At 42.9% G+C, this 72,089-nt stretch overlaps 4 long non-coding RNA genes across 7 annotated transcripts; 1 reads left to right on the top strand and 3 right to left on the bottom strand.

Annotated features, from left to right (window-relative positions):
- Nucleotides 1–12,713: 12,713 nt before the first annotated feature.
- LOC308458426 lies at nucleotides 12,714–16,480 on the bottom strand. Its single transcript, XR_013977396.1, has 2 exons — nucleotides 15,709–16,480; nucleotides 12,714–14,974 (listed from the first exon to the last, which is right to left on the bottom strand). It is a non-coding gene; the product is annotated as an uncharacterized lncRNA (long non-coding RNA).
- Nucleotides 16,481–30,803: 14,323 nt separating this feature from the next.
- On the top strand, nucleotides 30,804–47,101 carry LOC308458435. 2 transcript variants are annotated; one of them, XR_013977405.1, is made up of 3 exons: nucleotides 30,804–31,557; nucleotides 37,399–40,708; nucleotides 46,683–47,101. It is a non-coding gene; the product is annotated as an uncharacterized lncRNA (long non-coding RNA). The 2 variants fall into 2 exon arrangements; XR_013977406.1 differs by lacking the exons at nucleotides 30,804–31,557; nucleotides 37,399–40,708 and adding an exon at nucleotides 41,858–42,016.
- On the bottom strand, nucleotides 30,812–35,597 carry LOC308458461. 2 transcript variants are annotated; one of them, XR_013977439.1, is made up of 2 exons: nucleotides 35,331–35,597; nucleotides 30,812–33,534 (listed from the first exon to the last, which is right to left on the bottom strand). It is a non-coding gene; the product is annotated as an uncharacterized lncRNA (long non-coding RNA). The 2 variants fall into 2 exon arrangements; XR_013977440.1 differs by having other exon boundaries at nucleotides 30,812–33,531.
- LOC308458482 lies at nucleotides 44,096–51,984 on the bottom strand. Of its 2 annotated transcripts, XR_013977466.1 has the most exons (4): nucleotides 51,675–51,984; nucleotides 49,554–49,708; nucleotides 47,109–47,175; nucleotides 44,096–46,593 (listed from the first exon to the last, which is right to left on the bottom strand). It is a non-coding gene; the product is annotated as an uncharacterized lncRNA (long non-coding RNA). The 2 variants fall into 2 exon arrangements; XR_013977465.1 differs by having other exon boundaries at nucleotides 49,554–51,984.
- Between the last annotated feature and the right edge of the window lie 20,105 nt (nucleotides 51,985–72,089).

Raw genomic sequence — 72,089 nt, 5'->3', positions numbered from 1 at the left:
GATAAGAATTAAGGAGTCTCTGGCAGTTTTATGGTACTGTACATTTATTTACAATTAACATCCAGAGAGCGGCTCTGAGCCCGCTGCTCTTAGCGATGAGTTGGTCACTCTGAGTCTCTGCCCCTTTCGCAGCATGAAAGGCACCAAAGTCCAGTTCTTCCTCTCTTGTACTTCTGTTGCATTTTAACCCTTTCAGCTCTTCTAGTTCAGGGAGAAGATGGGTGGACGAAGAGCCCTCTAAACGCTGCCTCCCTCCTGGTTGCATAGCAACCCCCTCAATGCTGTCTATTTCCCTCCCTCTGCCTGCAAGCTTTACGAGTCTGCTGTTCTATTTGAGTCTGGGAACTCTTAATGAAGGGGGGCCAGACTAACCCACTTTCACTCTGTCTGTAACTGCATTCTCTCATCTCCAGAGTCAGACTCTTCCCAGGTGTTCGATTCAGCCATGATTTAGCCAGAAACTACACACTTCAGTTCAGTGTCAGAACAACTTTGTATGGACAGAGAACACCCTCAAAGGAAGAATGGTTGATGAAAATCTTGGAATATACAGAGATGGCAAAACTGACAGCACTGGAACCATTTAAGGAAGACTGGAAACCCTTTCTAGTCTATTAAAAAAGTTATTTCCCATATATGAAGACCACAGCAGCATTTGAAGTGTAAGAAAAAAGCAGAATATATCAAGAAACATGTTAAAGAGGACGAAATTAGATAAGATGGAATCTTAAAACACAACTGCACATAATGCGGGTTCTAAACATCGATGTTGGGTGAGCAAGAAGTCACTGGTTTTGTTGAATTGGAAGAAACCTGTCCCCACTCTCCATTTTTCCAGGCCTTCCCATCTCTACTGCTGAGTAACAAAATTTAACTTTCAATCTGGGAAAATAATAAAATATTATTATACAAGAAAGGAAAAGAAACAACTTTACATGTACAAATGTATATGCATGGGTTCATTTCTGATGCTGAAATGTGGACATCACAAGGAGCAACTGCTTACTGATCAGAATGCAGGGGACAACCTTCAGCCACAATGCTCCTCCTGATTTCCATGTGCCATTTGTAGGTGGAATGATGTCTGTAAAGCTCATGGAAGCCATATCTGAGCATGAGTCATGCACCTAGTCTCTAAAGCATAGGGTACTAAATGGATGGCACCGATAAAAAGATTGCAGTGGCTTCCTTTTAGTCCGTCCCAGGGGCGGGGCCAGCTGCCCGTGGGGGCGGGGAGAGCCAGGGCAGGATGCTCTGTGGGGCCTCTGAGGAGTTTGCCTGCCTCTTCCCATTCAGCCGCCCTACAGCTGAGGGGGAGGCGGCGGGGGGACCGTTTGGGAGACGCGTAGCCCGGGTGCACTGCAGGCCCCGCAGTCAGTTCCTCCTGGCATTTTGTCACACACCCTCAAGTGGTGACTGTGGAGTTTTGCCCAGGGTGTAGGTCTGGCAGGCTTCCGTTGTGCAGCTGCTCCCTCGGAGCATAGCTGAGCATAGCAGAGTAAAACACAGCATGTGTCCTTCTGTGTGTGCAAAGTGTGCAAGCTTGCAGAAAAGCAGAGTCTGTACTAGGCTTCTTACTAATCTAGAAGCTTTATTATGTACAGCAGCAGAGAAAACAAATCAGCCATTGTCAGGAGCAAAAAACATAATGGCTCCCTCGAAAGTCAGACAGAACAAAGAAACATCTTCTCCGGAAGTGGGGAAAGCTCCTCCCAAGATGCAGGACACACTGAGTTATTAACCCTGTAAGCTCTGATCCTCACAGTGACACCTGGGGCGGCCTGCCCTTAGCTGTCAACCGTCCCTTATTTGGCGGAAAAGTCCCTTATCCCAGCGCTGTGTCCCGCTGATGTCCCTTATTGATGATGTCCCTTAAATTTCCCGGGTTTCAAAGGAAGCAGCTCCTCTCCCTCCCTCCCTGCCGGCCAGGTAGGAGGGAGGCTCCAACTGTGTTGCTTGGCTGCGTTGCTCACCCAATAAGGAGTCTAAGAACGACTGGGGGCTGGAGCTTGCATGCCTTGTGCCAATCAAATTGACCGCGTTGCCTGGGGACTCACCTTTGCTCAGCTCTTCCCAGCAGAGAGGTGACGGTGGTTTTCCTTGCTGCATCCCCTTTGCCGGGTTGCTGCGCTGTGGGAACCACCGCTTGAGGCTTCATTTGGCTGCTGGCTGGGCTTTCTGCCTTTGGCTTGGAGGGGCTCAGAAGTTGAACATACCTGTGCTCTGAAAATCCCTTATTTTGGCTGCTGATCCCTTATTTTTGAGGCTGCTGGTCCCTTATTTTCAAATCTGTAAGTTGACAGCTATGGGCCTGCCCCCACCGCACCCCCCCTTCCTCCACCCCTGATCTCAACCATATGGGACAGCTGCACCTTCCTGCATTACAGGGGGTTGGACCAGATGATCCTCAGGGTCCCTTCCAATTCTATAATTATATGAGTCTATAGGAGTAAATGCAGGCAGACCAGCTTTTGAACAGGGTCCCTATGTCTGCTATGTTCCTCCCTTTCCAGTATCAAACTGAGAAATTCTGCAACCGTGGGGCAAAACCCTGCGCAATACTATTCTGTGAGATCAAATTTTCATATTTTTTTAAAAAAATGTTTAATTATCCCAGACACCACCACCTAAAAAAAGCTCTATCTAACTCAAAAGCAGACATTCTGAACTTTAAATGTCATCTGGGCCAAGCAAAGGTGTTTTGCACTGAAACATTGTTTGCTACAGAGCCTGCAAAGAAACAAAGAGGAACTTTCAAATGGCAATAGCAATAATCTCTCCTAGTAAATGGAAAACAGTGTGTAATGAAAAGAATGATAGCATATTGATACCATGGCATCATGAAAAAAGGCAGATGATTTCCTAGCAGTGTAATATACAAAAATAGTCCAATATATGAAATATACTTATGGGGAAATTGGCTCATGTGATAGTAGGCGCAATCTCAGCAGGATAAATCATATTTTATACAAGGAACTGAATATACAGAACACCGCTGGGTGATTTATAAGTTCTAGCACTCTGACAGTTTGCTGGTCTATTACCTGTTTGGCAATGCCGTATTCATAAATCAGCATCCGTAAGGTTTCGATGGGATAGCATTCACTCAAGGACTTAAGCAAAGCAAGGTTGGAATCACAAATTCTGTGGTCTCCAAATATGTGTCAGAATAATTCCCCAGTTTTATTGGAAGCCGATAAAAGAAAGAGCATATATACTCACAAAGCCACCCAGAAGCAGTTTCAAGTTCTTTTCTCCTCTGACAAAATATCTATGGACCTGCAGCCTTTAAGTTTCCTTTATGCTCAATTCCTAAGTAGATATGTTGCTGAGACACTTATTCCCAGGCTTGGAAATAGGGGTGCTAGGTTATTGCAGTGCTCAGCTCAAATGCACTGTGGGCATTATGGCATCTAGTTTCTCTTCAGCTCAGATTTGAATCTTGGAAAACCCCACAGCTTTCTTTTGACATCCCATACAGCCTCCAATTATGAATTATGGTGCTGGAGGAGACTCTTGAGAGTCCCATGGACTGCAAGAAGATCAAACCTATCCATTCTTAAGGAAATCAGCCCTGAGTGCTCACTGGAAGGACAGATTGTGAAGCTGAGGCTCCAATACTTTGGCCACCTCATGAGAAGAGAAGACTCCCTTGAAAAGACCCTGATGTTGGGAAAGATGGAGGGCACAAGGAGAAGGGGACAACAGAGGACAAGATGGATGGACAGTGTTCTCGAAGCAACCAGCACGAGTTTGACCAAACTGCGGGAGGCAGTGGAAGACAGGAGTGCCTGGCGTGCTCTGGTCCATGGGGTCACGAAGAGTCGGACACGACTAAACGACTAAACAACAACACAGCCTCCAATCTCACCCTCTCTCTTGGTGCTGCTGCATGTCAGGTATGAGAGGAGTAAAGAGAAGACACCAAGCTCCCACTGCTTGCTTCTTCTTTGAGAGGAGCAGCAGAAAACAGTTAAGTGCAGGCACAGGCAAACTCTGCCCTCCAGATGTTGCGGGACTAAAACTCCCATCATCCCTAGCTAACAGGACCAGTGGTCAGGGATGATAGGAAATGTAGTCTCAAACCATCTGGAGGACTGAGTTTGCCTATGCCTGGGTAAGTGGGAAGGACTAGGGAAAAGAGATTTAGGAAATCATTGTTGGATACCTGCCATTTTGGAGGCTGGCAGAACTGGGGGTTGGACTGCTTGGGAATTCAATTGAATTACAGTGGTACCTTGGTTCTCAAATGCCTTGGTACTCAAACAACTTGGAACTCAAACACTGCAAACCCAGAAGTAAGTGTTCCAGTTTGTGGACTTTTTTTGGAAGCCGAAAGTGCTCCTTTTTTGAGTGTTATGCTTCCATTTTGAGTGTATGCTGAGGTCTGTCTGTTTTTGCTACTTATTTTGCAAATAACTTTTGTTTTTGTGGCTCTTTTTGTTTTGTTTTTGTGACTGTGTAGAACCCAGTCCAGCTACTGATGGATTGATTGTGTGACTGCAGTACAGTGGTACCTCTGGTTAAGTACTTAATTTGTTCCGGAGGTCCGTTCTTAACCTGAAACTGTTCTTAACCTGAAGCACCACTTTAGCTGATGGGACCTCCTGCTGCTGCCACGCCGCTGGAGCACGATTTCTGTTCTCATCCTGAAGCAAAGTTCTTAACCTAAAGCACTATTTCTGGGTTAGCGGAGTCTGTAACCTGAAGCGTATGTAACCTGAAGCGTATGTAACCCGAGGTACCACTGTACATTGTTTATCGCTTTCATTTTATGGATCAATGGTCTCGTTATATTGTAAAATTCATGTTAAATTTCTGCTTTAGAGATTGTTTTTAAAAGTCTGGAATTGATTAATCCATTTTGCATTACTTTCCATGGGAAAGTGCACCTTGGTTTTGGAACGCTTTGGTTTTGGAACAGACTTCCGGAACGGATTAAGTGTGAGAACCAAGGCACCACTGTATCTGAGAAATAAGCCATTTTCCCATTTCTTATTTCAGATGAGAAATAGTTCCGATCATCGTGAGCTAATCTAATTCAAGCCTGCATAGAGCTCATCTCTCACCAGGGGAGCTGACTTGGGCCCCGGGTTATGAGTGCCTAGTGTGCGTGACATAATGATGTCACGTCGCAACGTGACGTTATGACATCACGCTCGTCCCCCCATCCTCAGAACCTGAAGTTGCATCGGGGGCCCTGTGGTGCAGGTGGTGAGCACCCACAACAATTTTTTGTGGGTGCTTGGGCACCCAGAGCCCCCTATAGTTGGCGCCCCTGTCTGTCGCTGATTCTACATAGAAATGAATGAAAATGTTTTAATATCATTAACATATTTCTAAACAAACTATTTCTGATTGCACAGTATAATCAATAGATAGCTGTATTTGGCTAATGGAAATTCACTGGGTAGCCCTGAACCAGTTACCATCTCTTCGCCTGACATACCATAGAGTGGTGTTAGCGGGATAAGACTGGAATAATCCCCATGACTTCTGTCTGAAGTTCCATAGTGGATGGATGAAATTTAAGGAAACCAGGACACAATCCTAGACACTCTTACCTGGGAGTTAAATTCCATGGAACTCAAAAGAACTTGCTTCTGAGTAGACCGAGCTAGGCTTGCACTGTTCATAAGCAAATCCTGTCCATCAATATTTTCATTTACAAGGATGTCTTGACAGAAACAGAAATAAAACCAGCCCCAAATATAATTATTTTTCTGTCAGTATTAGCCAGGTAGATACTTATTCATCAGAGCATTAAAATATATGCAGACTCTGTATAACCACAGATAAGAAAGGGATTAGTCAAATCCTCTATAGGCCAGATACCATTGACTCATCTCACTGCATCCTCACTGGAGAACATCTCCTTTCATCTGTTATAAAATGGTGTTCAATCAATTAGAAAAAGTTAAAATTGGAATACCGTGGCTTAACATGGTTGGCAGTGCCATAAGGAAATCCGTGTATAAGAATGAAGCATAATGACATTCTCTATTGGCTTCGAGTCAGTTAAAAACAATGTTATCTTCATAAATTGGAAAAAATGTAGCTAGGATTTCCAAGGCCCAGCTGTTTTGTGTCTCATCTAAATATCCATGCTAGTGGATTTGTTTTGCGTTTATTTTAAATGTCCGAATTAGAATATGAAATCAAACCAGAAATATTCATATCCTAACTGTGTATTCATACCCCAGCTGTGTTTTTTATGGTGGGCATGAGGAATCTGTGGCCCTCCAGATGTTGTTGGATGTTAATCCTGTCATTCCTGACCACTGTCCATCCTGGCTGGAGATGATGGGAGTTGCTATCCCAAGTTGCCCATTCTTGGTTTATAGCAGGAGTGAGGAACCTCTGACTCATGAAAAAAATATTGGCCTATCAGGAGGTCCAACTTGACCTGCAAAGGCACTGCCCACCTGTCAATCTGCTGGCAGGTGGTTGCAGAAGACAGGCTTCCTTCTCCCTTCAGCTGATGGGCAGGGGAGCAAGTAGCTCTTTGCCAGCTCTATTGCGATGGCCTGGGATTTGAACTCGGAGGCTGAACCTGAGGGATCCCAGCCTGCACAGGATTCCCCGCCTCCGGAACCAGCTGAGCCGAGGCTGGGGCATAAGCCCGAAGGGTCCTCACCTGTGCTGGATCCTCAGGGGCAGGCACCAGCTGAGTCTGCTCTGGCTCCTGAGGTGATGGAGGACCCATTGCCTGCAGGTGCTCCACTCTCAGTCCCGTCAGGAGAAGCTGAGCTTACCTCTGGGTCCGGTAACCCTCCAGCCTCTCCTGAGCTGCAGAGGCTCAGGGCAGAAAGGCGGAGGGAACTAAGTTCCTGCAGGAGGAGTGCTCGCCTCCAGGCCAGGAGAGGCGAGTCACCTGTGGACCGGGGCCGCCCTATGCCTCGGGACAGATAAAAGCCGGCCAGCCCCAGTCCCAAGTTGCAGGAGCAACATTGTTGGTAGCCAGTTCCTGCCTGCACCCTGTCCTGCCGGAGCTCCTGACCTCACCCGACTCCCTGCCTTGGACCCAGCTTCAGCTTTGACGGACTACCTCCATACTGCACCCTCGACCTCGAACTGGACTCGGACCTCGCCTCACAGTTAACCCACGGGACCAGCACATCTATGCTCAGAGCTTCTCAGAGCACCAACCATAGGGCTGCCAATGCCCATTATAGCAAGGTGTTTGGGATTTTGACAGGTGCCTGGGACAGTTCACCTGTCAATAATGTGGCAGCATAATTTGCCATGTTTGACAGATGAGTTGTCTTCCCAGCTCTCCAAGTCTTTACATGAGTAGAATGTGTCCTTTATTTAAAATGCATCTCTGGGTTATTTGTGGGGGCTGCCTGGTGTTTTTACATGAGTAGAATAGGAATTCGTTCATTTTTTCCCTTCAAAATATAGTCCGGCCCCCCACAAGGTCTGGGGGACAGTGGACCAGCCCACGGCTAAAAAAGGTTGCTGACCCCTGGACTCTAGAGGATCAACATCAGGAAAAGCTAAAGGTTGCTCCAGTGAATCGGCAAGCAAGGAGCTGGAGTACAGGCAGAATTGAAAAGTCCTGTCATTCCTTCAACTCTTAGTACATAAGGGGGTGCGGAATAATTCACAAGGCATCACTGCCAAGCACATACAGATTTCTCATAAAAGCTGGGACTACTGCCAACAATGTATCGCCATCTGTTGTTCTGTAGGGGTGAGAGGAGAGGGCACAGAAACTATACTGTTTGGGTTTGTCGTTTTCTAGACTGGCAGTAGATGCCAAGTGAAATCCAGATCCTAACCCTCAGGAGACTGGAGCTAATACTTTAGTTCACAATCATTTATGTTCACCGCTTGTTATCAGTGGAACGGAAAGAAAAATGGCCCGATATTAATAAATATAAGCAATCTTTCTTCTGGATGAAAGCCCCTGCAGCTTCTGCAAAGTAATGGAGATAATCATTGCCCGTATTTAATGGGGAGAATCTCAAAACTGTAGAGAAGATCTGAGAAAGAAAATTACTTTCAGGAGGAATTTCTTGTTTAATTGAATTTAGCTACTTTTGAAATGTATAATGTAAAAGCCACTGTTATTTCTGCATGGAGTTGAATTACTAATGCAAGACATTTTGTTAATGGGCGACAGTGAATTAGATTCCTTCCCAGTGAAACTGTTTGATGCTCATTGCACCGGACACAGAAATGGAGGTTAAAGACTACTTTATTAAAGCCCTACTGGCTTTATTTCTAGTTTCAGTTATCACGTAAGTGAAATAACAATAGTAATAATAGCTATTATGGCAGTTAAAATATCAAAAGCAATAAAAATGTAAATAAAGCTTTAGATGCAAGCAGAAAAATGTACAAGAAGACATAACTATATATTTCATTGCTATGTAACAATTCCAGATGCCTGCGGACAAGCAATTGGCCAGTTGTTTCAAACAAATATAACACCAGTCCTAAAGGATCCACACTGGCTCACATTACATTTCCGAGCACAATTCAAGGTGTTGGCATTGACCTTTAAAGCCCTACACAGCTTCGGCACTGTATACCTGAAGGAGCCTCTACACCCCCATTGTTCAGCCCGGACACTGAGGTCCAACTCCGAGGGCCTTTTGGTGGTTCCCTCACTGTGAGAAGTGAAGTGACAGGGAACCAGGCAGGGGGCCTTCTCGGTAGTGGCGCCTGCCCTGTGGAACACACTCCCATCAGATGTCAATGAAATAAGCAACTATCTGACTTTTAGAAGGCATCTGAAGGCAGTCATATACAGTGGTACCTCGGGTTACAGACGTTTCAGGTTACAGACACTTCAGGTTACAGAGTCCAGTAACCCAGAAATAGTACCTAAGGTTAAGAACTTTGCTTCAGGATGAGAACAGAAATTGTGTGGTGATGGTGCAGCAGCAGCGGGAGGCCCCATTAGCTAAAGTGGTACCTCAGGTTAAGAACGGACCTCCAGAACAAATTAAGTTCTTAACCTGAGGTACCACTGTATAGGGAAGTTTTTAATGTCTGATGTTTTATTATGCTTTTATATTTGTCAGAAGACATTCAGAGTAATGGGCAGTGTACTACTACTACTACTACTACTAATTCACCTCTTTGCACTGCTTTGCCAGGTTATAATGCTGTTGAGCAGGGATAAGAAAGCAGTAGCTCATCAGCCCCAGCAAGCATAGCCAATGCTCAGGGATGAAAGGACTTATATTCAAGCAACAAGGAAGGATGGGGGGCACTGCTGTAGAGACAGCAGAAGCCACAATGGACATAATTTCCTTTTAGGATTTGCTACATCAAGAGTATAGAGCCTAAGTTTGGAGCAGAAAAGACTCTTCATGTATGGAACAACAGCTGCCTGGTTCTTATTAGCCCAGACTTGGAAAGAAGAGAAGAATGGCAAACCAAACTAATGGACTATGCCGAGATGGCAAAGCTGACTGGAAAACTCAGAAATCAAGAGGATAAAAACTTTATAAAAGAATGGGGGGAAATTATAAGTTATTTAGGAGACCACTGTAAGCAGATGGAAATGAGCGGGATTTTGAATCACTTGTAGTGTAAAAATTACTATGGACAATATGGTTTGATATTAAAATTGGAGTACCGATGAATATGCAGTTGTAGATGTTTAAAAGGAGACCTCATGGAGGGAATAGGGGGAAGTCTTGAGATTCGGAGAATCTCTTTATACAGATATGTTGTTACTAGTCTGTGTTTATTTGTACTTTGTAAAACCAATAAAAATGATTTCATAAAAAAAGAGTATAGAGCCTAAGTCTATCCCATACTGGAGGCTCCATGAAGCTGAACAATATTCCCCAGGCACCGCATGAATTCTGATTGAAATGAGAATATATATGTATAGTCACCCAAGAATGCCTGGAATTGATTGGCAACCACCTGCTCAAGAATTGAGAAGACTGCACCAGACTTCACCAAGTAAGCAGCAACCACAGCAATATGGCTGCCATCACAAACAGCTTCTGCGTGTTCAGGATTCCATGCAACTTTGGTTGTGTACGGAATGCGCTTCTTGTGTGGTTGATACCCACAACCTGCTCTTTTAGATGTCAGGGAGCCATGATCTTGATCAGGAAATCTCGAAATTCCATCTGGAAGCTGAGTCCAGATGTCTCTCCAACAAGGCTCTGCTGACAGCCATGTCAAATTGGGGCTATCCAGGAAGTCGACATGGCGCACGAGGTCAGGAAAGCTAAGGGAGGAGGCAGGTCACGTATTGGTCCTGTAAGCATTTTCTGCGGTGAGTCCACTGAATTTGTATCGTTATTACAAGGTCTTGGCTGACATTTGAGGGCACTGTTAATGGAAAGAGGACAGTAAGAAACACTAAAGATTTGTGGGAGGGAATTCTGAGCGTTTGAAGTTCACATTTTCCTTTCATGAGCACAAAAACCTATAAAATGGCCTTTTCTGACCCTAAACACAAAAAGCCCAGAATAGAACCTGAAAGGTTTCACATGCTGATCCAGGGCCGTTGGTTATTCATTTCTGTGTTTGAAACCACAGGTGACTTCAAGTTGTACTTTTGAATGCTCATTGGCTCTGCTCCTCAGCTTGAATTACCTTGTGTGAAACACAGCAGCCTTGCACAGCCACATTCAAATGACTGAACCGTTCCATATCTAATATCTAAACAGGTATAAAGAGCCAGACTTAATGGGTTAAACATAAAGGAATGGGGAACCTGTGGCCACCCCCCAAATGCTGTTTCACTCAAACTCCTATCAGGCCCGGCCAACATGTCTAAAAACAACTGCAGGGCTATCCCTGGGGTAAAGTCTATATGAATTGTCCAGAAATCACAGGCAATTTTATAACCTGCTGCTGACTATAAATCAGTGTAAAAATGGAGGTAGCATTTTAGAAAAATAGAACTGTATGAAAAAGAAATACTTTTAAATACCACGTGTAGATTTAAAATAAGAACATGTTTTAAAAATGCCACATCGTCCTACAGCATTGGAATTGTGAACATTTCTGTTTCATGATTTTTAATGCTGTAAAACTTTAAGGCCCATATATTTTAATACACAGTTTAACCACAGGTTACTATAAAGTGATATTATAAGCCTAGAGATGCTGACTCAGTAGAAAGGCTCTGCAATACCTATTAATTGATCCGCAAATTCCAGAAATGCATTAATCCCTGGTTTATTCTGCCTGCACACAAGGCCCTGGGGGCTTATTGTTTTTCAAGCCGTATGAGTTTGGCACTAACCAAATGCTTGAGTTGTGAATTCTGATATCTACATTCAAGGCTACCTGCTTTAACTAGCCCTTTGAGAATGGGAACTGGAAAAAGCAGATACTGCTCATATGCCTGAAGTCCACTGAGGGATGGAAATCATTTGCACAGACATGATTGACAGTAAAGAAATGATGATAATAAGAATAACGGAGCCAGCTATTAGAATTCTGGTGACCAGCACCCCTGTGGTATACTTATCACATCTAATCCAAGATACCACCTTCTCCCCGAAGCTATATTTCTGTAATGAATGGGAGCATTTTTGAAACTGAGAAGACTGAAAAATACACATTCACCAAAGACATCGCAGTTTTTATTACTGCTACTCAATTGCGCATCTGAAGAACACATCCTGGGTTTATTTAGTAGCACTAATAAAATGGAAGTGTCTATCATTCTGTAACTCATACCTTGTTTTTCTTTCTTTTCAGGATTATGGGAAGAATGAAAATAGAATCTATTCGTATCTGAACTACAGCCTTTTGGCCAGACACCAGGGTGTGTGGTCACTGTGCTGGCCACCGAATGTGTGGTTTGTAGGCTTTGTGCCTAGACTGCAGCTTAGGGATTCAACACAGGCTTCCTTAAAGCTTATGGAAATAGCATTGAGCGCACCAAATGGATTGCAGATGTCAGAATATTTGGCTACTGCTTTGTGAAATGGGATGAAACGGAATAAAACAAAAAAATAAAAATAGGAGAGCCAAATGATGAATCACAGAAGACAGTTCATAAGTTCCAATCAATGAATGTTCGATTTTCAGATAATGTGAATAAGAATAGAACAGAATCCACACACACAAACTCCTTTTCTTCATGTGTGGGCATTGGCGGCTGAAAACTAGAAAGGAACAAAGGGCAATTGCAGAGATCCGGACTCTACTCAAAATGGATTCAACTTTGGGGGGGAGGGGGGAGTTTTCCTACACAAGCACACTTCAAATTTATCAACATCACTAAGGTAAACCAAGCCTTCACAGGAGCTTAAACATCCTTAGAAAGGGACCATTTCAACCTGTTTCCACAGTTTTGGAAACCAGCAGGTTTCACATGCTATGGCAGCACTCTTGTGAATGTAACAACAAAACCTCCAGGAACATTTCTTTTTTGTAAGATACTTCTTTATTCATTTTATGTACAATCTTCACAACAGAAGACTTCACATCCAAGACAAAACAGTATATAACAAAACCTTGAGTCTCATATTTTCGTTTGTACTGGTTCTCCTCAGATTCCCTTATTTTACTATTCCTTAATATTTGTCTCCTTCTTTTGGTTCCTTATCCTTAATCTCTTAGGTCCCATATATATCTTTAACAATTTTTCAGTGAATTTCCTCACCTCCCTCCCCCTAAACCCGTTGCTTCCCTTCACCCATGTGCAATCTTCCTTACATACTGTTGGGTTTTTTTTGTTGCATTAACAGCTGTTTGTAATTGTTGTTCCATATCTGTTTTAATATCATCCTATAACCTTGCACCCTTTAAACTATTGCATATTAATTTTAGGCTCTGAAGCCAACTCTTTTCATGTAATCCTTTATGCATTCCCACTCTTTATAACTTTTTTTTATTAGAACAGCCTCTAATTGATGCTGTTTACTTTGCCATCTCTGCAAATTCACAAATTTTAGCTTGCCATTCTAATAATTCTGGAATTTTGTCTGTTTTCCAAAAAAAAATTGCCACTAATATTCTGGCCGCTGCTGTTGCATAAAGGAATACATTCCTTTCATCCTTGGGAATGTCACTAGATATTTAACCTCCAGGAACATTTCTAGGTTACAGAATTACAACAATGCAAATTTCAACATTTTCTGTGACGTGCAACAGTCCTGAGCATGTGGATGCATAAGAATATTAACTATGAATCAGATTCATTGACTCATGCATTGGAATGCATATCTGATCATAGTAGCACTAGTCTTGCTAACATATGTTGCAGCCTGGCATTATCCCCTCATTCAATTTCAGTTGCATGAAGAGGAGAGTTGGGTCCTGCTACACCACTGTAAACCAACCCAACTGTCCATGTTTTTCTATTAGGAATTTTAGGTGCTGACATTCCAAAGGAACAGAAAAGGCTTTTAATGTATGCGACGACAGCCGCACAGATGTTACTAGCCCAGAGATGGAAAGAAGACAAAGTCCCTACCAGAGAAGAATGGCAAATTAAACTGTTGGACTGTGCCAAAATGGCAAAACTGACCAGAAAGTTCAGGAACCAAGAAGACCAAAATCTTAACAAAGAGTGGGGGGAAATTATAATTTATCTTGGAGACCACTGTAAGCAGATGAAAACATTAGCAGGATTGCAACAGCACTTGTAATGTAGCAAATACTATGGAGATAATGGAGTGACTTAAAATATGGACTAATAATATGCAGTTGAAGAGATTGACAATAGGACCCAAGAAGGGGAAGGTGGGAAGTCCAGAGATTCAAAGGAATCTTTAAATATGGATGTGTACGGTTGCATTGTTATAATTCTATACTTGTAAAATCAAATAAAAATTATTATTAAAAAAAAGAGTCAACCAACCCAACTGCCCATGCTGTGATGGGAAGGGAACATGAAGGGGACAACCTTTTCTATTCACATGCATATATTTGGATCATGATGCAGAATCCTGATCATGTAGGGTTCAATGTCACTGGGCAGAGGTGTGTGGGTACGCATCTAAATAGCATTCTCTAAAGAATGCCCCAGGAGGTAGGGTCTCAGCCCAAGGTGGGTAAAGCTTTTCCCCAAAACACTTGCCCAAGACAACAGCATTCAAGGTGCAGCACAGTCTCAAGAAGTCAAGGTCAAGCACAGAAAGCAAATCTACTGTAGGTCCAAAACATTGTCCAGAAATAATGACAGCAAACAGTCCATCTTAGATGGCTCTAGGGGGTCTTCATTAGGTATCAACCCGTAGGGCTCTCAGCATTGGATTCAGGGTACCCAACTTCTTCTTCTTGATTTGTGTCCTTGATTTGTGGGATGTCTCGTTCATCCTCCAAGGACTCAGTATCTGGCACCAGGTAAGGGCTAGGCATGAGAGTGGAACACATTTCCATATTCACACAATGCATGGGTGTTGCTGGGGTGGGGAATGGGTGAGATGTAATTGTGGGGTCAGGGCAGGGGAGTCAACTTGAATAAAATATTGGGGGGCAGGTAAACCAACACCCTGTAGAATTGATCACATGATGCTGCACACGCACACACACGAGTGCACACACACACTCTTTGAATGGCAATACCCATCAACTTTGGAGAGGTGGGCAAAGAGACCTCAGCCACTAGGGGGTGGCTCCTATGGGTCAGGAAGCTCTCTTCTGCCACTTGTACAATGTTAATAATTGTGAAAGAGGATAATGCCCTCACAGGACTGTATTTTCTTTGGTCTCCATTTAGATCATATTCACTCGGGTTGCCTGGATTCCACAGCAAGGTTACCTAACTTGAATCTATACATATACAGAAGATTAGAATTGCCATGCCAAAAAGAAGCCATGTGGATTAATGTCTGTTTTATAATACTTAGAAGGGTTTAGAAGGGATCAATGCATAGGTTTCCCCTGGGAACTATTTGACTTTGTCAGCTACCCAGACAGGTCTGAATTTTGCTTGAAGAAGTCTTCTGTGCGTGCATCAGTGGAAGCGATGGTATGTCCTTTTGGGGACTGGGATGTTTATGAACAAATGTATTGATTGGCCTTGGAGGAGCTGTAAGAGATGAGTAATTTTAAAGGCATTTGTTGAATAAAACAGAAGCATTTGCTACCAGCTGTTTGAAATTAGGTATAATGTGAGTCACGAAAAAGTCAGCTTCATTCTCCTCTAGCAACAGTATGTGCATAAAAATGACTTCAACAGAGTCTCCATAGTCAACAAGTGTTTCTGAAACTAGATTGAACAACAACAAAATCAGGTTATATTTTAAGAATCATTAGGCATTATCAGTAGTATGATGTTCTCTGTGGGTTTCCTTCATATATATATTCTCTTAGACTCTTAGGCATGCCTGGCAACATTATGGAGTATTACTAGATAAACCCCATGAGATCTGATATTTATCTACATAAATGTATGTTATTGTTTCATGTGTAATTCACTTTGAAAACTGCAAACTGAATAATGTCAATATGTTTTGGTAGCATCTTACTGCTTTAGGGAGTATAGATATATATCATGCTAGGGTGTTTGTAGGTTCCTTAAAATATCGAAATGATTTTTCTTGTGTTTAATGTTATTTAGAGCCTGATGCTAGCTATGTTCAGCTATTAAGACACCTAGGTTTCCCTAGGCTTGAGCAAAAGAAGAGTTTAGAAGATTTCCCTTAGCCTTGCTGTTGCCTGAGAATATCCTCACTTTCATTTTCTTCATTTCTGACTCAGAAAGTAAGAGTAGAGAGTTCATAGCAGTGCTATTTTTTTAGAAAAAGAGGTGCAAGAACTCACCATGAATGCCTCCCTTGTTCTCTTAGAATGGCAATGGCGCCCACCTGAGTTCTGGCTGAAAAAAAGCCCTGGTTCATATCATCAGGATTCCTCATCAGGATGAGCCAGTGTGGTGTAGTGGTTAAGAGCACTGGACTCATAATCTGGTGAACTGGGTTCGCGTCCCCGCTCCTCCACATGCAGCTGCTGGGTGACCTTGGGCTAGTCACACTTCTCTGAAATCTCTCAGCCCCACTCACCTCACAGAGTGTTTGTTGTGGGGGAGGAAGGGAAAGGAGATGGTTAGCCGCTTTGAGACTCCTTAGGGTGGTGATAAAGTGGGATATCAAATCCAGAATCCAAACTCCACCTCAATCCACAATACAAAACAAACCTGCTCAGGCCATTTCAAATGCCAAGTAATATCCCACCCCCTGTTTGAGAGAAACAGGAGGCCATTTCTGGAGAAGATAATCAGAAAAGGACATAAATAGAGCATAGGCAAAGCTGAAGGAAGTCTAGGAGTTAAGCAGAGAGAAAATACACAGCTCCAAAGACACACACAATAGCTTCCAGTATCCCTAGTTCCTAGCCTTGAGCTCAATTTGCATGGTCAAACTCATGCTGGTAGGTTCAGAGGTTCAACTGAATAGAATCTGAATCACATGCACCACAAGGCCTATGCAGCCTCAACTAAAGATGGCTCCCCGGCCTGGCTTTGCACTGCAAAATTTGCAGCAGCACGTGCAACAAAATGGCGTCTAGCATTCAGAAACCCCCTCAGCTTGCATTAACTAGCCACACACATGCAGCCTCCCCCCTCAACACGAGATCGCCAGTCACCCACCATTTTAGTCAACCAGCTCCTTTCTTTTCCCCCATAAGTCAATCGAAGGAGCCTCCAAAACAAATTCAAAAGCCCCCCTCCCACGAGATCTCCTTTCCTTTCCCCCTACCATGTGCCCCCGCTCCAGACAAACCTTTTCGCCGGCAAGGGTGAGTGGGCCGTCGATGACGTATCCATCCGATTCCGATCCGAGCACTCAACACAGGTATGTTCAACTGCTGAGCCCCTCTGAGCCAAAGGCAGAAAGCCCAGCCAGCAGCCAAACGAAGCCTCAATGAAAACCACCGTCACCTCTCCGCTGGGAAGTGCTGAGCAAAGGCGAGTCCCCAGGCAACGCAGCTGATTTGATCAGCACAAGGCATGCAAGCTCCACACCCCAGTCGTTCTTAGACTTCTTATTGGGTGAGCAACACAGCCAAGCAACACAGTTGGAGCCTCCCTCCTCCCTGGCCGGCAGGGAGGGAGGGAGAGGAGCTGCTTCCTTTGAAATTTAAGGGACATCATTTAAGAGACATTTAAGGGACATCCATCAATAAGGGACAGCAGCGGGACATGGCGCTGGAATAAGGGACTGTCCCTCCAAATAAGGGACGTTTGACAGCTATGATCTCTCCAGATGGGCATTTAGGAATGATATGCAGGTATACTAACAACAGCAATAGATATATACTACAGATACACTAACAACAGCAATAGAAAATATTCATATAGCACTTCCTGGTGTTGAAATATAATTTGCTGCCTTTCCTCTCAAGGCGAGAAGTGAAAATAAGACGATTGCTTGCATTTGTTTGTTTGTTTATAAAAATGATTTCTATGTGTACTCATCTAACCTTTGCCTGACACGCAGCTGCTCTTTTATGGTGTTTGTTAAAATTTCAATGGCCCTGACAGCTTATCAATAAAAATCATCCAATCATTTATACCTCTTTGCATCCTGAATGCAAATATCTAACAAAGAGCATATGTGTGCTATTTACTCTTTTGTTGTTGTTTTGTTCTGTTGTTGTTTTTCCTCCCTCTCACTTTTCCTTCTCCCCCCACCCAGTATCGCTTTATTTCTTTTAATTGAAATCACCTTAATAAAAGATAAACATTTAAATGTGTGCTGCTTACTTGGTTTTCTATATCAGCATATACCAGACATCAGGAAAAAGATTCTAATCACAGCACATTCCGTTATAGATCATCATTCCTAAATGCTTGCAGGAAGTGATGAAATGAGAATTTCTTTCAGAATAATCCATTGCCCTCGCTCATTAACCCTATTTAGTCATTTCCCCCCTCGTGTGATAAAGGTGGAAGAATATGGACTTGCAAGGTAGCAGCTCCCTGCTCGTCACATCCCTGCCACCAGCCCTGCCAGCCTCCCCAGTTTGAAGAACACACTGTCACACTGGGCAATCCTGCTCACAACCGATAGAATGGATCAGGACTTCCAGTTGCACAAGCCCCAAAATCTTGAGCAGGTTTTTTTAAAAATTGGAATTATTCACTGACTGGATGATTTATTTATTTTTAAAGGTAGCCCAGGGTCTGTCAAAATGGCCGTTCCTATGAAAGATAATTGGTGGTACAGGAACAGGACAAATCATGGGGTGTGGGAGAACTTAAGCAGTAACAGGCTACCTCAAGCCCAGGGGCTGAATCTGACCTTCTAGACTCATACCCTCCAACATTTCTTTGATAACAATAGGGATGTCCTATATGCTACTACTAATAATAGTAACAACAGTGATAATAATTTAATTTAATTAATTTAATTTATTGCAGTCGTACCATGGTTCTCAAAGATAATCCATTCCAGAAATCCGTTCAACTTCTGAAAACATTCGAAAACCAAGGCACGGCTTCCGATTGGCTGCAGGAGCTTCCTGCACTCAATCGGAAGCCAAAACATATAAGTACCAAGGCGTTTGAGAACCAAGGTACAACTGTTTTTTTAATTTATTTTTTATACCCCGCCCATCTGACTGGGTTGCCCCAGCCACTCTGGGCGGCTCCCAACAGAATATTAAAAACATGATAAAGCATCAAACATTAAAAACTTCCCTATACAAGGCTGCCTTCAGGTGTCTTCTAAAGGTTGTATCGTTACTTATTTCCTTGGCTTGGGCGGGTCGCATAACCCCATACCCTCCAACATTTCTCCAATCAAAATAGGGACGTCCTAAGGAAAAGTGGGACATTCTGGGATCAAATCAGAAACAGGGACAGCTTCTATAAATCCGGGTTGTCCCTGGAAAATAGGGACACTTGGAAGGTCTGCTATTTGACTTGCAGGATTCTCCTGAGGATATGCATCCTTCGCAGTTCACATCCATCATTGGCCTTCTCCATGTCCTCATCAAACGTTTTTGCAATGTGTCCTTGAACTGTGACAATGGATTCCCCACTTCTGATTTAAATGGAAACATCAAACGTTATCACAAGCTCACTCTGTACTTGGATTGGCCTTGCAGAAATCATTTCTCTTTCATACTGGACAGCCCTGAAACAGTTAGGGGGGAAGAAAATCCTCAGATGAGATCCGGTGCTTTAAATGAACAATAACAAATAAACAACCTTAGAACTGTAAGCATCATGTAATGCTCTGACAAGAAGAAGCCACTTAAATTTATCTCAAAATCCTTGCCTTGCCTGAGGACCTCCATTTTGCTGTTGAAGAGCCTGTTAACATGCTTGCTCATAAGCCAGCCCTCGGAGGTTAAACACAAGAAGCTTTCATAGTTTGCTTTCTGTGAAATAAGTCAAGATCTAATTTATGGGGTAGAATTTATGTGGAAACAAAGGAGAAGACGAATTAGATCGAGAATCCACCTTGGTGGAAATTTATGAGGTTCACAATTCACCCTGGAGGTGGTGGAATGTGAAGTCACATGAGCCAGAGCCAGAGTAATGGCAGAAGACAAGGGATTCAGATACAGTGGTATCTTGGTTCTTAAACTTAATCCGTTCCAGAAGTCCATTCCAAAAGCAAAGCGTTCCAAAACCAAGGTGCGCTTTCCCATAGAAAGTAATGCAAAACAAACAACACCTAAAGCAGTAATTTAACACGAATTTTACTATCTAAGGAGACCATACCATTGATCCATAAAATGAAAGCAATAATCAATGTAATGTACCATAAAATAAATAAGACAGTATTGTAGATGATAAGGGATGTGGGTGGCACTGTGATCTAAACCACAGAGCCTAGGGCTTACCGAATGAAAGGTTGGCAGTTTGAATCCTGCGATGGGGGTGAGTTCCTGTTGTTCGGTCCCAGCTCCTGCCCACCTAGCAGTTCAAAAGCACGTCAAGTGCAAGTAGATAAATAGGTACCACTCCAGCAGGAAGGTAAATGGTGTTTCCGTGCGCTGCTCTGGTTTCACCAGAAGCAGCTTAGTCATGCTGGCCACATGACCCGGAAGCTGTACGCCGGCTCCCTCGGCCAATAAAGCGAGATGAGCGCTTCAACCACAGAGTAGGTCACGACTGGACCTAATGGTCAGGGGTCCTTTACCTTTACCTTTTAAGTCTGCTGGAAACTAACCTGTTCTAAATACTTGTATACATCTCAAGCCCCTTTTACCAAAGATGAGATAAGCTTGCCCTCTCCTTTTCTCCAGCCTGCTGGTATCCATTGCTCTTTGAATTATATGTAGTGTCAGGATGTTTAAAGCTGAACGCAAGGTAATTGTTTATGCTCTACTTCTTTTTCTCTCTGAGGTAACTATATCAGACTTATTGCGCTCAATCCATTACACCACCTTTCAAGGTATATAAATCTGAAAACTTGGCTGCAACTTGTGCAGCTCGTTACAATATTTTACGCTGAATGGGATCAAATTAATTTGTGGTGGCAACTCAAAGCAATTATTTTTTCCAGAATATATTGTTCCCTAAGGATTTAGAGTCCACAGAGAAAATCAGTATGCAAGCTAATATTCCCAATTATTAGTAAATTGATATTCTTAACTTTTTACCCTAGCAGAAATATAATGGAAATGAACATTTTCCCATGGTGCATTTATAAAGGGTCTTGGGGGCATTAACATGCTGCAGTTTAATTTCTTTAAAAACAGTAAAATATTCCAATAGTAAGAAAGACTGGGCTACAAACCAATTTACAGATGTCTATGGGGCAATTGAGAGTTTCCAGTTCAAATAATCATATATCTGTGTAGGCTGTGCTTCTTTCTGGATTGAAAACAAGTGCATTCAGATCACCAGCCCTGACACATTCATCCAGGCAACAATCCCACGCACATCCCCCAGCGAGTAAGTCCCACTGAATGCAAGTAAAAGTGCTTAGGACTGTAATATTGATCTCACATTTGTCTCCCACTATCCCTGTACTAATTACAGTGTCTTTCATATACTGTCAGGGACCGTGCTGAAGAGGGCTGCACTGAAGAAGAATGGTTGGAGCTCCCCCTCCCCCTGATCCTGGATCTTCCCAGGAGCAGGAAGATAGTGTAGATTTGGAACAGTGGTTTGCAGAGGGGCATAGTTCAGAAGGCAGAAGCTGGGAAATACTGGATGGGGAACAGCTAGAAGAAGAAGAAACACTGGAAGAGGGAGGGTTAACAGATTCACAGTCTTTGGACAGCATTCCTCCACCGCCCTCCCCAAGGTTGAGAAGAGCTCAGAAAGTCTCAGGGAAAAAAGCGCAGAGGGTACAAACTCAGTTTACAAGACGTAGGAGTGATATAGATTAATAGGGATGGAGAGGGGGAGTGAACCTTAATTGGGAGCACCACCATTTCTAGGGAGACGTGGTCTTTTGTCTCTCACTGTGATTATTAAAGACTCTAACTGGTAAGACTTCCTTTTGTTTGATCTTATTTACAGCCATGGGGAAGGAAGCTGATCCCCCAAAGCCTGACATATACATAAGCTTCTTCATATTGCATTTTCCAACTTGGTTTTAAAAATTTTCCTAAATTTTGGGTGATATCCAATGCCACACAGACCAATTTCTCCACAGGCAATGGGACTTTGCTTCATCTCCTCTGCCCTGAATATCCCCACCTCCACCCACAAAAATTCTCCCCTAGAAGGTCTCCCAACCTTCTGACAAATGGACACCATTAAATGGACTTATCTGTCAGTTTTGGTTCTCTTAGTGTCTTAATTTTCCCAATCTTAAATTCTCCCTACTTCCACAGCAATTTCTTCATGAAAATTCATCAGTTTTGTAGGGCAAATTTCCTAATATATGCAGTTTCCCATTTTATATGCAGTTGTGACTAATCTAATGTTCATATTTTCACAAGCAATTTTCTCTAACAGAATGAATATGTCTATGTTGTTTTATTTAATGAATATTCATGACTTAGTATGCAATTTTCTCTAATGGATGCATTTTTGCGAAACATTTTATTCTAATACACATCATTGTATGTTATTTCATCCCTATATGCATTTCTACACATGCTCTATTAAAAGCACTCTGGAACACATTACTTGAATGGAAATCATCATTGCAAAATTCAGAGAAGTGCAAATTTTGAGGGTTATCTGTGTTTTAGTTGACATATTGTTTTGGAAAGTGTAAATTACCGTATTTTTTGCTCTATAAGACTCACTTTTTCCCTCCTAAAAAGTGAGGGGGAATGTGTGTGTGTCTTATGGAGCGAATGCAGGCTGCACAGCTATCCCAGAAGACAGAACAGCAAGAGGGATTGTTTCTTTCACTGCACAATGATCCCTCTTGCTGTTCTGGCTTCTGGGATTCAGAATATTTTTTTTCTTGTTTTCCTCCTCCAAAAACTAGGTGCGTCTTGTGGTCTGGTGCGTCTTATAGAGCGAAAATTATGGGTAGGTAGATATGCCTTTAAATGTGGACTGAATTGAATTTCTCCCAAGCATTTCATCACCGGCATTTTAGACTGTGGTGTCTCTCAATCCTAAGTCCTACAGCTGAAGCAGGCATCTTCTTCATGCAAAGCAGACGCTCTGGGCCACAGTCATTCCCCTGATATACAATTAAAGTACAACTTTTTTCAAAAATGCATTCTTCAGATTGCAAATTGCAAGGCATAACTGAAGCTGGCGATTCAACCATGCCCCTTCTTTTCGCAAGTAAATGCTCTGGTGAGCTCCGATTGTTCAAACTGCCCATTTTGTTTCTACCTGCATGCAATTATAAGAGTTTTCTTGGTTTCTGCACTGCATTGAGCTGTTCAATAGTGGTATACATTTTGTGTGACAGAATGTCGTTTCAAGGAGGGCAGTCAGCTTAATTCCATTATTTGCATTCTATTTGCCTTTTTGCATCTGATTAGACTAGAAGGAAAAGCAGAAGAATAACGATCTTATCAGGTGTATGTGCCTGTAAATGTGTACATGCAGGTGAATATATTACAGGAAGGAAGAGAAGGAGAAAAAGAGGAATGGTGAGGATTAAGAGTTACGTACTCTTTCAACTACTGTGAGTTTCTGATTTCTTAATAATAAGGAGAAACAGGTAGGGCCTACAACAAAGTGTTTCATTGTGAAAAGCTCCCTTTACAGGTTCCAGCCACATTCCTTTTTTATTTTTGATAATAATTTTTATTAGTTTTCAATTACAACAATCCAATAACAGTCTCATTATAACAATGCCAAATTATCATACAATTAATAATACCAATCACTGAAATGTCAAATTATACAATTTAGGTGCCCCCATCTGCTAGAATGAATGGTTTGATGCATTCCAAAGTCTTATAAATTCCAATTATGCTCCAGTCTAGGTAAAGGTAAAGGGACCCCTGACCATTAGGTCCAGTCGTGGCCGACTCTGGGGTTGTGGTGTCATCTCTCTTTATTGGCCGAGGGAGCCGGTGTACAGCTTCCTGGTCATGTGGCCAGCATGAATAAGCAGCTTCTGGCGAACCAGAGCAGCGCACGGAAACACTGTTTACCTTCCCGCCGGAGTGGTACCTATTTATCTACTTGCACTTTGATGTGCTTTCGAACTGCTAGGTTGGCAGGAGCAGGGACTGAGCAACGGGAGCTCACCCAGTCACAGGGATTTGAACCGCTGACCTTCTGATCGGCAAGTCCTAGGCTCTGTGGTTTAACCCACAGTCCCTTATATCGCAGCTGCAATTTTAACAACTTCCATTCATATTGACACATTGAATAGGGTTCCAGCCACTTTCATTCCATTCCCTGTCTCTCCAGGTTTTTGATATCTCCTCACAACCATAAAACAACAATTATGAAGTACATGTTTCTTTTCCTGCCCTAGGCCATTTATTTTGTGGCGGGGCCTTGTTCCTTAAAAATGGTAGTACAGCTACAATGCAATGCTATCAAGGACAAGGGTTCCTTTGTATGCAGAATTTACTGAGTGCATTAGTCTCCCAAGATTTGCTGCACCAGCAAATATGTGCTTAGAATGGAGCAGTTCAACGGCAGCACAACATCTCTGAACAGGACATTACATTAGTATTGCACTGTGTCTGACAGCATTGCAGGCTGATCTTCAGGCACAACTGTTTTAAGAACATGGTGTAAATCTTTTCAAAGGACTTGTTTACCATGATAACACTGAAGTACTGAGAATTCTTTGTTACAATGTGCTGGCTTTTTGTATGTGACAAAGAATGTTAATTTAAATTTTAAAAGAATCACGGGAATGGTAGTTTGTTAAGGGGTACTATGTGGTGTGACCTACAGTTCCCAGAATCCTTTGTGGGTATGGGTGTGCTTTTAATGTGCTTCAAATGGTGTGTGCATAGCCTCAGAGTTTTCAGAAAATTAAAATAGAATAACATACTTTTAAAGAAACAACCCACCCTGCTACAAATCAGACCACAGTAGTATAAAATGTCAGTATAAATAGGCTAAAAAATACTCCAAAGCATGGGCAAATTAAGAAAACAGGGATGGCAACTTCCTTGAGGAACAAATTCCAGAACTTTCCAAAACTAAAATGGTCTGTCTTCAGTCACAACCCACCTTACCTCAGAAGGTGGTGGGACTCAGAATACGCTTCCTGATATTATTAAAATAGCAATGATAAATCCTATTATTTGTCTTGTATACTCCATGAACAGAATTCTTACAATGAGCTTCTTCCCCTCCCCCCACTGCACCCCAGGCACACTAGGAGTAATATATAATTTGTTTTCCTAGACATGACTGACACGAACACACAGCATACTGGGAAACCAGCATCAAGCAGCCATCACAGGCCACACAACTGCCCACCACTCGCACCAACTCCAGCCATTATATAGTGGCAGCCAGTGCTATTTTTCTAGAAAAAGTTTTGGAGCTCACACTTTCTCTCTTAGAATGGCAGTGGCACTCACCTGAGAGGTACCAGAACTGAGCTCCATTGAGCTCTGGCTGAAAAAACTCTGGTGGCAACTAATGGGGAGTATGAAAGAACAACCCAGGAGAGACTGGACAACTCTGGGCCAGACAACCAAACTCAATACAGATATATTTTAATTATGCTACAGGGTGAACCCAGTCCTGATATGTACATGCCAGAGATAAGTCCAGCATAATAATCAATGGGATGGAATCAGATCATTTTTAACAAAATGGGAGGGGGTATCCAAAAGGATTTGTCCAAGAGGTGGCCAGGGCGATCTCCCTCTTGTATACCTGCTGGGATTGACAAGGCATCTGACCCTCATCTGAATCTCATACCTCTCCTGACAAATGCTTTGGTCTGCAGCCACAGTGTGGAAATAAAGGATGATATTGCCCACCAGATACCAGGCACTCTATTATTCAATTTAGGTCCCAGTGTTTTTCTTACAATCCCCTTCTCAATTAAGCAATCAATTTTAATCTAGAATTTAAATTCTCAAAACTTTCTTATTTGTTAATTCGAGCAAGTAAACTACTGCTCTCACATCATTACAAACAGTATTTTGACCTGCAACACACTTGAGCAAACCTGCTCCTCTTCCTTTCACAGATATTTTGTTGCCATTTGTTGTACAGAAACAAGATGGGGTGCAGGCCTGGCAAGGACATAGGCGTGACATACCTGTGACAAAGGTGACCTGTGTGCTTGCTTGCTTGCTTGATTAACAGCTGTTGGGAACTTCAGTGTCCCTGCTCTCCCTTCTTATGGTCTTTGTACTGGATCTGGAGACTCCAATAGAGAGCATTCCATGTCAAGAAGGAGGGCAAGTGGGCAGCCTATCAAATGACAAAGCAGGAGCTACATGGAGCAGGGCATTTTCACTGGTGGTGCCCATTGTATGCCCTGCTCTTTCCAGACCTGCTTTCTTTCAGCCTGTATTTTGGAGCTTTATAATTTAGGGAGACTTTGGAAGAGCTGGTTGACAAGTCTTATCAGTCTCTGACGTATGAGCAGATTTTATTTGCTGCTGTTCTGAGCTTCTGGTGCACCAGGGTTTACACCAGTGTAATAGAGTTGGCCAGGATGTCAGAAGGGATACAATTTATGAGCTTTCTCCATTATCTGCACTGCAGGGGGTGTTCAGTCAACAGTGCAAAGGTTGAGCTGAAGTGTTCCCTGTTGGTTACCTGCTTTCAGCAATAGGGGTCGCTGTTTGGTAGTACCCAGTTGGTTAGTTGTCAGATTCTAGAGCTCCCTATTGGTGGCTCTTAGGTAATTCACAAAATACAGAATCCAGTCATAAAACACAACGTTCATTCATAAAGCAGTAACATAAATCTCCATTGCTACATATTGGGTGTATATTTCAGCGGTTGAACGTACAGGTTTATGGCCATGCTGTAGTGTAGTGCTTATGTGACTGTGAATAAAAGGTGGCTGGGCTCATAGTCTCAGGCGGTTTGTGGGGGGGAGGTGACAAAACTGATTTCCAATAAGTGCTCCCCTCTTTATTTCCATAACAAGTCCTTGACTCTGTACTCTGAATAGTGACACCAGGGACCTAGAAGGTGCAGGGTTTGTGAGTCCAACTCCTGCACAGTCTCATCAAGGCTGACCTTAAGGCAATTGGAGCAATTTGGCCAAATTGGGCCCCGTGTGCCGTTCCCGGGGCCCCCCGCACCAGGGCAATCTAGATGGATTTTATTTATATCTATAAGATTTTGCAGACTTTGGCTGTGAACAACAACAACAAAAAATCAAGTTGTGCCCCACTGCTTCAAATTGTGCCCCACTGGCTAGCCCAGAGTCTCATGAAGTCTTGGGTTTGCAATTTTGGAGGAGGGGAGGTTGCCTGCTGGGGAGCGGGCAGGCTGGCGAGGCCCCCTAGATTTAGAGACATTAGCTTCAGCCTACTTAGCCTATACATAAATCCAGCACTGCCAAGAGGTGAAACAGGAAGGTGTTGCTGCCTCCCTCCCACCCCACCCCCACTGAAGCCTCACTCACTAGGGTCATGAGTCTGTAGTGGCTTCCAATGAGATCTTGCAAGATTTTGCTGAAAGCCGCTGCCATGGTGCAACCCCAGTGGCAGGGATGGGGCAAATGTGGTGGTGCTGCCCCATGGAATTCTGCTGCCTGATGTGGCTGCTTCAGTCTGCCTCATGAGTGGGTCAGTCCTGTGAAGAGGATTGGGCAAATTCATGAAGAATAAGATTATTAATGACTACGAGTCACTTTAAAACAAATAAGACATATAATCATACCTTGATATCTCATATTACTTAAATGTTAAAGTAACCCAGAGCTACTAGATTATCATTGTTTTTATTAAGATCAGTTACATAGGTGTTTTTCCCCTCCCTTTGTGTACAGAAGGAAACTGAATACCATCTTCCCCCTCTCTTTGTTGCAGCCAATTGAATTTTTCTCCATACTTTAGTGAGAAAATTAAAAACTCATGAAGGGAATGTTAAAATACTCCAGGAAATGAGTTAATTTGTCTGGAGCATATATGCAGTCCTGAGGATGAACAATTGGGGGCATTTGTACCCCCTAAAGAATCAGCAGTTTATATGTAGCTGTAATTCTTCAGTGGAAGATATTAAAACCTGCATCACACACAGGAAATATGAACCTTTATTGATGCTCCCACAAAACAGGTATGCAACCACAGAAGTCTCACCAGAACTATAATTTGAATTCTGGGAATCTAGCATAAAAGCCTAGTAATGTGTTCAGTATTGCTCATAGGTTTCCATTTTTATAAAAGGATTGTCTTTAATTCACCCAGCGTTGGTAGAGTTTGGGCTTATGGCTGGCATGTGTGGCTCAGTTTGTAGACTACTAATTGTGTGTAGCGGGGGGGGGGGGAATTGTCAGTAGATGCAAAAGAATTGTTCCTCATCATAGCTTGGGATCTGTCTAGGAACAGATTCCAATTGCATTTTTTTTTTAAGAACAAGTGCAACGCTATATTTAAAAGTTTCTCATTTTTGTCCTGATATGCATTACTGGCTCATCTATAAGCAATACTCTTTTTATTCCTCTTTCTGTACAGATAGCCTGCTTTTGCCCCACGGCTTCTAATAGGGTTGGGCACAAAATACTTCTAAAAATTATCCACCCCATTTGTGGGAAGAGAAACTGAATTTTACCAACTCTCTACAGGGAGAGGAGACATTCACCAACTATGGTTTCTCACCATTAGCAATGGTATTTGCCAATCTTTCTCTCTCTTTTTTTTATTATTTTGCTTCCACTGCAGTGTCCTTCACAATGCTCCAAAGCTACATTTGTTCTAGGACATTGGGGCAGAGGGCGGAAATGGCAGGTGTCACAAAAAAAGAATGTTGGTGAAAATTGTGGTCTTTTTTTCATGTCTCAGCTCTAAATTCCACACCTTGGAAAGTGCAAGATTCCCCCAAGCCATTAACATTGGACCCTGTTTTATGTGCATGGATCCCCTGAATCCCTATTTCATTTATTTTATATGTTTTCATTATACTGTTGCTTTATTTACTTTAGGCTGTATTTTTGTTTTAATTGATTTTTTTAAATATTGTACATAGTGTAGACCACTTAGAGAATTATTATTTTTTTGAAAGTGGTTTAAAAATGCTTTAAAGTATTTAGATAAATAACTAATATCCATGGACTTGGATCCTAAGATAAATTGGCTTAAGAAAGTTCCCAGAGTGAAAGGTTACCTCCTCCTGCTTCCTGCACATACCTGCAACCCTCGAAAGCTGCTCGGGAAAGTCTCAAACAACATGGAAAGAAAGGGTCATTGCAGACTGCTGGGGGAGGCAAGAATCATCCAAAATTGAATCGTCTTCCACCCCATACTGTCCAGGAAGGTCCTCAAACTTCTGGAGTGACTTGGGGGTGGGCAGATGGCTGCAGGGAGAAGAGGGGGCAATATCTTTTCCTCTTGCAGATTTCCTTAAATTTATCTTAGATCTGAGCCCTGGTAACTTGGGTCCTCATGTTGCAAAAGATTGCCACCATTTACAATGTATCCAGCTCTAGAAGTATGGCAGCTGCAATCCCATCATTGTATCCTAACCCCCCCCCCCCCGCCCCCTGTAGACACATAAATTTGCTGAATTGTAGCCCTAGGTTCAAATCCTACTTCCACTGTGGATTCAATGCATGATAGGAGAGCGGGTGGTCTAAACCACTGAGCCTCTTGGGCTTGCCTATGGGTTAGACCATTCTCTCTTAGTCTCATACGTACAGTGGAAATGTTAATGACCTATCTCTCCCATTTGTTGTGAAGGCGGGAAATGCAAGCACTGTCCAGGACATCTTCAAGTATACAAATGTATGTGTAATGAGGAAGGCTGGGGTGAGATCTTGTACCTAGCCCTGGAAAATGAAACATCCAGGGTCCAATTTTCTTAGGAGTAATTTTTACAAGAGATAAATTGCAGATAAAGGCAAGGGATCCCTGAACGTTAGGTCCAGTTGTGGATGACTCTGGGGTTGTGGCGCTAATCTTGCTTTATTGGCTGAGGGAGCCGGCGTACAGCTTCTGGGTCATGTGGCCAGCATGACTAAGCCACTTCTGGCGAACCAGAGCAGCGCACGGAAAAGCCGTTCATAGGTACCACCAGAGGAGTACCTATTTATCTACTTGCACTTTGACATGCTTTTGAACTGATAGGTGGGCAGGAGCTGGGACCAAACAACAGGAGCTCACCCTATCGCAGGGATTCAAACCACCGACCTTCTGATCGGCAAGCCCTAGGCTCAGTGGTTTAACCCACAGCGCCACCAGCGTCCCATTTAAATTACAGATAGGGAATGCTATAAACATTCATGTGTATACCTCAGTGCAAATGGGAATGTGAATGCGATCGGGTCAAAAAGTCAGATCCGTGGTTGAGATTACCATCCCTCTCCATTCATTTGTACCCTCAGTAATCACAAACACAAAGCTGTAAAGTCTTTGAATTTATACTAGCAGTTGCAAAAAAAAAAGCTAGTTCTGTGTAATTCAGCAGCAAAGATGATTTACTGGAACACTGTGACACACAGTCAAAACTGGAGAAAAATGCATATAACTTTCTCTTCCCTAACCTTGAAAACACACCTCTTGCGGGTTTCCACACGTCTGGTTTCAAAATGGGATCCTGTAATGTTACCGTTCACCTCAGTGAGTCGATGGGGCAAAGCTGAGAAGTTACAGCCATTCTAATGAATTGAAGTGTGCAATCATTCCAATGTTTCTGTAGCCTGTGCATATTTTATAACCGAATGTAGTTGCTCTGCCATTTTCAGAAATGTATTTCTTTGAACACTGGGTTCAGTTCATTGAACAGGAGCTAATCAAATAAGTAACAGATTTTCACTTCATAGAGATTAGAAGAAAATGGAAGCTCCCCCCCCCCCCCAACACCTTTCTTCTCTCCAAAGCAGTTTTCGCCTTCCAAAAGTGTGGGCTGTGTCTCCCCAAAATGGGTAGACTTTTAGAAAACATACTTGAATGCGTTTTTCCCGCAGAGAGAGGAGAGGGGAATCTGTAATGCATTTCATTTCAGTCATAAACAGGCCTTCAGGATTAGGTAGAATGCTTCTGAGTTTTATCAACCTCATTTCGATGTTTCAGTTCTTACTTTATAAAACAGCATGCTGTTTTAATGACATTTTGCTAAAGTTTCAGAAACTGCTGACTGACACCACTTTCTGAGGTTTGTGTCCCTTCTTACGGCCAGTACAGCTGCTACAGGTATGTGCAAAACAGTTTTGATACAAGAGCCAGGGGCACTCAGAATTCTTTTCTTTTTTTCTTTTTTCTTTTTTTAATTTTTATTGATATAGCAAGAAAAAAGAAAAAAAACCACAAATACCAAATTACACACAGGAATAACCATAGACACATAATTTCCTTAACAAACAATAAAACATATATTGGTCTTAACACTAAAGACCCAATGTTAAGTTGTGGGTGAACATATCAGACGACACAGCGATTCTTCAAACAGCTCTTGTTTATTCAGAGGCCAGAACAGAACTGAGCTGAAGGGCTTAGTCAACCTGCTTATATACAGCTCCAGTACAACGTTACTGTAGCAACTTTCTAAAACTATCCAATCACTGAACGTCACTTTTGATCCTTCATTTGCATAACTATCTACAGTATCCCCCTGCTGGCCCAGGGTGAGAACTTCAGTACATAACACCCAACCTCCTGTCTATTCCATATTTCGATTTCATATTACTTATCAGGGGCACTCAGAATTCAATTGGCACCAAATGCTGCCTTTGAGTATGATTGGCGACATCAAGGTTGGACACAGGGTTGGAAGGAGATGCCCCTTCCCAGGTGAGAACAGTAGCAGTGTGATAAGCCACAGCAACTCAAACTGATGGTCATTTAGAGTTATGGATTATACCTGCCCATGGAAGATCTGAATTGATGTAAGTGTACAAGGGGGGAGGTCAGTGTGGCGTTTGCCCATTCTTTTTAAAATGTCTGTACAGGGGGAGAGAAAGAGTTAATAGGTAGACCAATAGAAAAGCCAGAGGCGGAGCCAACCTGTTTATAAAAGGGCTTAGCCCGAGTTTTGGGTTGGTAGTTGGTTGGTTGGTTAGTTGGGAAAAGGCAGTTGGGAAAGCAGTTGGCAGACGGTTGGAATTAGAGAGACAGTTAGTGCAGTTGGTTCTTGTGTGAGGGGAGGTAGAAGAGTTAGGGACAGAATAAAATAAGACTAAAAAGGTAAACAATAACAATGTTTTGAATGCAGTTCAAGTTTATTTGTGTTTGCAATAAACTACACTCTTCGTTGTTAACTTAAGAACCTGATGGGTCAATAGTCCGTGAGACGACCGGGGGCTCCATACGAACGCCACAGTCAGGAGCATTGAAAATGGAAACTACAGGCTTGGGTGGTTGTATTGTCATGGGACAATAGAAAGTTGGCTTTTTCCAGGTCACACTATTTGTTCATCTGGCCTAGAACCATTTGCACTGATAGGCTGCAGCTCTCCAGGATCATTGGCAAAGGTCTTTCCCATCATAGAACCGTAGAGTTGTAGAGTTGGAAGGAACCCCAAGGGTTCTCTAGTCCAGCCTCCTGCAATGCAGGATTCTCAGCTAAAGCATCCATGACAGATGGCCATCCAACATCTGCTTAAAAACCTCCAAAGAAGGAGAGTCCACAACCTCCTAAGGGAGAATGTTCCACTGTCAAACAGTTCTTATTGTCAGACTGTTTTCCCATACGTTTAGTTGGAATTTCCTGTCCTATAACTTGAAGCCATTGGTTTGAGCCCTATCCTCCAGAGAAGGAGAAAACAAGCTTCTTCCATCTTCCATGTGATGGCTTTTGAGATATTTGAAGATGGCTATCATATCTCCCCTCAGTCTCCTCTTATCCAGGCCAAAAATACCCAGCTCATTCAACTGTTCCTCATAAAGCTTGGCTCCTAGACCCTTGATAATCTTTGTTGCCCTCCTTCCTAAATTCTGGTGGCCAGAATTGGACATTGTGTTCCAGGTGTGGTCAGAACAAGGCAGAATGAAATGGTACCATTACTTCCCTTGATCTGGAAACTCTACTTCTGTTGATCCCCTGATACAACCCCTAATCATTTTAACTGGAGATGGCACGGAAAAAACCTGGGCCTTACTGCACACAAAATGCCTGTTCTGCCACTGAGCTGTGATCCCTCCCCTTTGACTTATCTGGAATAAATAGGACCCAGCTGGATGACAGAGTTCAAATGGGGACCAGTGCTCTAAGTTTACCCTAAGCCAATGTTTGGAATGAACTAATTTAGCAAAATGAACTTCACTGAACTAGTTCGCTAGTAGATGTGGAAGTAGTTCCAATAATCATTGGGTGAACTAAAGGTGAATTAAGTACAAATGTAAGTCAATCAGGCATTTATAAAGTTTGAAAACAAAACACAGAGACAACAATCTATGGCTCATTGTTCAGCTGCAGAGGTGCTGCTTTTAGTAAGGCTGCTTAGCCACTTAATCACTGTTGCTAAGCTATCAGAGGGATAGAATGAGACATTTCCTGCATCTTCCCTGCTGAAGAGATTTGCATTCTTCCATCGGAACAGTTTTCAGAGAGAACCAGAGGGACAGGACTAAAGTCAGTGACACCTTGTGCCTTTAAGAGCTATGTGGCAGGCAGAAAACAGACAGGGCAAGCCTTTTCTAGTAAAAATGCAATTATGGGGAAAGCTTCACTTGATGACATCCTGTCTTCTAGACATCTTATTACTTGTGTGAGAGCCCTCTGATTTACTTCAGCACAGCAGTTTGTAACATGATGAACTTTTTATGAATGAAAAAGTTCCTTTGGATGAACTTGGGCTGAACTAGTTCGTTTAGCAAAAGTACAAAATTTAATTGGAACTAGTTCCTTTTGGTATGAGATGAACCTGAACTAGTTCTGTTTTAAAAATAAACCTTCCAAGCACTGCCCCAAGTCACCAAGGCATTTATAGAAAGCGGGAAATAATGTAAAAATTAACATTTAAATGGAAATTCCGTAATATCGCTCTAAATAGAAATATAGCCAGAATTGCATTTGAACACTGTAAAAGGAATGTATTGCGCAGCATTCAGGATCTGGGAGTTGGGTAGAATTTTCACTAAGACACACACACTCAAAAGATGACAAGACATTTCATGGCACTGTTTCTCTGTGGCTCTCCAGCTTATTTTCTGCGTACCCTGCTGGATGGAGAGGAGTTCATAAAACAAACACAAGCAACACATATCCAGCAGATAATGAGCTAAAGTCGAAGTTGTTTGATGATGTGCAACTCAATCTGCCATGAGCATCTTCTGTGCAAGCTCAGAGATACCTTTCCATTGATATTTAGATTAATAGGGCTTGTGCGGGAATTGTTTTGGGTGGATTCTATGCATATAGCACCATCACGTTGAACCAAATAACCTGGAAGAAAATGTCATCTCCTTTATTATTATTTTTATCGCTACTCTGTAAATGTTGATTCTATAGGGCAGTTTTAATAATCATCTGCTATCATCGTCTCTGATTTTTTAATTTAATTTTATTTTTTGCCCATGCAATCTTACAGATAAGGAATATTGTATAGAAAACCAAATGCCAATTCTTTTGTAACCAAAATATAGCATGCTTCCTTTATGTGATCTTAGCTTTGGTGTTTACTAGCTGCCCAGAGTAGGGATGAGGGTGGCGCTGTGGGTTAAAACACTGTGCCGCTTGGGCTTGCTGATCAGAAGGTTGGCGGTTCAAATCCCCATGATGGGGTGAGCTCCCATTGTTGGATCCCAGCTCCTGCCAAGCTAGCAGTTAGAAAGCACACAGTGCAAGTAGATAAATAGGTATCGCTCCGGCGGAAGGGTAAACGGCGTTTCCGTGCACTGCTCTGGTTTTGCCAGAAGTGGCTTAGTCATGCTGGCCACATGACCCAGAAAAACTGTCTGCGGAAGTGGACAAACACTGACTCCCTTGGCCTGTAAAGCTCCGCAACCCCAGAGTCGTTCGTGACTGGACTTAATTGTCAGGGGTCCCTTTACCTTCACCTTCACCTAGCTGCCCAGGGTAGCATAAGCAAAGGAAAAGGGGTGGGGTGGGGAATTTAACTCACGGCAGTAGAAATTTTTTCAGAAACCTGCACTTCACACAGGGTGAATTACAGAGCTAATATTAATATGGTTTTCCTAATTACAGTCATGAGGATGTGAGATTATAGAGAGCACCTAGTCTAAGTAGCAATTGGGGGTGAGCAGTGAGGTGGTCAGGTTTGCTGATGACAGCCAAATATTCACGGTGATAAAAATGAAAAAACTATTCTGAGAAGCTCCAAAAGAATCTCCCCAAATGGTGTGACAATGCTTTAAAACAGCAACTACATTTCAATGTAAGTAAATGCAAAATAGTACACATGGAGAATCTTAACATTACATCTGCACTGATGGGGCTTGAATTGGACAGGAAAGAGACCTTGGGATAGTGACGTATCCCTCAAAGAAGACATTGAACCAATGTGCAGCAGCTATGAAAATGGCAAATTTTGTGCTAGGGATAATTAGGAAGGGGACTGAAAAGAAATCTGGGATTTGCTACTGTATCTCTGCTTTGACTCAGTGAACCCCTTCACATTGGTATTCTATAGTTCTATGATTATTCATTTATGAGTTAGACCAATTTACAATAGAATAAAGGTAAAAGGTAAATAATGGGAGCAGCTGGTGCTGTGGTCTAAACCACTGAGCCTCTTGGGCTTGCCGATCGGAAGGTCGGCGGTTGGGGAGCATGGGGGAGAGGACAGAACCCTGAGGCACCCCACAAGTGAGAGCCCAGGGGTCTGAACACTCATCCCCCAACACCACTCTCTGGACACGGCCCAGGAGAAAGGAGCGGAACCACTGTATAACAGTGCCCCCAGCTCCCAGCCACTCTAGACGGTCCAGAAGGATGTTATGGTTGATGGTGTCAAAGGCCGCTGAGAAATCAAGCAGAACTAGGAAACAGCTCTCACCTTTGTCCCTAGCCCAGCGGAGATCATCGACCAGTGCGACCAAGGCAGTTTCCCACTGCCAGAGGATTGCCTCCTTCCATTCACCAGTTTGCCTCTTCCAAGTGGAAGAAACCTGGGCAGTGCCGAATGTCACATCCATTGTCAGGTGTGTCCTGTTGGAAACAGAAAAGGGCTTTCCCTTGGCCTGCCTTTATAACCACTTAGTTGCCAAGTGCTTTTGTGACATCACAAGAAACCCACAGCCAATGGCATCATCTTCATTGCTTTGAGCTTCACAATGGCAGGTGGACCTATCAGTGATTGTGTGCTTGTGTGCTTGTTTATTCGGGACACGGGTGGAGCTGTGGTCTAAACCACTGAGCCTCTTGGGCTTGCTGATCAGAAGGTCGGCGGTTTGAATCCCCACAATGGGGTGAGCTCCCATTGCTCTGTCCCAGCTACTGCTGACCTAGCAGTTTGAAAGCATGGCAGTGCAAGTAGATAAATAGGTACCACTGCGGCAGGAAGGTAAATGGCGCCACGGTCCTCCGTGCACCAGTATCAGTTGAATCATGCTGGCCACATGACCTGGAAAGCTGTCTGTGGACAAACACTGGCTCTGTGTCTGAAGCGAGATGAGCGTTGCACCCCATAGTTGCCTTTGAGTGTACTTAGCTGTTCAGGGGTCCTTTAGCTTTATTTTTTACAATAGAATACTAAATAGTAAAATTAGCTAAAATTATCTACAGTAGGAAGAATAGGGTGCATCCTGAAAACCACAACATAACTAAGCTGTCAAAGAGGTTACCAAAAGCTATAGAAGAAAGGAGCAAGACACACCCCTCTGCAAGGAGGGGATTCCACAGTTTAGGAGCTGCCACAGAGAATTTCCTCTCCCAAACTGCCAGTGGCGTAGCGTGGGGGGTGCCAAGGGTGCCGGCCGCACCGGGCGCAACATCGGGGGGGCGCGAATCCAGAGGGAAGGGACAAGTTCCTTCCTCCGCCGGGCTCCCCGCAGCCACCGCCAGCCTTGCGCCCTAGCGCGCGCGTGCCCCCCGCCGCCGCTGCGGCTGCGCTCCACTCACTGCTCGCAGGAGGAGCAGCCGCTGCAGCAGCGCCGACGCCGCCACCGACGCCTGGCCGGCACGGGCAGCCTCCGCACCCCGACGCGCCGCCGGGCCTCGCCGCGCCCTGCGCTCCCCAAAAACCTCTGAGAGGAAGCCGGTGGGCGGGCAAGGCCCGGCTAAGCCTCTCGCCAGCGGGTTAAGGGGCTTTCGGTTTTAAAAGGATTAGCTTGGGAAGGGGCGGGGGGGGGGGCTTCTCGCCGGCAAGCGCCTGCTCCGCGTTTCCAAAGGCGCTCGCCATCCGAGGGAGACGGAGCGCTTGCAAGGAACGGGCTCCGTGGAGCAGGTTAGGAAGAGATCCCTTCCCTGGCAGGCCGCCGGCTTCGCCAGCTGTTTCCCATTCACGATCAGGAGGAACTTCAGGCTGCTTTCAGCTTTGGTAGAGGGAATCTAAGCAAGGGGATGGAGCCGGTGCCCTGAGGAAAGGCGGCAGCATTGGGTTTGTTTTTAGTTTAGAGAAAAGGCAAGCAAGAGGCGACAGGAGAGAAGCCTGCAAAACTAAGGCATGGCAAGGAGAGAGTGGACAGAGAGGAAAGTTTTTATCCCTCTCTCTGTACAATATAACTCGTGGGCATCCAGTGAAGCTGAACGTTGGAACAGTGGCGTAGCGTGGGGGGTGCCAAGGGTGCCGGCCACACCGGGTGCAACATGGGGGGGGGCGCGCTCGCACTCGGGTGCTAAAATCCACGGGTTAGGGGGCGCAAATTACTTGCCTTGCCCCGGGTGCTGACAACCCACGCTACGCCACTGCAAACTGCCACCCTGCTGAAATGCCACCACTGTTATCTTAACACACAAGAGGATCTGTGAGTAAGAAATAGTCTTTCAAATATTTCAGAGCATGGTGTTGGCAAAACCATGTCATGTACAGCCAAGCATCTTTTACATTTACTGAACTGGCTTTGGCAATTAGTCTTTCTCTTCTCCTTCTGTTTTTTCTTTCTTCCTTTTTTTCCCATTCTCAGGGCAGCTTCCATGGAGCATAGAGTCATATTCAAATTGTCTGCTGAACGGTTACCAACAGATGGAAAATAGCGGCTTTCCTGAAATCAGTGCTGAAAAGTCCTGCGCTTGTACTGGGCACCGGATTCGTTTCTTGAATGCATGGATAATATTTGACTGAGAGGCATGATTTGTAAAGCAAAAATAGGATTTTCACACCATAAGCTGCACCACAGGGATTTCAACTTTAATCTTCAATTCTGATAAGCTACTTCTGGCAAACATGTAGCTGTATTTTTCCCTGTGACTCCTAATTCCTTTGTATTAACAGATTACAAACCATTTTATCATGGCTCCTATTATCTAGGCATTTCATTTACCATTAAAGTACTACCATGTAGTAATATACTGGGGGATTTCAGAACCTTACAAATCACTTACATGGTCCAGCTACAATTTTCACAGAAAGCTTTGGCGGACTGAGCTGTAATAACATGTATCGGGCAGGATAGCACAGCATCCAGCACTGCTGTTCCTTGAACGCTTGGATACTTGGAAAGGTTAGCAAAAATATCACTGTGGCTAAGTTATAATAAATTACAGCATTTAAGGTTGCTGTTCCAGAGGAAAGCAATGTGTTACCAAATGCTCAAATGTGGCTATTAAAGAACTATTACGGCAATTCAATTTTTGCCGGTGTTGATCTTTCAAACAGGCTATACTATTTGTAACAAATCCAGAAAGTCGGTAGTTTTTAATTCTTTTACGGGGGAAAAACCCATCCATCTACTTTCTAATGTTTTGATATTGCCAATACAATTTTCCGTATTGAGAATAATTTGCCATTTTGTCATTTCTTCCTAACTAAGTTAATGGGCAGTAGAAAGGTGGTTAAGATTAAATATACCGGTAAGTGATTGTAAATTAATTGAAAGAGAGAGAGAAACTAGGGCTGTGTGTTATGTTTCTGTGACCCCCCAAACCTCTGTGTAACAATAGGCCAGAAGAAATATGTAAGGTCAGCTGTGGAGACCTCAGGCCTTGAGGCTGTTTTGTTGGCTGAAAACAAGAAATTTATAATTTGCCAGAGGGCCTTGTCAGCAATAGCATCTCAGTTGTGGAACATACTCTCTGATGAGCTTTGATGGGCACCTTCATTGTCCATCAATCAGCACCAGCTAAATAGCATCCTCTTCTACTAGGCCTCATGAACTGATGGTGTATGGGCATACTGGACATTGGGCAACATGGCCATGCTATTTGTATTATATTTAATGTATGTATTAGTGACTAATATTTTTACATTGTACTTTTGTATTTTTACTTTATTGGCTATTATATTTTTTTAAAAAAAAACACTTTGTGACCCACTCTGAGATTAATTGTGATGAAGTGCAGGATATACGTTTTATAAGTAAACAAATACATACATAAAAATAAAATAAAATAATAAATCATATTCATGCCTACCTGGGAGAACGTCCCATCAAACCCTGTAAGAATGAGTTATGGGTAACAGTGCAGAGTTGTACGGTTAGTATCTAATTTTTCACATTGCTTATTCCAAGGAATGGGAGGAAAACTAGCAAAGGAGTGCATCATGGTTTCTGGCTTTTTCCCCATCCTTACATCTCTCCAAAAGATGTACAGATTAAATACATCATCATACTTTCCCTTTCAGACAAAAGACATTTTCTTTAAATTGGAAATGTCAAACGCAGCCAGAGGATGGATTTCTAACTTCCTATGCCATTTTCCTTTTTTTGTAATTTCCGACATAATAATGGTGAATCATAGGCTTGTAGTAAGGTTTTATCACTGTGTTTTCACAGTTGATAGAAGGCTGGTCCTTATCAAGGCCCGATAACAGATCAGCCTAATAATGCACCCACCTTTTTTTTTTTTGACAACATGTGAGATGAAAAGGATTATCCAGTGTGCCTATGTTGGTATCATCACTGTCGCAGTAGCTGATTCTTAAAGTTTATCTGTCTTTGTCTATTAAATGCAGTGGGACTAACAGTGTGAAGTGTAGATATCAATATTTACAGGCGAGAGGGAAAATGTGGGGCTTTGAAAATAAGCCCAAACTCTACATCAGATGTCATGGGCTTTAGTCAATGAAATCTCGTGTCATAATAAATCTGTTAGTCTTTAGAGTACCAAAAGTTATAATGTGTGTGTTTGGAACTAGCCAACTTGATAACCAACTGTATGAAAGGGATCAGGTAGTCAGGGAAACTGATGTGAATCAGAAAAAGGAAGTCAGAAAATAACTGCTTTCAATATTCCAGAATCTTTGAAGACACTTAAAAAAGCTTTGTTTCACTTTATGCTCTATGCCCTGGGCTGAGCTTATGTTTATTTTTAACCTTATTGTATTGCACATAGATTTGAAGTCATCATAAAGACCACCACCACCACCATCATCACTCAAAGCTAATAGATTATCATTTTCATTATGTTAGTGGATGATTAAATAACATGTTTACATCTCTTGCATTATTTTACAAGGCCCTTAACATCTTGGATCCAGGATACCTCAAGGACCACCTGATTCATTATATCTGATTCCTGAGGCCTTTCAGGAAGTCACAGTTAGCACACCCTTCAAGTGTCCCTATTTTCCAGGGACATCCCTGATTTAGAGAAGCTGTCCCAGTTTCTGATTTGATCCCGGAATGTCCCACTTTTCCTTAGGACACCCTGATTTTTATTGGAGAAATGTTGGAGGGTATGGAGTTATCCGACCCCTGAGCCATCTGAAGGCAATTCTGTATAAGGAATATTTTTAAATTTTTTAAAAAATGTTTTATTATGTTTTTATATGTGTTGGAAGCTGCCCTGGGTGGCTGGGGCAACCCAATAAGATGTGTGGGGTATAAATAGTAAAATTATCATTATGGAATGGGCTGTCCCTATTTTCATCAGATAAATGTTGGAGGGTATGAGTTAGTGGTCTCCCATGGCTAAGACCTCCATTGAGGTCAAACAGGCCCTCTCCTGTGCCTTGAGGGGTTTTGTATAAATAAATAAATAAATAAATAAATAAATTCCGGCAAACATCTTACCTGAATTCTGATTTTACAGTTCTGATCTTTATATTTTGTACTGAGTCATTTGCACACTGAGTAGAGGCAATTCTAATTAGGTGGTATATAAATAAAATAATAAATAATAAACCTCTCCCGTTGAAAGTATAGGATTCAAAGCATGATCCCACCCCTGAAATGTTGGCTGGAGGCCATCAGATCCCAAAGATCAGCAGGCATCAGAGATCTATACATAAAAACCATCTTCTTTCTACCATGCTTCAGGTTCCATCCAGAGAAGGTAAGATGCACATAGGTCCTGCTGAAATAAAGAGGTTAATATCTGACCATTTAATGAAGTCCCATGACTTCAATGAGATTTAAACATTAATTATTATTTTTTTATAAAAAGGTAAAGGTAAAGGACCCCTGACAATTAAGTCCAGTCGTGAACAACTCTGGGGTTGCGGCGCTCATCTCGCTTGGCCAAGGGAGCCAACATTTGTCTGCAGACAGTTTTTCCGGGTCATGTGGCCAGCATGACTAAGCTGCTTCTGGCGAAACCAGAGCAGCACACAGAAACGTTGTTTACCTTCCCACCACAGTGGTACCTATTTATCTACTTGCACTTTGACGTGCTTTTGATGTGCTTGGTCAGCAGGAGCTGGGACAGAGCAATGGGAGCTCACCCCTTTGTGGGGATTCAAACCGCTGACCTTCTGAGTGGCAAGCCCAAGAGGCTCAGTGGTTTAGACCACAGCTCCACCCGTGTCCTGAATAAACAAGCACACAGTCACTGATAGGTCCACCCGCCATTGTGAGGCTCAAAGCGATGAAGATGTTGCTTCCCCAGCTGTTGCCATTGGCTGTGGGTTTCTTGTGATGTCACAAAAGCACTTGGCAACTGAGTGGATATAAAGGCAGGCCAAGGGGAAAGCCCTTTTCTGTTTCCAACCAGACACAACTGGCAATGGATGTGACATTCAGCACTGCCCAGGTTTCTTCCACTTGGAGGAGGCAAAGTGGCGAATGGTAGGAGGCAATCCTCTGGCAGTGCGATGCCATGGAGCAATAATAAGGCAAGTTTGCTTGCTTGAAGGTTACTGGTATCTGTGATTAGAAGCTGGTGGACATCTCATGATGGACCTAACAGTAGCTTCTGGTACAATAGGAAACCGTGACGGAAACCAGAGCGCACAGAAACGCCATTTCCCTTCCCGCTGCAGAGGTATCTATTTACTTGCACTGGCATGCTTTTGAACTGCTAGCTTGGCAGGAGCTGGGACAGAGCAACGGGCGCTCACCCCATTACTGGGATTCAAACTGCCAACCTTCTGATCGGCAAGCCCAAGAGGCTCAGTGGTTTAGACCACAACTCCACCCGTGTCCCGAATAAACAAGCACACAATCACTGATACGTCCCCCTGCCATTGTGAGGTTCAAAGCAATGAAGATGGTGCCTCCCTAGCTCTTGCCATTGGCTGTGGGTTTCTTGTGATGTCACAAAAGCACTTGGCAACTGAGTGGATATAAAGGCAGGCCAAGGGGAAAGCCCTTTTCTATTTCCAACAGGACATACCTGGGATTCAAACCGCTGACCTTCCGATTGGCAAGCCCAAGAGGCTCAGTGGTTTAGACCACAGCACCAGCTGCTCCCATTATTTACATTTTACCTTTATTATCCCTAGCACCAAATTTGCCATTTTCATAGCTGCTGCACATTGGTTCAATGTTTTCTTTCAGCGATCCACCACTATCCCAAGGTCTCTTTCCTGCCCAGTTCCAGCCCCATCAGTGCAGATGTAATGTTAAAATTCTTCATGTGTACTGTTTTGCATTTACTTACACTGAACTGTAGTTGCTGTTTTAAAGCATTGTCACACCATTTGGAGAGATTCTTTTGGAGCTTCTCAGAATAACTTTTTCATTTTTATCACCCTGAATCTTTGACTGTCATCAGCAAACCTGACCATCTCACTGTTGTTGTTCTTTAGTCGTTTAGTCGTGTCCCCATGGACCAGAGCAAGCCAGGCACTTCTGTCTTCCACTGCCTCCCGCAGTTTGGTCAGACTCATGTTTGTAGCTTTGAGAACACTGTCCAACCATCTCGTCCTCTGCCATCTCCTTCTCCTTGTGCCCTCCATCTTTCCCAGCATCAGGGTCTTTTCCAGGGAGTCTTCTCTTCTCATGAGGTGGCCAAAGTATTGGAGCCTCAGCTTCAGGATCTGTCCTTCCAGTGAGCACTCAGGGCTAATTTCCTTAAGAATGGATGCGTTTGATCTTCTTGTAGTCCATGGGACTCTCAAGAGTCTCCTCCAGCACCATAATTCAAAAGCATCAATTCTTCGGCGATCAGCCTTCTTTATGGTCCAACTCTCACTTCCATACATCACTACTGGGAAAACCATGGCTTTAACTATACGGACCTTTGTTGGCAAGGTGATGTCTCTGCTTTTTAAGATGCTGTCTAGGTTTGCCATCGCTTTTCTCCCAAGGAGCAGGTGTCTTTTAATTTTGTGACTGCTGTCACCATCTGCAGTGATCATGGAGCCCAAGAAAGTAAAATCTCTCACTTCCTCCATTTCTTCCCCTTCTATTTGCCAGGAAGTGATGGACCCAGTGGCCATGATCTTCGTTTTTTTGATGTTGAGCTTCAGACCATCTCACTGCTCGCCCCCAATTGCTACTTAGGGTAGGTGCACTCTATATCTCACATCTCCATGTGTATTATTTTGCATTTAGTTACACTGAACTGTAGTTGCTGTTTTAAAGCATTGTCACACCATTTGGAGATTCTTTTGGAGCTTCTCAAAACAGCTTTTTCATTTTTATCACCCTGAATATTTGGCTGTCATCAGCAAACCTGACTACCTCACTGCTCGCCCCCAATTGCTACTTACAGTAGGTGCACTCTATAATCTCACATCCTCATGACTGTAATGAGGAAAACCATATTAATATTAGCTCTGTAATTCACCCTGTCTGAAGTGCAGGTTTCTGAAAGGATTTATAATGCAGTAAGTTAGATTCCCCACCCCTACCCCTTTTCCTTTGCTTATGCTACCCTGGGCAGCTAGGGAAAGGGGAAGGGGAAGGGACCCCTGACAATTAAGTCCAGTCGTGAATGATTCTGGGGTTGCGGCGCTCAGCTCGCTTTACTCTCCGAGGGAGCCGGCGTTTGTCCGCAGACAGCTTCCGGGTCATGTGGCCAGCATGACTGAGCCGCTTCTGGCGAAACCAGAGCAGTGCCCAGAAACACCATTTACCCTCCCACTGGAGTGGTACCTATTTATCTACTTGCATTTTTGGTGTGCTTTCAAACTGCTAGGTTAGCAGGAAGCATACAATAAGCTTAACCTACAGACCAGTCAAAAATACTTGATGAACCCAATCCTAAGAAAGTCAGTTTTCAGGTAGGCAACAGTATTTGAAATTCTCTAAGTAATCTTAAAGCATCCTTTCCCCTCAGCTCGTTTGGTTCAAATCTAGATGAAGCACATATTAAGTAATAGTATTGATTTATTTTGACTTTTTTTTACAGTTTATTAGCCACCACTGTTAAGCGGTTGTCCTGCACTTTGTTCTATAGTTTTCCATTACTTTTATTCCCAGAAATAAAACGAAACATGGATTTGTTGTGCAAGTTTGCTGCGGTGCCATTGCTATTTACTGCAATGCGCCCACTTTATTTATAAGGTATTATGAAGGTGCACTCTTATTACATGAGGGGCATCTACCCAACTCTTTCTAAATGGGTGTCGGATCTACACAGAAGTGTGACAGTTTAGAATAAAATAAAAAAAAGGCCTGTTCTCATGTTATCACCCTCTGGACCTTGTGGAGAAGGTACATGAAGAAGGGCCTCAGATAATGATGTCAAAGTCTGGGTAGGTTCATATGGAAAGAGGCAGTCCTTGAGGTATTGCAATCCTAAGCCATTTAAGGCTTTATAGGTCAAAACCAGCACTTTGAATTGGGCCCAGAAACTAATTGGTAGCCAATGCAGTCGGACCAGGAATGTCGTAATATGCTCAAACCATTTTGCCCCAATGAGCAACTTGGCCACTAAATTCTGCACTAGCTGAAATTTCCAAACAAGCATCAATACTGATTATTTTTATCTAGCATAATCTACTGTAAACACTTTTAGCCCACTGGCTTGGAAGTAATCCCCATCAGAGGTAGATTTAGGTGAGTGCTACAGGTTTGGTCGCACTGGGTGCAAAATTCTGGGGTGCCACTAGGGACACTGCAACTATGATTTAGAATGAAGAGGGGGTGTGTGTGTGCTGAATTTTGGCATCGCGCAGGGCACCACTGAAATTTGAGACCCCAAAGTCTGCCACTAGCACCATTGAATTCAATAGGACTTCTGAGTAGACCTGGTTCACATTGTGCTGTTAAGTCCCACAGTTTTCAAAACTTTCAATTTTGAACACAAGAAGTCTGCTACTGTGTCCCCGTTGTACCAATGGAATTAAAAGCACACACCACCTTAAAGGATGAAGGTTTGCTATTATGCAGCAGCTAACCATGCTTTTAATTTGACAACGCACAGTGTGCAGGCTTCCTTTCTTCTTATTTAGATGTTTTTCTCTTGTCATTAGAAGCCAGCAATGGACATGAATGCTTTGTATATAATTATATAGCACTTAGAGGCACCAGGAAATAAAACTGTTAGATCCTGCCAAGCCGTTAAAATGAGACTTGCAACTTGATCAGAATATGTATCAGATTTTAAACCATGATTAACTTTTATTAACAAAGTATTCAACAACAAGAAATGGGACGAGATTGTCCTAGTGATATGCTCGTGTATTTTCTTTTCTGAATCATTTATCCCCTTCTCTAAAAGTAAGATGTTTGCTATCAACTCAGTAAAACACCACATTTTTCAGGGTGATTACTTTTGAATAATGACTGGGAACACGGTTCTGGATTTATCAGTCAGGTTTATAGAGAAAAGAAGTGGGCAAGCACTGGGCCTGATGTTGGCATCAGAAATGAGTAAGGATTGATCTCATAGCCTATGTCATCCTCCCATTGTTTTTTGATTACGTCTACTGGATTAAGGTTACCAGATTTTTTTCAATGAATCCGGGGACACTTTTCAACTTCCTACTAAATAGATGGATTTTGTCAGGGGACTGATTTGTAAATCTGGGGACTGTCCCCGGGAAACGGGGATGTCTGATAACCTTATACTGGAGGGGCCTGTCAGGAGTAAGCATAGACCAATGGTATCAAATACAGTCGTACCTCGAGTTAAGAACTTAATTCGTTCTGGAGGTCTGTTCTTAACCTGAGGTACCACTTTAGCTAATGGGGCCTCCCACTGCCACCGCACCGCCACTGCGCAATTTCTGTTCTCATCCTGAAGCACAGTTCTTAACCCGAGGTACTATTTCTGGGTTAGCGGAGTCTGTAACCTGAAGCATCTGTAACCTGAAGTGTCTGTAACCCGAGGTACCACTGTAGTATGGGAAACAGCCTTATTAGAAAAACTAACCAACAAACTGAAACTGACACGGGGACAAATAGAAGAAGACACCTTCACCCCGATATGGTTACCCTTTATCACATACACAGCCCATCAAGACAACAAGAAGAACCCACCAACAGCATTCGAATCAATCTGGCTAACCTGATCCAAACACACACACACATACCCCACACCCAAAAACAAAGCTCACCGCAGCCAATCAAAGACAACCAACCACACCCTAGACCAACCCCAGCCTCTCTCACCACCAAAGAAATACAACAAGCGAATAGTAAAGAGAACCCACACAAGTGAGGCTGACGCAAAACCCCACACATACACTAAGTAGAATAGAAGTATTGCCACCCCACTCACCACTCGCCTCTTTCTCCCTCTTTCCCCCTTTTCTTCCTAACGTAACACTAATGTCTTGACAAATGAAACCGATCTGTAGAAAATGTAACTTGAAAAAAAGAGACATTGCACATACTTTTGTAAACCAAGAAATCTTTAATAAAAATATATATTTTTCAAAAGAAATGAGTGAGGAGAACAGAAACAAAGGATAATAGTACACTGGAAGGTCCTTGCCGGTCACAAAGGAGATATTGGGTTTGGAGAGAGTTAATGTAGGATCTGTTTCAGGAGCAAATGGGAAGGTGATGATGCAAACAGAGGTACTGTACAGTTAAGGTTTATATGATCTGAAGAGAAACCAGAGTAAGGATGAACAGTTAAGAAGTGAGAACCAGAATGAGATTTGAGACATACCTGACTATTTATGCTACAACAGCTGCAAGGATGCTGCTTGCCCAGAGCTGGAAAGACGACAAGGTCCCTACCAGAGTGGACTGGCAGACTAAACTAATGGACTGTGCAGAGATGGCAAGAATGACTGGGAAAATCAGAAACCAGGAGGATCAAAACTTTAAGAAAGAATGGGAGAAATTTATTTTATTTTTGACAGACCACTGTAAATACTTGAACTTTTTGGCAGGTCTTAAATAACTCTTGTAATATTACACAGTCTTTGGATACAATGGAGGATTCTAAAATTAGGAGGACTTGCAGTTGAAAAGTTTAACTAAAGAACCCAAGGAGGGGAAGAGGGAAGTCTAGAGATTCGGAGGAATCTTGTGTAATTTTTATTATTTGTGATTTTGAGTGTGAATAAATTTGTAAAACCAAATAAAAATCATTTTTGAGATTTAAGACATACCTTATTGTCAATTTCGGATTGAAATGGGTCCTTGATTTTCTAGGAGGTCGTCCGCACAATTCAGTTCCTAGAGGAATGCCCATCTTTCTCAGTGTACATCATCATTCACTATGTGGTATTGTATTTTACTCTTACTTAGATATTTGAAACTTATGGTTTCGGCTTTCCCCCCTGCACTCTACAAAATAGCTGACACAATCAGATAATTGGAATTTCTAGTATATTTCTTTATACATGCATCTTCTTATAAAAGTAGATTTTAGCAAGGCAAGAAAATATTTACAATGTAACAGTCCCTGCTTTTGTTAGCTGCATGTCTGGATTTACTATTACAAAGCTTCATAGTTCAGATACTACTAACAGCACAAGGAAGGCTATGCAAGTCTACTCAGAAGTAAGCCTCATGAGGTTCAATGGAGCTTACTCCCAGGTAAGTATGTATAGGATTGTCACTTAAATTGAACTCTTGAAATTACCAAAATAATAAAAAAATGTATACAATTTCATTAAGTCATATATGGTCTGCTTCCTAGAATTTCCAGAGAGATGGCCTTGTTCAGTCTATATCAGCAAAAAAAACCCAACCCAAACCAACTCAGAGAGCCTTGCAGCTCCTTAAAAGATGAAGATTTTTAAATAAAAATTATGGTATGCATTTTTGTTCACTGTTTTTCACTACGTTCTAGAAACTCTGTTATGTTTAAGACAGAAACAAAAATGTGGTTTTTTACATGCCTATAAACTTTTCTTTGCTATGAAGCAATGATTATAGCACATTATTATTGCATTACATTACATCCCCAGGTGTCTCCAAAAGCCCTTACTTATTTATAAGGTTTTCAAGAGCGGTTTGGTCATCACATACCTACAACTCAGGCAGCATTTTCAAACAGGACTAATCACAAGGTGAAATACAGGTGTACAGCAAAACCACTCAGATCCTGTTGATACCTAATCCATGGATTTTATATTTTCAATAAGCAGTGCCATTAAGCAGAGAACAAATTAGGCATCTCATTTTGCTAAAATTTGCTTTTTAGCACATATGCCATCTGCTCATCTTACTCCAAGAACAACAGACTGCAATTCGGCTCTTTAATTACAGCACTAATTATTCCAGTTAGTTCGTAGGTCCGTGTTTGTTTTTTTTAATGTAAAGCTTTTCAGATCGGGAGCTACACTCAAGGTTGTGGAAAGGCAGGAAAGCGAGGGAAGAATTGTAATTGCAACCAGGCATCAAAAATGGATCTGTGCTGATTTTAGCAAAATAGCACCAGCAAGTCCCAACATGGTAGCATTCCGAACAAGCTGGGTAAAACCACAATTGCCCTGGGTGGAATGAAGTGGCTGACTGACCGAACCCAAAGGGTGCTCATCAATGGTTCCTCTTCATCCTGGAGAAGAGTGACTAGTGGGGTGCCACAGGGTTCTGTCTTGGGCCCGGTCTTATTCAACATCTTTATCAATGACTTGGATGATGGACTCAAGGGCATCCTGATCAAATTTGCAGATGACACCAAATTGGGAGGGGTGGCTAACACCCCAGAGGACAGGATCACACTTCAAAACGACCTTGACAGATTAGAGAACTGGGCCAAAACAAACAAGATGAATTTTAACAGGGAGAAATGTAAAGTATTGCACTTGGGCAAAAAAAATGAGAGGCACAAATACAAGATGGGTGACACCTGGCTTGAGAGCAGTACATGTGAAAAGGATCTAGGAGTCTTGGTTGACCACAAACTTGACATGAGCCAACAGTGTGACGCGGCAGCTAAAAAAGCCAATGCAATTCTGGGCTGCATCAATAGGAGTATAGCATCTAGATCAGGGGAAGTAATAGTGCCACTGTATTCTGCTCTGGTCAGACCTCACCTGGAGTACTGTGTCCAGTTCTGGGCACCACAGTTCAAGAAGGACACTGACAAACTGGACCGTGTCCAGAGGAGGGCAACCAAAATGGTCAAAGGCCTGGAAACGATGCCTTATGAGGAACGGCTAAGGGAGCTGGGCATGTTTAGCCTGGAGAAGAGGCGGTTAAGGGATGATATGATAGCCATGTTCAAATATATAAAAGGATGTCACATAGAGGAGGGAGAAAGGTTGTTTTCTGCTGCTCCAGAGAAGCGGACACGGAGCAATGGATCCAAACTACAAGAAAGAAGATTCCACCTAAACATTAGGAAGAACTTCCTGACAGTAAGAGCTGTTCGACATTGGAATTTGCTGCCAAGGAGTGTGGTGGAGTCTCCTTCTTTGGAGGTCTTTAAGCAGAGGCTTGACAACCATATGTCAGGAGTGCTCTGATGGTGTTTCCTGCTTGGCAGGGGGTTGGACTCGATGGCCCTTGTGGTCTCTTCCAACTCTATGATTCTATGATTCTATGAAGTATGTGAATATCTAACGCTTCAGTATAACCAAGGCTTTTAAAAAGCCAGAACTCACTGGAACTCAGTTCTGGCCCCTCTCAGGTGGGCACCATTGCCATTGTAAGAGAAGAAGGGAGGTTCTGGAATCGGTTTCTAGAAAAATGGCACTGAGTCTTCACTGCTGTTGCAGACTCTACTGAATATGGTGTCTTCAACAACAGGCTCATCTGTCTGTAAAGCAAACATATGAATGGGCAGCTTTCAAGTCCTAACCCTGATGCCATACCCTCCAACATTTCTCCAATGAAAATAGGTACATCCCATTCCATAATGAAAATGTTACTATTTATACCCCACACATCTGACTGTGTTGCCTCAGCCACTCTGGGCGGCTTCCAACATATATAAAAAACATAATAAAGCATTAAACATTGAAAAATACTTCCCTATACAGTGGTATCTCTGGTTAAGAACTTAATTTGTTCCGGAGGTCCGTTCTTAACCTGAAATACCACTTTTGCTAATAGGACCTCCTGCTGCCGCCGCCCGATTTCTGTTCTCATCCTGAAGTAAAGTTCTTAACCTGAGGTATTATTTCTGGGTTAGCGGAGTCTGTAACCTGAAGCGTCTGCAACCTGAGGTACCACTGTACAGGGCTTTGGATGTCTTCTGAAGGTTGTATAATTATTTATCTCCTTGGCTCAGGGGTTGGATAACTCCATACCCTTCAACATATCTCCAATGAAAATAAGGACATCTTACCATACCCTCTCCATCTCCAATGAAAATAGGGACGTCCTAATTTGCCAGAAGTGGATTAGTCATGCTGGCACATGAGCTGTATGCCGGCTCCCTCAGCCAATAAAGCGAGATGAGAGTCGCAACCCCAGAGTCAGCCACGACTGGACCTAATGGTCAGGGGTCCCTTTACCTTTACCTTTTTAAGGAAAAGCAGGACATTCCGGGATCAAATCTGAAATCAGGACGGCTTCTCTAAATCAGGGATGTCCCTGTAAAACAGGGACATTTGGAGGGTCTGTGATAGAAGTGCATTGAACAGAACATTGGCAAGATGGTTGGTGCTCATACAGTTGTATGCATGGAGGTTCTCCATGCTAGCAGCTATCCTGATGGCACAGGGCTCCCCTTGGAGTGCAGATCTTATCTGTGTGCAGCTGCATGTACATAACACACACACACACACACACACACACACACACACTGTCCAGTGTTGTACATCTCAAGGTAGAGTGCTCTGTGAAGTATTTCAAATATGCTTCTACAACTTCAGGCTACCCATGATTCTAGCATTTGGGGAATAGAGCAATGAAATGCATAGCAATGTCATGCATTCCATCCTATGCAGGCTGACTTGCAACCTAAGGACATGCTGACTGCCTTTTCCCCAATAGGTAGGAAAGACTCTCATAGGGAATGGGTGTCACGGTCCAGGTTACGGGCAGTCGGAGTCCTGGCTTGGTACGTCGGGACCGGGGTAGAGGTTGGGAAGCAGGAATCAGCAGTCCAAGGGCCAGGAAGTCAAGAGTCCACGAGTCAGGAAGCCAAGGGTCCAAGAGTCAGGAAACTAGGAGCCAGGAAGCCAAGGGTCCAGGAGTCAGGATACCAGCAGTCAGGAAGCCAAGGGTCCAGGAGTCAGGCTACCAGCAGTCAGGAAACCAAGGGTCCAGGAATCAGAATACCAGCAGTCAGGAAGCTGAAGCACAGCTAGGTGGGTAGCATGTTGCTGTGGCAAAGAGCCAGAGGGAAATGCTGGTCTTATATACCCCTCCCGGCCCTTGCCACCAGGTGCTCCAAGTCTTCTGTCAAGCCTCACCTGTGCGGCCGCACCTTGCCCTTCCAGGCCAAACTCAGGAAGGCCCCAGTCCTGCGAGGCCCTACCAGTCACAGGGCCTGGCTCCTGCATGCACTCCTGACAATGGGTCATTGGGGAAGAAACAAACCCTTCAGCCTCCCTCTCGTACAGTAGTAATTTGTCCTCACTAATACCAAAGCAAAGCACTTTTCTGCAGTATTAGTGTGGGAGTAAACTACTGCTGAACCTTAAAGATAATTGGAAATGCAGCCTATATTAAAGGTCCTTCAAGGACTCATACTTTTCTTATTGATTTTAGGTTGCTTGGTTTTTTACAACTGGGTCCAATGAGAACAGAAGCACATTTTTTATGTCAGTTATTACCTTTTCCCTCCTTTCTTTTTTGTCCAGTCCTTTCTCATTTATTTTGCTTTTCAGGTTTTGCTTTGTTTTTCCTGGAAAAGTCCTGCTTTGTCATCAATCATGCTACTTTTTTTTGGCTCAACATGAAATAAAAGCCATAACGAGAACTGTAAGCAACAGTTATAATTAGGGCCCGGCCAGATATTCTACTGTTCAGATTTCGAGCACAGAAAAAGTGCTTTCTGGAAGGGTAAAATGTTACCTCCAACAAATCTGAGAATGGTTGTTCTTCTTTGGCTTGTTGGCAGGTTCCGTCATCAGCTGCTGCTGGTCCTCCCCTGTCTTTTTCCTTCACTGCATGTTCCCAGCCAATCAGGGAGCAGGTAGTGATGTCACAATGCTACATAGTCACTAAGATATAGCCATGTACTGACTTCACTGAGAGCTAACTGAACCAATTGAGAGTGAAAGCAAAACTTCCTGGACTGGTTGAATCTGTGATCCTAGCCCATCCAGAAGGCAGTGACAAATGAAGTCTCTGCAGGACAATATTTATTGAATAAGCAAATGTATTTCATACAGCAATGTATGAAAGATTGCTGCAAGAAGGCACCTTTCTGTACTGATGAACTTGTTATCAAAAATCACTCATCCTTGCAAGTGAGCCCCAGTTATGATTGATTATGCAATAACAGCAATCCATAACAATGATAAAAAATAGAGTGTGCTTGAAAAGAATAAACACTAGTCATGGTGCTACCAAGCCTGCAAACAGAGCAATGAGATAATGAGTCATTCAACATGATTTCTTAGGGTTTGCTTGTTTTTTAAGAGAACTTTCAGCCTTATATAGTTCTGGGGCCACTGGACTCTTCTCTGCCTGCTGTTGCTATCCTTTGCTGAAATCCCCGCTAGCCTCAGATCTCTTATGCTTCAGAAACAAGTAGTGCTTTCTTACAGAGCTATATACTGATGCTCAATGGTGATGGTATCACAGCCACTAAGAGATGCTTGATCAGAGTCCTATGCAAATCATACTATTATTTTATTCTCCTGTGTGCTGTCTCCATTCATACACTATGAGCACAGCCTAGATAATAATCTGTGATCAATAATTTATGTAACGGGGTGAGTCTCTCTTTCACACCAACATCCTCACATCCATGAATTATTCACATTTATTTTATAATAGCTTTTCATTTGTCTAACCCCATGGCATTAAAATACATACATGGTGAGCAAAATTTCACAGTCTGTCTTAAAGTCATGGAACCTAGAAGTTAATCCGCTGTTGACAAGTCTGGGTCCATCTTAAACTCAGGCTTAAGTGCAGTGCACTGTGATCCAAAACATTTTACTTAAAAGTAAGTTCTGTTGTGTTCAGCATCAATCTAGATTCTGCCTTGAGTGCATACACTCCAATAAGATCACAACTCATTACCAGCATGGTCATAGGATTACAGTCTGAAGAAATATTTATGGAACATGGAAACAAAGGATCTACTTAAATACTGAAATTGAATCACACAAAGACCAGGCAAAGCGAAACTATCATTTTATCCAGTCCCCTGCCTCAAAGCAAAAATCCTATACATATGACCTTCTCACTCAATGATTGTCTAACTGGTCCTTGGTTGGTGCCTTCCAGCTGTTGTGGACTACAACTCCCACCAGCCTCTGCCACATGCTGCCTTGGGCTTATGGGAATTGTAGTCCAAAACAGCTGGAGGGCATCAGGTTGGGGAAGTCTGGTCTAAACTTTTCTTCAGAACCTCCCAGAAAAGAGATCTCACAACTCTTGGAAAAGCTAGAACTGTCCCAGAGATGAACTACTCAGCAATTCTTCTTACTGTTTAGCCTAATTCTAGGTCTCCTTTCCTTTAAACCAATTTATTCTCATCTGGTCTTCAGTGAATAGGGTAAACTTTTCCTCCCTATAAATATTTGATTATTCTGGATCCTCTTATCATCTTGGAAGCTCTCCTATGAATAGTTTCCAGTTCATAAGCACATCTGCCTAGAATGGAATTGAACTAACTAAACCAGAATGGAATAGCTCCTGCCTGTCCCCTTCAATGGGTGCTTCAGTCTTGCAGGGCAAGCAGACAGCATATGGCCCAAGTGAGGACTGAGAAGAGAGTGGGCAGAAACAGGACCATGGACAGCTCCAAGACGCCCGGTTGACTGCAGCATTCTCCTCCCGAGGCATCTACAGGTGTTTTTGCAGAGAGCTGGAACCAACTAAAAGCCTTATGTAGAGTAGGAAGACCTGAAGTGTGGTAGACTCCATCTCACTGGTGGAGCTGGCTAGCTGGCTGAATAAAGGACCACAACCTTATTCCATTGTCTTGGACTTCTGTTAGGCTGCAAAGACCAAGGTTTCCAGGGACACATCTCCTGAGTCAGAAGATGGTACTGAGGCTTTGTTTTGTGGTCCGTCACCCAGGAAGTGGCTTGATCACTATCCACATCAGAGTCCTCCATTGTGCAGTGTACCTGAAGTTGCTTTGGGGTTTTGGCACACATGACATAATTGACTGATGACATTCTTGGCAGTATCTGGTGTGATGGCCTGGGATTCGGACTCGGAGGCTGAACCTGAGGAATCCCAGCCTGCACAGGAGTCCCCGCCTCCAGAACCAGCTGAGCCAGGGCTGGGGCTTGAGCCTGAAGGGTCCTCACCTGTGTTGGATCCTCAGGTGCAGGCACCAGCTGAGTCTGCTCTGGCTCCTGAAGTGATGGAGGACCCATTGCCTGCAGGTGCTCCACTCTCAGCCCCGTCAGGGGAAGCTGAGGTTGCCTCTGGGCCCGGTAACCCTCCAGCCTCTCCTGAGCTGCACGGTTAACCCTCGGGACCAGCACATCTGGGATCAATTAGGCTTTAGATATACGAGTATGGATAATACCGTACTCTGGATCCTTCAAATGCTAATCTATCTGAGCAACCCCCCCCCCCCACACTGGATGCCAGGGACACAAAGAGTTCTAACACCTTAGAGACCAACTAAGTTTCGTGTGCATGCACACGAAAGCTCATACCAATAACAAACTTAGTTGGTCTCTAAGGTGCTACTGGAAGGAATTTTTAAATTTTGTTTCAACTACAGCAGACCAACACGGCTACCTACCTGTAACTAGTTCTAACACTGTAACTTGTGATGTCCAATGCAGCTGAATGTCAGAAGATTTAGGATAGATAAAAGAAAGTACTTCTTCATGTAGTGCATAGTCAAACAATGGAACTTGTTCCCCCTGGAGGCAGTGATGGCCACCAACTTGGAGACGTTACAAACAAACATACGTACATAATTTTATTTGTATGCCACCTTTCCATAGTTCAAACCATGCTCAAGGCAGCTTTCAAGATAAATACAACACATAATTACAATATAACACAAGTAGTCATAAAGAATAAATGAAACATCGGACAATACACAATCAAAGCGAACAATTTCCGGCCAAATCCAAACAAGATAATAAATATACAATAAAGATGTAATAAAGATATAGAAAATTAATATTAATCAACAGCAACAACCTGCCGCCAAACCCCCCCCCCTAAACAGTACCCTAGGCCAAGAGTCTTTTAAGCAGCCTCAGCTTTTATAGCTAGTGTCAGGCTTCAGGGAATTGGCTTCCTCCCCCCGTGGCAGTAAATAAGCAGATCAAATGAAAGGAAAGTTTTATCAGTTAGTTTCTTTACTAAACACAGCAAGAGACAAAAGAAAGCATCTCTCTAGAATGGCGGTGCTCCCAATTAAGGCTTACCCCCCTCTGTCCCTATTAATTTACATCACTCCTACGTCTCGTAATCTGAGTTTGTACCCTCTGTGCTTCCTGTTCTGAGACTTTGAGCCCTTCTTGACCTTGGGGAGGGTGGTGGAGGAATGCTGCCCAACGCTCTTCCAGTGTTTCTTCTTCTAGCTCTTCCCCATCTAGCATTTCCCAGCTTCTGCCTTCTGAACTATGCCCCTCTGCAAACCACTGTTCTAAATCTATACTGTCCTGCTCCTAGGAAGATTCAGGGTCAGGGGGAGGCCCCCACCACTCCTCCTCAGTGCAGTCCTCCTCAGCACTGTCCCTGACAGCTAGAGTCAGTCACAGTCCTGCCCTCCCCAGCCAGGTGGAAAAATGGCCAGCAAGGCAGGGAGCAGGTCTTCCAGGACTCACAGCTTTAAAAGAGAATTGGGCAAATTCATGGGGAGGGGGAAGGCTATCAATGGCTACTAGGCATGATGACTATATTCTGCTTCCACAGCTGGAGGCAGTAATGCTTCTGAATACCAGTTGCTGGAAATCACAAGAGGGAAGAGAGCTCTTGTGCTCATGTTGTGTTCGCTGGTTTCCCAGAGGCATCTGGTTGGCCACTGTGAGGCCGGAATGCTGGACTAGAAGGGCCATTGGCCAGTCCAGCAGGCTCTTCTTTGGTTCTTCTATGTTCACCATTCAAAAATAAGCAAGGTTAAAGTGTAACATCATGATTACTTTACAATTCCAAATGTGGATGTGATAGACCAAGTGATGGACATATTACTCTATCTTCAATCCATGTGACTTTACTTTAATCTACCCCTCCATTCTATGCACTACTCAGGGCAACTTAGAACAATTTAAAATCCCAGTACAACAAATATATTAAATTACAAAGACGTTAGCAATAGAAATTCGCATTAAAATCCCATTTAAAAGAAACAATGGCAGTGCTTACAGGTTAAAACAACCTTAGCAACCCTGTAGCTTGCTGGAATAAAAATATATTTACTAACCATTTTGCCATGTGTTCATTAATAAATCTATTCTTTCCCATTTCTTCATAAATCAGAGATACTTTCTTTTTTTAAAAAAAAGCAGCATGAAAATTCATAATTTAAAAACATTTTTATCTTAAAATACACATTTCCAAACATTTTTTTCACTCTCATAATATGCCTTTGTTTTCAAAACTGGAAGCTTTACTAGAACATTTGGGAAGGGGGTGGCTGCCTTACAATATACACATTAGTCCAGGAGGTGTGGATCAGACCAGTTTCTATTGGAATTTATAAAGTTCAAATTCCTCAAGCATCCTTAGAATGTGATAGTTCCTACTGGATCATCTGTGAAGATGTCTTTGGAAAAAAAGTCCTACTTCTGGTCTATATGCTCCCAATAGGTTTGAAGCTAACACGCCTTCCAATTCCTGTCCGCCATAATTTAATTTCCTTCATTCATTGAATTGCTCCTGTTGTACTATTATATCAGTGAGATAAGAAGCAGGCCAATAATTCCTTTCTTCCTCCCTTCAATTGCATATTAACTCTTCATTAAAATGCACCCTCTTGATAAAAGTACATTTTCCTCAGGCTGGGATGCCATCAGCATTTACATATATATGGTTCTCTCTACTTCAGTTCCTTTCTAACAGGCACTTTCAGCACTGTACGTCAACCTACAATTTCTCTTTACGCAACAGCAAAAGAATATTTCCCCCTGCATATTTTTCAATTATTATTTTCCTCCATTGCCAGAAGAGGCCAAGTTGCTTCTCCCTAAAGAGCCCTATTAAAATGCTAATAACAGTCCACACTAGAAGTCCATTTGTTAAGTGATGGGCAGAGATTCTTAGTTCAGGGTTTAGTGAGGAATACAAAATTGAAAATCGTAAGTGCCCAAAACATCCAATTGTTAAATGCTCCAGAGAAAGAAGAGGAGGATGAAACACGGAGGGTGCGCATTTTGTGCAGTATGGAAATTATTGCTCTAATTACTCCTGGGCTGTCAAAAAATCTGATAGGTGAAATAATGAGGAAGTATCCTCCCGGTCTTGATCAAAATTTATTGTTTTGGCAGAGGCCAGGGTTTGGAAACCTGAGATCAGGGAGTCAAATGAAGCCATACAGGACTCCCTATCTGGACTTAGAACTCTCCAAAGGCCACACCCCTTCCCAGACACACCTCTTTATTCAGGCCACATCCCTGATTGGCCTTGTTCTTCAGAGTCCTTGAGCATTTTTGCATAGCTGCAATGTGTCCCTGAACTTTGACCATGCATCCTGCCTGCCTTGGCCAAGGGTGTGTGTGTGTGTGTTTGTGTGTGTGTGTGTGTGTGTGTGTGTGTGTGTTGCACAGTAGAAATTGTTTAGTTGTTTAGTTGTGTCCGACTCTTCGTGACCCCATGGACCAGAGCACGCCAGGCACTTCTGTCTTCCACTGCCTCCAGCAGTGGAAATTAGCCAACTGTAAAAAGATAAAAAACTCATTTCTTGCTTTGCTCACTTTTGCTTCTGGCACCACCCCATACCCTCCAATATCACTCTGATAAAAATTGGGATGTGCATATCTTGGTGCCGTACTCTCGCAGGAGCCAGCTGACTCTCACAAGAGCGCAGCAACACCGCAAGTGTCAGTGCTGGCTGCAAGCACCAGTCCAAGCTCAGTGGCGGCGGCACTGGAGGGGGAAAACAGGACATTCTGGGATTAAATCAGAAACTGGGATGGCTTCTGTGATTCCAGGATTTCCCAGGAAAATTGGGACACTTGAAGGGTATGCATCCACCACAGGCATGTGGCCTCTGGAAGGTTACCTCAAAGGAAACATGGCCCTCAGGATGAAAAACATACGCCACCCTGGTACCGGGATTACCTGAATGAGATATATCACTGCATGCAGTGTCTTTTCCTAGGAGTACTCAATGATACACAGCATGGGCATCGTTTCTTCTAGAAGAAAAGCATTGGCTGCATGTAAATTTATTTAATGATTCTTTTAAATAAAACCCCCCTTTATTTATTACTGTAATCAATATCCTGCTTTACAAATCAAATGTAAAAATACATCAGTAAAATCACACTGAAATATTAGCGAAACATAAGAAGTCATTGGAATGAAACATTGCATTCAAATGGCTATCTGGAAAAGAACCATCTTACAGTCTTTCCTAGTATCAGTTACTTCCTGGTAGTCGTTGAAAGTCCTCATTCCTTGGTAATCCACTATTATCAGCTTCTAGGCCATCTTTCAGTTGTCTTTTGGGTGTTTTGGAGTTATAAGAGAACACACAAAGCTCTTCAGGTTTCACTAGCTGCAGGCATTCCAGGAAGGAGGTAGAGACTTCATGACAGATCTGCTCACACCCAAGAACAAAGTAAGCAACACGGAAGTTCCTGCAGTGGATAAGTAGCAGGAATGCTTGTTTCCCTGAAATTCTCTTAACTTCTCTGGTAATCAGGGACCTAAAAAATCGTGTCAAACTTCACTTGAAGCAAGTCAGGAATCCACAAATTCCTCTGTGGAATTGCACCATTCTTCCTAGAATTTTTCGCTTGTTGGCAATTCCAACTCAAATGGCTTCGGAAGCTTCCAACATTGGTTGGGAGAAATGCTTGCCCTTATCTCTGTAGTCAACTGCCATATACAGTGGTACCTTGGGTTAAGTACTTAATTCGTTCCGGAGGTCCATTCTTAACCTGAAACTGTTCTTAACCTGAAGCACCGCTTTAGCTGATGGGGCCTCCTGCTGCCGCCGCACCGCCAGAGCCTGATTTCTGTTCTTATCCTGAAGCAAAGGTCCTAACCTGAAGCACTATTTCTGGGTTAGCAGAGTGTGTAACCTGAAGCGTATGTAACCTGAAGCATATGTAACCTGAGGTACCACTGTACTTGAAAATATATTTGAGCTCCAGTGTTCTAGTTTCTGGTCACATAACTCAAACTTCCTTTTGCTAGCAATGCTCTGGGACTTAGGGGCTAATCCAAATGGACAGGTGGGACTTTACAGAGTGGCAACATCACTACCATAAACACAGCCCAGCTGTGCGCAGCAACCCAGAGGGAACATGAGGGCAGGACAATTGCTATGCCAGCCTGCTGCTAGACCAACCATCAAAACTAAATTAGGCCTGCTGCCATCATGCTATTTCAGTGCAAATGCTTAAGGCTCAGCCCCTCCAGAATTTCCTGTTTCTGGGTCTTCTGCTAGAAGGCCTTCCACCTACCCACATGGTAATATTACCTTGTGTCAATTGCAGTAGTCATTGTATCACAACCTTGCTAATTGTTCTATTGTTTCACTCTATCAGCGGCAGACAGGCACACAGCCTGGGGGTGAGGGAAACTGGGGGTGAGGGATCTGGCTAGAGGGAACCCAATCTTCTTCTTTTTTTAAAAAAAAATAAATTATACTTTTCAGGTTTATACATTTCACTGATTTTACCATCATTACACTCAAAGTTTGACTTCGTTCCCCCTCTTTCTGTGGTTCCTTAAATTTATGTTTAATATCTTCTGCATCTCCAAATCAACTTATTTGCTCATTTATTCATCTTCTTTAAATATATACTCTTATGAAACTGCAGGTTATTACAATAATCCTGCCAATGTTCTTATCTGTTTACAATTTATCTGTAAATATTCAATAAACCATTTCCATTATTTTATATATAAAAAAAGCTTGTTACCTTGATTTCTTATTCTTCCGGCAAGTTTCGCCATTTCTGCATGTTCCGTAAATTCTTGTATCCATTCTTCCTTTGTTGGGACTTCTGCTTCTTTCCAGAGGGGGAACCCAATCTTTCCCTTCTTCCCACCTGCAGCACAGCACGTGGAACGTTGAAGTGCTCCACCAGTCCAAAAGCAACCGTAACATATAGTGGCATGATGTCACCAAGACTCTGAGGGAAAAAATAGTGGTGTTATCTAACATGTCACACACATACATCTGTGCAGCTGGCTGCTCCAAATTTCAGTGGCTATGCTCTGACTGCACCCAATCTAATTTGCTCAAGTTCCCTCAGTTGCACTAGTAGATACTCACCCAAGCTTTAACTGTAGTGGAATTCTGAATTGCTCATCCAGCATTACTCCTGCTATTCTATCAGTTCCCTAAGGTCACAAGACAAGCTTCAGAAAAGGATTTCTTGGCAACTTTGGAAACCTGGCAGTCTTGGCAGCTTGCATTCTCTGTTGAGGCTGCAAGCGCCTTAAATTTCTATAGAATTTGTAATGATCCTGTTTAACACTATCTGACATTAGATAGGAAGGAGGCACACATGACCTTGATTAGACTGGAAGTTTTACATAACAAGAACTGTTAATGAATATTCCATGTCCCCATGTATTTTTCATCTATGTGCTCCATTTAATTAGTGGCTTATCCATTGTCTATATTAGACCACTAAATAATGCATTTCTGTTCAGTAACTTCCTGATTCAATGATGTTTTAACCAGAAGTTATCAATGATACATTTCTCTTCCCTCCCTTAATTTATTGGGGGTTTTTTTTATAAGCAAAATTGTGAATATAGTTCTCATAACACCTAAAATGAAAGCAGCTGTGAACTTTATGAAACTGGCGGTTTATTGAGTGTGATTTAACAAATGCAAATTTCTCCGTTTTTGCAAATTTGTCCAGCCTTTTGTGGTATATTAGAGACATTGTGAAAACATCTTCTAGAAGAGCCTGTAGCAAACTTGCCACCCTGTGGCATGTTTGGGCCTTCAGTCTCAAAGCCCCATTAGGAATCCCTCCATGGGAAATACTCAGCATGACCTCTGTCTATGGCATGGGCCTACAGGTCCGACACCCCAACGTAATTTGGGATAGAAAGCAGGAATCAACAGGCCTTCTGTCCAGTCAGGATGCAGGTGGCTCTGTAGTCTAAACCACCAAACCTCTTGGGTTTACAGATCAGAAGGTCAGTGATTCGAATCCGTGCAATGGGGTGAGCTTCCGTTGCTCTGTCTCAGCTCCTGCCAACCTAGCAGTTCGAAGCACGCCAGTGCAAGTAGATAAACAGCTACCACTGTGGCGGGATGGTAAACAGCATTTCTATGCACTCTGACTTTTGTCACGGTGTTCTGTTACTCCAGAAGCAGTTTAGTCATGCTGGCCAAATGACCTGGAAAGCTGTCTGTGGACAAACGCCAGCTCCCTTGGCCTGAAAGCAAGATGAGCGCCACACCCCTTTGACTGGACTTAACCGTCCAGGGGTCCTTTACCTTACCTATGGGATAGACCATTCTCTCTTAGTCTTATGTGTTCAGTGGAAATGTTAATGACCTATCTCTCCCATTTGTTGTGAAGGCGGGAAATGTAAGCACTGTTCAGGACATCTTCAAGTATACAAATGTATGTGTAATGAGGGAGGCTAGGGTAAGAGCTTGTACCTAGCCCTGGAAAATGAAACATCCAGGGTCCAATTTTCTTAGGGGCCATTTTTAGAAGAGATAAATTATGGGTAGGGAGCTTGATAAACATTCATATGTATACATCAGTGCAAATGGGAATGGGAATGTATACGGGTCAAGAAGTCGGATCTGTGGCTGAGATCACCATCCCTCTCCATTCATTTGTACCCTCAGTAATCACAAACACAGAGCTGTAAAGTCTTTGAATTTATACTAGCAGTTGCAGAAAGAAAGCTAGTTCTGTGTAATTCAGCAGCAAAGATGATTTACTGGAACACTGTGACACACAGTCAAAACTGGAGAAAAATGCATATAACTTTCACTTCCCTAACCTTGAAAACACACTTCTTGCGGGTTTCCACACGTCTGGTTTCAAAATGAGATCCTATAATGTTGCCGTTCACCAGGGGTCCTTTACCTTTTTTATTTTATTTACCATATTTTTCGCTCTATAAGACGCACCAGACCATAAGATGCACCTAGTTTTTGGAGGAGGAAAACAAGAAAAAAATATTCTGAATCCCAGAAGCCAGAACAGCAAGAGGGATCGTTGCGCAGTGAAAGCAGCAATCCCTCTTGCTGTTCTGGCTTCTGGGATAGCTGCACAGCCTGCATTCGCTCCATAAGACGCACACACATTTCCCCTTACTTTTTAGGAGGGAAAAAGTGAGTCTTATAGAACAAAAAATACGGTACTTTACTCATAAAGCCCAAGCATTATAAGAATAGTTATCAGTCTCACATTCACACACAAACACACACACACAGCTGCTTCTCCCCTCCCACGTCATTTCAATTTCCTGTAGTTGCGTGGATGCCTTGCTAAAGGATTTTTCAGCAATGGTGCATTAATATGAACACAGTGGCAGGGGCAAGAGTGGCAAATAGGAAGCTGCCTTATACAGAGTCAGACACCATTGTCCAGTTCAGTAGTGTTTTACACCAAATGGAAGCAGCTCTCTAGAATTTCAATCAGGGGATATTTCCAGCCCTATCAGGAGACACCAGGGATTGAACATGTGGAAGGGCTGTAGTTCAGTGCTAGAGCGGGCAGAAGGTCCCAGTTTCAATTACTGGCATCTCCGGCATGGAGAGACTATCGTAGGAAAGCTTGGGGAGCCATGGCCTGTCAGTGCATAGCTGTCAAGCGTCCCTTATTTGGCGGGACAGTCACTTATCCCAGTGCCATGTCCTGCTGCTGTCCCTTATTGATGATGTCCCTTAAATTTTCCGGGTTTCAAAGGAAGCAGCTCCTCTCCCTCCCTCCATGCTGGCCAGGGAGGAGGGAGGCTCCAACTGTGTTGCTTGGCTGCGTTGCTCACCCAATAAGGACTAAGAACGACTGGGGGGTGGAGCATGCATGCCTTGTGCCGATCAAATCGGCTGCGTTGCCTGGGGACTCGCCTTTGCTCAGCGCTTCCCAGCGGAGAGGTGACGGTGGTTTTCCTTGAGGCTTGAGGCTTTGTTTGGCTGCTGGCTGGTCTTTCTGCCTTTGGCTCGGAGGGGCTCAGAAGTTAAACATACCTGTGTCCGGAAAATCCCTTATTTTGGCTGCTGATCCCTTATTTTTGATGCTGCTGGTCCCTTATTTTCAAATCTGTAAGTTGACAGCTATGTGTCAGTGTAGACAATATTGCACTAGAAGGAGCAATGGTCTGACTCCCCATGGCCTATCAACATGAGCTGCATTCAAGGTGCCTCTGCTCTCCATTGCAGCGCAACCAAAGTCAGGCTGGAAAAGAAAAAGAATGCGAGAAAACAGGGACTGCCTGTCTAAAAGAAGAAAAGGAAATAAAGAAAACTTGGACATTTTGCAATTTTGTGTCTGAAGTAACAAAGGAGAAAAGACTTGAGTGAAATGAAATGGAAGTGTTCTGCCTGTTCCTTAGAGTTGTTTGTTTAATGCCTCTGTGGGCTCGACCTTTCTCAACCCCTATTAAAACAAAAGAAAATTTCCAATTGCTTTGTAGCGAAACTGCAACAAACTGCAAGGGCATATTGTACTGTATAGCTGGGATAAAATTAATGCCTCACAGTTAGCTGGGTAAACAACTGAGAGACCATGCTGTGCAGAGCTGTTATCTTTCAACGGTGTAGAAATCTAATTGATTTTCCTTTACATTCTTTGCATTGGCTAGATCTTGATGCCTTTGAGGGTCTTCCAACTTATTTATTTGCCTTACGCTATAGGGTCACAGGAGACATTAGAGCAATTTTAACTCCTTCTCACCCAATGAAGTTGGTAAGATCACAAGCGCAGCTAACCTGTTGGGGGCCAATAGCTGTGCTCAACAATTCTCCCTGCCTTCCTCCTCACCAGCCAGCCTTCAAAATTCGGTGTTAACTGCAACATTGTGCCATGTTAATTGATCCTGGGTGGTCAAGGTGTAATTCATCTTCATCTGGGTAGCTCCTGTTCATTTGTTCTGAAGGCTATACAGTGGTACCTCAGGTTAAGAACTGAATTCGTTCTGGAGGTCCGTTCTTAACCTGAAACTGTTCTTAACCTGAGGTACCACTTTAGCTAATGGGGCCTCCCACTGCCGCCGCTGTGCGATTTCTGTTCTCATCCTGAAGCAAAGTTCTTAACCCGAGGTACTATTCCTGGGTTAGCGGAGTATGTAACCTGAAGTGTCTGTAACCCAAGGTACCACTGTATTCAAGGAATCAGGGATGGAGATTTCCCCCCTTCTCCCACTGGCTTTTGTGTTGGTAAGTCGAACCTGGCAAATAATGGTCCTACTGGGCATAGGAATGAATATGGCTTCAAGGAGAAGGACACATGAACCATGGGCGGAACTTGTGGTGGGTGGAGATAGAAGTGGTGAAAATACCAGAATGGTTTAGGGATGGAGGGAAGAGGACTCAGGTCAAAAAGTCCAATGATTATGCCTTCCTGTGTTATGCAATTGTTTATCTTCTCTTTCACACACACTGCAGTCTGCCTGTAACTCTGTTGCAGACAGAGAAGCATAGGAGCCAATGTCTAGGGGCAGAGTTCACTTTGGCCCCTCCTAATAAAATATTTAAGGGGGCAAGTGGAAGGGAACAGCAATACCCACAAAAGAAGAATGGATTAACAAACCAATGGACTATGCTGAAATGGCAAAACTAACTGCTAAATGACGAGTCTCTAATAATGAGGTGTCAGTGGAAGAATGGAAAACCTTTTCAGATTATTTAAGTAAATACTTTAATTCATTTTCAATACGAGATGGATTTATATCTTCAGCAACAGAAGAACAAGAATATGTTATTTTCGGGTTTATAGTTTATGCTTTGTGTAATGTTAGAAACAAATGGGCAGTTCAGAGAGTAGAGATATAACGTCTTATTGAGTGATATGGGAAGTCACAGAAAAATAAGAATGGCAGCATATGGTTTTTTAAAAGATGTATTAGGTGAAAACCATATATATATATATATATATATATATATATATATATATATATATGGAGCTAGGCCCCACCAAAGTTAATGGGCATTGCCATTCACATAAATCTGTGTGCCACATTTTGTGATTGACTGCAGAGAAGGCAGTCATCTCTTTAATAGACACAAGTCACACAAGTAGCTTTCCTGGAAAGGAACACCATTAATTTTGTGGCTGATGTTTAGAGTGGCAGGCTATGCAGCTTTCTTCCCTGCTTGCCATGATAAAATGCAAGCTTGGAAGCATCCTGACAGAAAGCCTTCATTCCCCTACATGCTGCTCTCTGTTTGCACATTCAACATTAGCCACTCTCTCCTCCCAACCAGCCCCTCGACCTTGAATGTGACTAAGTTTAGAGAGAGGTTTAAAGATGCTTTCAAGGCAAAACTTTAAAAAATGTAGTATAAGCATTGGTAACTGGGAAGCACTGGCCTGTGAGCGCTCTAGTTGGAGAACAGCCTTTTTCAAAGGTGTCATGGACTTTGAAAAGCATGGACTAAGGGCGAAAAGGAGAAACGAGCTAAGAGGAAGGCACGTTTGGCAAACCCTCACCGTGATCACCTATGTCCCTGCTGTGGAAGGACATGTGGATCCAGAATTGGCCTCCACAGTCACTTACGGACTCATTGTTAAGACGGTTTTCATGGAAGGCAATCTTACTCGGCTATGAGTGATCACCAAAGAAGAAGAAGACTGAAGTTGAGCACACTCAGTTTGTTTCAGAAGCCAAGCCTGATGTCAGATTGCTCCCAAATCACACACTGGCTTAGAAGAAGTTTTGCTTTCTTCTTGACTAGTCATTCTGCAAACATCCATGCTGAACGTCATGTATGACCTACCTTGAACCTTGAGAATTACTTCATGGCCTGCAAATAATATATTGCGTTTTACAGTGTTAATAGATTAATCAAACCAATTAATAGATTAACATTTGGTAGCTTCATTAAACTGTATATAACTTAATAGTATAGAAATTTAGTCTAGTCTAAGCTCTGCATAGGGCCAGCCATAACATTTTTATTATGTATTTTAAAGTTAATAGTTGCCCCTGTGATTTAGTCTCCTCTCTTACTCCCCGCTAACGTAATATCCTTCTCAGTAATGAAAGGGAGTAGGAGAAATTCTGAGCTGTAGGCAGATTGATTGGATAACATCAGTAATGGCTGTTAAAACTAGAATGGGGCAGAAAGATAAAAAGGAATAAATTATGGGATTATACTCATTATGTGATTTCAGTTGATCCTACTTCTCCATAAGTGTGTTTATGAAAACAATCTCAGATTCATAATTGAGTCAAGGCACTACATCTGTTTAGCTCATCACTGATTGAAATTTGAAGCATGAGTATTCACAGAGAAGTAAAATGGCATTTAAAAATTAAAAAGCATGCCCAGTATTAACATGTTGCAGATTGCATATTTATAGCTTCTAGCACTTGCCTTGCTAACCTTATGTGTTGGGCACGACCCCTTTTATGCTTTTCTGACTTATTTATCTGCAGAAATTAAGACTAAAGCAAAAGGTCCTAGTAGAAATGAACATAAATTATATGAATTACATATCTTTTTATTGCTAATATGTAAATCTGCAGTGATTCTAATTTGTGACAAGGCTAATGAATATGAGGTTATGACCTTTTGCTGTCAGGAAATGCTTGAAGTGCTAATAGCACACTCTTAATCATCTCTGTATCAAGAGAGGGAAGGAGCTCATCCATTAGCACCAGAGTCGAACTCTTTTTGGACTTTTTATTTTCTGTCTGCAAAGGGATCTTTCTACCATTAAAGGTAAAGGGACCCCTTACCATTAGCTCCAGTCGTGACCGACTCTGGGGTTGCGGCGCTCATCTTGCTTTATTGGCCGAGGGAGCCGGCGTACAGCTTCCGGGTCATGTGGCCAGCATGACTAAGCCGCTTCTGGCGAACCAAAGCAGCGCACGGAAACACCGTTTACCTTCCCGCCAGAGCGGTACCTATTTATCTACTTGCACTTTGATGTGCTTTCGAACTGCTAGGTTGGCAGGAGTAGGGACCGAGCAACGGGAGCTCACCCCGTCACTGGGATTCGAACCGCCAACCTTCTGATCGGCAAGTCCTAGGCTCTGTGGTTTAACCCACAGCGCCACCCGCGTCCCTTTTCTACCATTGGTGGGATTCAAATCTACCAACAGCTCACCTACAGATTAAAGCACAGCAGCCTCCAAAATGCTACACCCCAAGATTTGTCTGTATGTGTAGATTGGCTCTCCTTCCCACACAGTGTGGGTACACTTGGAAGACTGATTACAGTTCTGGTCATATCACCCCCAAAACGATATCATAAATTTGGAAAAGGGCAACCAAAATGATCAAGTGGGTAGATCAGCTCCCTAATAAAGAATGGTAACATTTGAGGCATTTCCATTTAGAGAAGAAGTGTCATCTACAGCCCAATGAACAGTTATTATTGAGAAAAATGAATGTGGTGGGATAATGGTTGCATGTTATTTTAGTACATGCCCTGGACTGTGTACTGTAAGGAGATAGTTTCACATGTCCTATTGGGACTTGCTTAATTGTTTAACAAAGAATCAATGACAGTAGAGAAGCCTGAAAGATTTCCCCAGTGACATGTAATTTAAAAGAAGAGTAAATTGTGTGTGTGTGTGTGTGTGTGTGTGTGTGTGTGTGGAATAGCAGAGCTTGTGGTATATAAAGGGAGACAATTTTTAAAAGGGGGATGTGGGAGGCTGAATAAAGGGGAGAAGGGAGTGATTTGTGCTGGAAGAAAAGTCTTGTAGGGGGAGGGGAAAAATATTGTGGCTGATATAGTTTTGCTCAGCCAAGGACAATGCACCAGTTTATTTCTCGCTGCTCTTCCGCCCCCTAAACTTGAAGCCTTTGAGATATGGAATGCAATAGAGGCTATAAACCAAATGTACCCAAAAAAGGAAACATTTACAATCTACTACAGAACTATGGCTTATGGTTTTTCTGAGGAAGACAGATCCATTTGTGCCAGGCTTGAGAAAGGGTCTTTATAAAAACTTGCTTGCTTCAAATTATCAAACGATATTTTCCTGATATGGTGCCAGGCTGTAGACCATCGATCAAAACACAAGAGTGGCAATTGTAATAAGCAAAAATCCATTTCAAAGGCTTGCTAAGGATTTTTAAGGAGATTACCTTCCTTTAAGTAGGCTTCTCCCAAATGATCTTTCTGAGCTGTCCCAAAGCAAAAGAGAAGAAACCTGGATTTGGTGAGAAGGAGCGTTCCTGATCTAGTGAGCCCTTTCTGCTCTTAGGATTACTCTGACCTGCAGGCTGTTTGCACAGCAAGAGTCTTACAAGGTTCAAGAATTGAAGAATGAAGAATGCTTAATTCTGCTTAAGAATGAACTGAAGAATGCTTAATTCACACTGCAGTGGAGCATGCCTGTATGTATTGCTGAAAGATTCCATGGAAGCTAAAGAAGAGCAAGGATATCTCTCTAAGCACCTAGATAGGTTGATAATGAACTGTTGTTATTTTCTGCTATCTAACACATGAGTGTTTAACCTTAGGTCAGGTGATTAAGGTATTGAATTTCAAATCACCATTTTGAAGGGAGTTGGTCTTTGGTCTTTCCTTCCCAGACAGAATGGGAGTAAGAGGTAATAATGAAGCTCTCCAGGAACTCCATAGTCTTAGGCAGGATGTAGGCTAATACAAGCTGTAATGGGGGAAAGACACACACAATTTCTTAGCCCATATGTGTCTAAATAGTTGCAGCTGGGGTATTCCTGATTGCACATTTTAGGTCTGTGGCCCTCATTGTTGTTAATATGGGTATTAATAGTCAACAGAGTCTGTGACTGGATATAGCAGCCTTTCTCAACCTGTGGGTCCCCAGATGTTGTTGAACTACAACTCCCATCACCCCTAGCTAGCAAGGCCAGAGCTCAGGGATGATGGGAGTTGTAGTCCAACAACATCTGGGGACCCACAGGTTGAGAACTGCTGGGATATAGGTTCTAAACTGATCTTCTGACATTACTTTCATAGCACAGGAGTCATAACAGCATGATGTCAATCGCCATTCCTGTGGCTTACTGGGAAAGAGAAGGACAAGGCAACAGGGAGGTTGGCTCAGTGCAGGTGCACTAGCAGGAGTGTTTAATTTCCCTCACCAGTGCATTTGCATTGAGCCAACCTCTCCACTGCCTTCCTCTTACTCATTTCCATCTTCATAAGCAATATTGACCACACCTCAGAAGCTAGTAGAGTAGCTTCACCCCACCTGGCAAATCTCTTCTGATACATCGCACTGACTTCTATTCCACAAGAGACCATGAGAAGGGCTCTCCCATTTCTTGAGCTTCTATCTCAGAGCATATATTCTCCTATCAAAGTTTTATACAGAGTAGTCAATTTTTCAGAAATGTACTAGACTGTGCAAGGTTGCATTTTGGCAGGCAGAACTGAGTGATTGCCTTTGCACACAATTTATTAACCCAAATGTAAACAAAGTGCAATTACACAAATGCAGTTTTGAAAGTCCCACTTTGTTAAAGGAATCTGCGTACCAGAACATGTGCTGATGTCAGAAGCAACACTTCTATATTATGCTTGTGACATTCCTTAATTTATCAAAAAGTCATGTCAATGTAATTTATCTCACAGAGTTTTGACAAGTACCTTGATAAATCTCCAGTCTCCAGTAGTTAGGCAAAAGTGCACAAGGGAAATTAACACTTCCATTCTGATTCTTCTCTGGTTCATTAACAAGCTACATATAAAGAAAAATATCCATCAAATATCATTAAGCAAAAACATTATGCAAATTAAAAATTCTAATAAATCATTCTACAATATTTAATCATTCTCCACTCATGTAATCTTCCCTGTATAAATAAGCCATCTGATTAAATGCAGCTTAAAACTGCATTTGAATTCTTCCAAACACATTAATGCGAACTTACAGTGTGACATTGAGAATGTTAAAATCAAGTTTGGAAGAATGTGTGACATTCCTTAAACCAGAGAATCAAGCAGTTGGCCCACAGTGTCTCTTTTAATGGTCAGAGAAGTTACTTGAGGAATCAATGTCCATTGCTTGAGTCTATATAACTGTTGCTTCAGGCTTGGCCCCTCAGTTTGTGCAAATTGTCACTATTCACTGATTCAGAACCTAGTTCAGTTCCATGTGATAGAGTTAGCTCCTGTTGCGCTGTCTCAGCAGTATGAATAGTATTCTATTAATATTAGACATCCCTTCTAATCCATAACAGTCTAGTGGATGTACTATGCAATGTGCTGACCTTTAAAGCCCGGAACGGCCTCGGCCCAGTATACCTGAAGGAGTGTCTCCACCCCCATCATTCAGCCTGGACACTGAGGTCCAGCTCCAAGGGCCTTCTGGCGGTTCCCTCACTGTGAGAAGTGAGGTTACAGGGAACCAGGCAGAGGGCCTTCTCGGTAGTGGCGCCTGCCCTGTGGAATGCCCTCCCATCAGATGTCAAGAAAATAAACAACTATCTGATTTTTAGAAGACATCTGAAGGCAGCCCTGTTTAGGGACGTTTTTAATGTTGATATTTTATCATGTTTTTAATATTCTGTTGGGAGCCGCCCAGAGTGGCTGGGGAAACCCAGCCAGATGGGCAGGGTATAAGTAATAAAGTGTTGTTGTTGTTGTTGTTAAATCCACAAAGCTCAATACATTTAGGGACTGCTTTCCAACAAATATGGACAAGCTAATATCACTGAAGTAATCCAACATTCTTTAACTACCATGCTTTCAATTTATATTCATCTTCCTTATGCCATACATTTATCTTGCGTTCCACAAAGTGTAATGTCAGCAGGCCCCAGTTGAAACTGCAATGTGCTAAATCACTTCATTTTAACAGGTCTCCTAGAAAGGTTTTCAGTGGGGCTGGCCAATGAAATGTCATGTCTTGCTTGTTACTGCTCCTCAGAAGTATGTGAGCATCCATAAAATGTGAAGATAGTTATTATTGCCCATGCCTGTGTCTCATAATGGCATGCTAAAATCCTATAGATAAGAACACTGAACATTCTGAGTGTTTCACCAAGAGCTCGACATATATTCACAGCAGTAGCACACTCAAAAGACGGAAAAATGTAATTGATATTTTTGACAGTTGCAACTGCAATTGCATCATTCTTGTTTTATTTTCATCTAGCGGCTGTATGCTAGCTGCCAGACAGGGACAGCATCTTTGATTGGCCAAGGATTTATGGGCTTGAAGACTTACAAGCAAAGGAGAACAATTTGCCTATGCAACATCATTATATGCTTTCTAGGCTGCTGACATGCCAGCCTGAACCCATCTTCATTTTGACAAAGTTGTTTTGTTTAATGCAACTGTCACAACAAGCTAATTGCTAAATTTGTACAGGCCACGGATGTCTCTTCCTGGAAACTCTTGTTTCTCTTAAGTGGACACATTTTTCATTTTTCACTGTTGCAACTGGTGCTTCAACTGGAGGGACTGAACTAGCCTTCTGGACTGAATGGCTCAGCTGAGATCTGGGACTCAGCTACATTAGTCAAAAAAGAGTTTTGAATGCGTTATAAACATGAAACACCAGATGGCGCTGGAGAGGAAAAGAAATTTATTTGTAATTTTCCATAGCGTTTTTTTCTTGTGTTATAACAATTTAATTTATGACTTATTTATAGCGTTGTTTTTCCCCCTGTGTGTAGATCCACCCCTGATTTTGTGGTTGAATCAGCCAACCCTCCTCCATCTCCTTTGTTAGAATCTAGGCTGTTATTATGGCATCGGAACAGGAACTGCTATGAAATGTTGCACTGTGAAGTGTTCCTCTTCAAAGTTCTTGCCAACATGCC

The sequence above is a fragment of the Podarcis pityusensis genome (assembly GCF_964106645.2).
Source record: "Podarcis pityusensis genome assembly, chromosome: 11".
NCBI classification, from domain to species: domain Eukaryota; kingdom Metazoa; phylum Chordata; class Lepidosauria; order Squamata; family Lacertidae; genus Podarcis; species Podarcis pityusensis.
The sequence above is the reverse complement of the archived record's forward strand: the minus strand, read 5'-3'. Positions and strand labels throughout refer to the sequence as shown.